At 38.8% G+C, this 72,089-nt stretch overlaps 1 protein-coding gene and 1 pseudogene across 1 annotated transcript; both read left to right on the forward strand.

The window, feature by feature from the left end:
* The first annotated feature begins 46,500 nt into the window (after positions 1–46,500).
* On the forward strand, positions 46,501–47,815 carry LOC113295919 (annotated as a pseudogene).
* A 1,510-nt stretch (positions 47,816–49,325) lies between these two features.
* On the forward strand, positions 49,326–52,104 carry LOC113299534 (F-box protein At4g00755-like). Its single transcript, XM_026548567.1, has 6 exons — positions 49,326–49,482; positions 49,633–49,786; positions 50,342–50,752; positions 50,850–51,025; positions 51,189–51,307; positions 51,432–52,104. Exons 2-6 carry the CDS (start codon positions 49,657–49,659, stop codon positions 51,796–51,798), a joined length of 1,203 nt encoding a protein of 400 aa, XP_026404352.1. The 5' UTR covers positions 49,326–49,482; positions 49,633–49,656; the 3' UTR covers positions 51,799–52,104.
* Positions 52,105–72,089: the final 19,985 nt, after the last annotated feature.

Below are 72,089 nucleotides of genomic sequence, written 5' to 3' on the forward strand. Positions count from 1 at the left end.
TGTTCTAATTTGTTAGATAAAATTGCCCATTATCATCCTCATAAATTACATCATACTTTTTTGACTGCCATTAACTTTCAAATGTCATATTCACATTAAATCAATGGTCATGGTCATCATTTAACTACAATATAATTAACGAATAAAACGGACACGAGATAAAAATTTAGGTAATCATTAACGATGATACCTAGATAACATAAACCGTATTATATCAGTAGCGGTACATGGATAACATAAGCATCTGAGTATTATGTCAACATCGATGCATGGATAACACAAGCATCTGATTATGAGATAAAAACCTAAGTTGAGCGGAAAACACAGATAATAACAAACTTAAAGAAAAAGATTAATTTAGGTCTAGAGATCCAACAACCAAAGACAACGGAGAATATATCATTATCATAACTTGGCGAAGGAGCCATCAATAAAAAACAAGATGAAAAAGGTAATGTGACACACAATATTGAGATTAATAATTATCAAGGATTATTTCATTCACGATAATGCTTATGATAACAATAAGATGCTCGAGGCTTATTTAAAGGATGAAAATCTCACTGAAGATAAGACAACCGCGATTTAACACTCAAAGAAATTAACAAGGAAATAATTAAATATTCAGGAGATCAGGTTACGGAAATGCTGTGTAAATAATCAGCATATGCATAAGTCTTTTTGCACAGGGTAGGTCTGACAAATACTTTACAAATATATGATAACAATCATAAAATTATGGAAAAGTTAAAATCAAAACAAAAACACAAGCTATGACAATTCAAACAATGTCTAGACCAGGTACACCTAACCGGCATTGAAAATAATCTGAACTCGAGAAAGAACAAAATTATGCAAGAATATTGCCCAAGAGAAGCTTGAAATTGATCGACAGGTCAAAGACGTACTCATTCACTTTTCACTTTTGAGGGTAGTTTTAAATGGATATGCTATAACTCCAGTTTATACTGGTCGCATCATCTTATGGTTCACCAGATTTTTGGCTATGTCAAAAGGCATTTTTTTACGTATAATCAATGATCACCAATTTATTATTCTGGAATCAACGAATAAATAGAAATCAAGGAATTTATTTTAAGAAATCGCCAACGGTGATATCTGGATAACATAAACCAGGATAATTACATAAGCATATTAACCATACTTTAAAATATTCTCACAGAACATACCAAGCTATAAACTTTGTGTCGGATACCGAAGATTATATGGTGCATGACACTAAACAGAGGTTGAGCCGGGGCCGTAAGGCCCCAATAATACCTAGTTGTGATTATAAAGTGAGTTTTGTTACCAAATAATTTATCCTTTACTTTTTGGAATACGATCCAAAGGAATCTTATCTTGAAAGATTGAACCATTAAGAAGATATATTAGATTTAAGTCCTAAAGAGAACGCCTGTTCTGCTAGGATATCTAGTATCAAATATCTATTGAGAACTTCGGTTATGCTAGATATTATCAAAACAAATATCTATAGAGAACTTCAGTTCTGCTAGATATTATCAAAACAAGAATACTGTTGAAGCTGAGTAACTAGGATTTTAGTTTACTTAGTATTGTCTACACGAAGTTGCAGGTTTACTTTTTGTAGTGTTTTAATTCATTGAGTATTCAAATCTGGACTAGGTCCCGGGGTTTTTCTACAAGATTGTAGTTTTCCTCGTTAACAAAATTCTGGTGTGTCCTTTACTTTATTTCCGCATTATAATTGTTTTTATATTATAATTAAAGTAATTACACTTGTATGTTAATGAGGCACTTGATATTTATCTTATAAGGTTTCGGTTATACCGTACTATTATCAAGTGAACACTTTGTTGTAGTATTATTTCGATTTCATATCCATAGCCGATCACACAAAGTGTATTAGATTTCTCCACTTGTCTGATATAATTATTCACGTGTTAGGCCAGTTCAGACTAACCCTATTTCAAGTGGACACTGTGTTGAAATATTCCTTGAGTGATTGTTGCTCCAAGAGGTTTATACACAGTGGGTACGGTAAGGTTGTGATCAAAATAAAAGATTGTGGTGTATTTGGGTACCCTCGTCTTTTCAATTGGTATCAGAGCAGGCAAACACGAAAAGATCTAACAATCTGTGTTTGGCGTGATCCAACCTATACGTTTTGAATCAAATGGTTGATTCAGTTAACGTACCTCCAGGGTTTGATGGATCAAACTATCTATGGTGGTAAATGGCTATGCAGTGTTTTCTTCAATCTCATGAATTTAACACTTGGGTTTTAGTTATTGATGGGTATGAACACCCAAAAGTACTGGTCAACAACTCAACCACTGAGTTTAGACTAAAGGAATTGAAAGAATTCAATAATGAAGAAAAATTGCTTTCGAAGCAAAATTCCTATGGATTGAACGCCATTATCCATGCTGTAACTCGAGACCTCCATCATCATGTAACCAGGTGTAAAACATTAAAGGAGACTTGGGATATTCTTAGTATCGTATTTGAAAGAAATGCCTCTGAAAAAGAAGCTAGGCTTCAAACCCTATCTTATAAATGGGAAAACCTTCGTATGGATGAAGACGACACCTTTGATGAGTTTGATCAAAAACTTTCTGAAATAGTTAATGCCTTTTACACTTTAGGAAAAACTATTTAAGATAAAGATATTGTGTGTAAAACTCTAAGGTATTTACCACCAAGATACGAATCTAAAAAGCATGTCATCATGGAAGCAAATGATCTTTCCACACTATCTAGAAGCGCTCTAGTTGGTAAATTAAAGATCTTTGACCTTGAATACCAATTCAAGAATGAAGAGGGTATTACCCTTAAAGCTGTAACTAAGACTAGTTCTTCGGCAGAAAATTCTTGTAATGCAAAAACTGAGGATTGTAGTGTCTATACACGACAATTTAGAAAGTTATTAAGAAAAAAGAAAATGAGTTCTTCTAAAGATACATCTTCTCCTTCTCAAAAATCACAGAAATGTGTAGATAATAGAGAACAAAATAATGATGATAGCTCTAATTGTTCCAAGGATCAAGAGAACAAAGCTTTCACTGCAACTGTTGAATGCACACCTGAAAAGGATACTGAAGTAACTCCAGATCCAAAGGCACTTGAATGTGATCTTCGTGAAGAGAATGAAACATTGAAATAGGAACTTGATGAATTGAAGAACGACATTGAGATTATTGGTGCTGGTAATTATCCTGAATGCATGAGATGTTACAGAGAGCATGATCGAATTTTATATAGTGGTAAAGGTTGTCGTTCACTCGGACTTTGTTGAGATTGATTTTAAGAATTAATAAACTAAAATAAAAGACAAATATATACAAAATATTGTCACAAGATGAAGAGAGTTACTAGGACTAGGATTTCGTCGAATTCATAACATAGGGTTCAATTTATTTATTCTCAACAATTAAAGCTCAATAAATAAAATTAACATGGACTCTGATTTTGCCAAGGTATATTCTCAAAAAATTAGTTGTAAATCCTAAGCATGATGTATCAAAACATTTAAGCTAAGCATACCTCATCAAAATAAATGACAACCAATTAATTCAAATCATATTTCAATTAAAATTAATGCAAAAGTCTTAAAAGAATTAAAATAATTTTACCCATGCATGAAATTCGTCTTCCTCCGTCGTCCCAGTGTTGGGGTTTAGCTTTGCATATAGGAAACACACTCTGAATAATTTTTCATTGCTCAAAAGTGTTTACAAGAGGTGAAAATGGAAAAAATATTGAAAACCGGGTTTGTAACAATTATATTTGTTACGAAGCGAACTGTTACAGAGAACGATAAATATGTTATGTCGCTGGTACTGTAGCAAAACGACTGTCTTCTATAGTCATATGTTCTTCGTGTTCTTGAGGTGCAGCAGCAGCAGAAATGACTCTGCAACCTCTAAATTCTTCTCTGCAGCTCACCAATCACCTCTGTTTTCACCCCTAACTCTACATGATCCCTCTCTTCTCCACAACACACTATTTATACTCAACAGGTCGATAAAATCCTTGCAATAACTCCAAAATCTCTTCCAAATAAATTTCATTATTTTCTCGGGAATTTTCTTCTTTTCTCTTTCACGCTTCTGATCATGGATACATACTCCGAACACGTGAATGCGCTTCTTAGATTGAGTAAAACTGATGTGAGAAGATATTCTTCCCTGTTCTAACCACGATCTTTCCATACCCAAACCAAAGAAAACCCGAGAATAAAATCTTCTCTGCATGCTACGAAAATGATTCCTCTTTCATCTCTTTACGTTTCCTGATTCTCCAAATTTCTCCCAAACAATGCAGAATATAATCCAGGTCGATATTTTCTCTAAATCAATACGTATCTTCCAACAGAATCTCCAAAATATATTCAACCTCTGTTTTCTTCAATCCTTATCTGCTTCACACCTTCTGCACGCGTCTTTGAGATGTCAATCCTTCCAAAAGAAGATATACTCCCTCTTTGATCCTCAAAACATTCCATATACATCTCACAGTAACCCGAGAACAAAAGCCTTCCCTGTTTAACGAGATTCCGTGAAATCTTCACCTCGTTTTCCCTGTTTTATCTTCAAGTTCGATATCCAGTCCAAACTGATTGATTCGAATGGAGTTACCAGTCCTGTTCAGTCAATCCAAGTCCATCCAAGCCATATTCTCTGATTGAATCTCCCTAGAATAACTCCAAAACCCGAACCCTAATCCGGTTCGCTGCTGCCAGAAATTCCCGCTAATTTGCAGAATTTGAATTTGGGAAGAAGATGTCCTCCCCCTAATCCTATATGGGGGTCCCTTTAGCACTTGCCTTATGGGGTGTAAATAATAAGGAAGGTGGCCCTTATCCGTTGAGGTGCCCCTTATCCAAAGTAGGGGTCCGTTTAGCAGTTGTCCTTCGGGGTGCAAAAACCACTTTTCGAGCAACTTTCTCTATAAGAGCTTATTTCCTTGAAAACACTTAAAAACAAGTTTATTAGTGATAAAATGAGTCCCAGCTAATGTATTTATGGGTGAAAATGTGTCGCACTTTCGTGCTTATCAGAGCAAATCGAAGAAAGTCATGATCGAGAAAGGAAACTATATACGAAGATGGAGAACCTGAAGAACACTAAGGTAAGTAATTCTACCGAATCTGAAATAGATTATAAAGTTCAAATTGATAAATTTAAGGTTGATCTAGATAATGCTCTCGAAAAAATAAAAACATTGGAAAAAGAGAATATGGGTCTAAAAGTGGACTTGAAAAAGTTCGATAGTAGCACAAAACAACTTGACTCAATGTTGAATTCAAGTAGAGATCCTCGTGACACGCGAGGATTGGGCTACAAAAGTAAACAAACTTTGAATGCTAAACAGGAGACAAAGTTTGTAAAGCCTAAAGACTCTGCTGAAGGAATTGCTTCAAAAGTTGCCACAAAAGATTGTTCTTCCATAAAAGAAAAATCCGTAGCACCTTTATCTTCAGTAAAAAATGGAAAACGTAAATTCCGTCAAACTCCAATGAAAGAGAATCCACAACAAGGTAACACTAATCCTCATGTTTCCTGTGTTACTAAGCATTGCCCTTATTGTGGAAATAAAGGACACTTGGAAAGGGGGTGCAGATTCCGTAAAACGAATGAGAAAGCCATAGATGCACGCGTTTCGCAAAATTGGCTGAACTCAATAATGCTTCTCGTGCTAAATTAGGTCATCATTGTCCTAAAAATGAGCAAAAGAATTATTATAATGATAGTTCAAAGTTTGCTTGTCGGGCTTCTACAAAGTTTTCTCATTATCGCTTAAACAATAAAATGAGAGATAACTTTGTAAAGACAAGATTTGATATTCCAAATTGGAAAAAGACTAACTCTCAGAGTTTTCAACATTTTAGTTACCCTAATGTTTTCTCAAGAGATTCTTCTAAGATTTCAGGAGGAAATAATAGGAAGAACTAAGTTGCTCTTGTAAAACCCATTTCTAAATGGTGTCCAAAGTCTTCTCTAAAGACAACCAGGAAGGCATCAAAAGATAGTCACAATGATGATACTCGAATGATAAGTTTCAATACTCATGACATTCAGAATATTGTGCTAAACGTTCTTGATCAAATGAATGTATCTCCGTGTTTTCATCATTATATGAGATAATTAGGTCTCATATCGGTTACCTTTTTATGATTTTGTGACTTTTGATTTGGCGGATTTCATATCTAACTTTTTGGATTGCTTAATCAAATAATCATAAAAGGATGATGACAATTAATCCCATATGTGAGTCACAATTATACTATTATCAATATATTTCTCATAAGTTGTGTATATAGTATACATATGAGTTTTTGGTATTAGCTTATTACTATTGGCACGTAACAGTTAAAATCATCTCAACCTTTCTCTGGTAAAGGTTGATGTTGTTGTTCTTATGTTTTTGCGAAAGGATGACAAAAACAATAAGGAAAAGAGAATGCGAAATTTGAGGTAACAAATTTGCTAGTTAATCATTTTCCTGTTTAAGAAAAGGCTGATTTTATTGCATATATCTATTGCTTTTGCTTAACAAAATTTCGGTACAATTGATGTTTTATTCCATTATTGTGTATGGATGTGTGTGTGATTCAATTGTTTCCGGTTAAGAAAAACTATTGTTATCTTGCTTTATTGTTTGGTACCAATCGTTTAAGCTTACAAAATTACGGTGCAATTGCGGTGCTTTAATGTCTATGTTGTTTCAATTGCTTCCGGTTGAGATAAATAATTATGCAAGTTGATTTATTTGGTTTGTATGAATTGTTTATGGCTTAACAAAAGGTTTTTGGGATGAATTATTTATTCCAATTTGATTCTGAATAAGAGAAACTAAGTTAATTCTGATCTTAGTTAGACTTATCAAAGTGGAGGTTTCGGTTATTCAAGTCTAATCGAATGAATTAACAAGAAATGCTAGTTAACTAACCTAGTACTTGTCTTATTTAAAAGTGAAAGGTCTAAGTTGTATGGATAATTAGAACCTGATGAGAAAAATAGAGTTATCTTTATTTTGGTCTTATCGAACAAGCGATTGTATTTGTACAATCAGTTTAGCAAAGGAACTAAGGTGCTTAGTCGATTTTTGGTTTGCTAAACTATTAGGGAAAATTGCTTCGGGAAATTATTTCCTTGGTAACATATCAAAACAAAATTACTTTGTAGTTTCGGTTTTGATATTGGTTATCAAAAATGGTGTGTGGAACCCTCATGGTTAACTCTTATAGGTTGCAAGTCTTGTGAGATTTGTAAGATCCTTTCAGTTTGTCTTTTTATTTGCTCGTACCTTTGTCATTTTGTGACAAAAAGGGGGAGAAATATATGGAGTAAACAAGTGATATTGGTATTGATTTATATTGATTGGTATCACTAAGGGAAAGGACAATGGTGTTTAAACGTTATATCTAAGGAAAAGAGTAAAGCATAGACTAAGGGAGAGTAACATATCATACTGATACTTGTGGTTATCTTAACCATAAAGGAAATAACAAAGACGTGCGGATTGAAAATCTATTGTTCATGGGTGAAAACTGTTTCTGCGATTTTTGGTAAATGTGGGTGTGTGGATGAGAAACGAATCTAAACCCTAAACAAATGCACTGCACGGGAGTGCTTTTGATTCGAGAAATCAATCTGTACAACTCTGGACTAAACCAAGAAATGTTCGTTCCAGACTTGCTTCGGTCACAAAGTGAAGGAGATGGGTTGATCTTAGGGAGGGAAGCGAATAAGGTGTTGAGATTGTGAAGGTGTTGGCTGTGTATGACTTGTATCAGAAAGCTGAACTGGCTTGCAGAATGTAAGATATCAGTTTTGGTGTTTGGATACGGTTGTATCAACACTTGGTTTTTGTCTCGTCTTGGAAATAGGGAGGAGAACCTATTTATACAAGTCATTTAGCCTTACCCACTTCTCTCGTGGAAAGTGGAGGAAGTGGAGTGATGGAGTAGTTGAGTCGCGTGTGTTAGTGTCACACGATCAGTCTTGCCCACTTCTCCCATCATCACTAACCGTCCATGTCTTCCTGACACGTTCTTGTGATGGCGCGTTGTACGGTGTAAACCGCCAGACCAATACCCCAGTATGTATCCCCCAGTTTGTGACATGTTTGATGTCTCGAATGTGTGGATCGTGGGACCCACAGAAAGTAGCATGTGATGCTAGATTAAATAACTAAGTTATTTAGGAAGTCGATATTTATGAAATATCGTGTGTATTCTACGCATGAAATGCATCGAATATATTCAGTATGTATGAAGCATCACTGTTTTGAGGCTTAACGGAGTAAGTCACGAATTAAGCGTCTTAAAATAGCATCACGTCCATCCATCTTCGAGTGATCGTTTGGAAGCTATACAGGTAATCCCTGACTTGGCCGATCACTCTATGTGGAAGAGTGGTGGACGGTGATCGTGGTGATGCCTGACTGGTCGCCTAACTCCTGTCTTAGGCTGTCCGTCCAATCAGGCGAAGTTGGACGGACGAGATGACTAGCGACCCACATCTGTGACCGTCGAATTAGGGTTTAGGAGGTGCGCAAGTACCCCCTTTCAGCTTGGTCGAATCCAAGCATGGGAGAGGCTTTTGGAAAAACCAATCGGGCATGCGTGTAGGCGGCTTGCCAGCGTTCGTGTTTGTACCTCACTGTCCCATGGAGATGTGATCTAAGCCACTCCATTTGTCCGGCGAAGTTGAGTGGTCGAGATCGTTTTGCGATTGGGACCACACGACCATGCCTAGTTTGGGCGCACGAATCGAAGCACCTAGTCATGGTCGGCCTTGGACGATTGGTCACACATGTATACGGGACCACGCTGATTGTGTTGGCATGCTCTAGGCACTTTGAATCTACATCTACACCCTTCATCTATGCCTGCAAAGATGGATGGTTGAGACTGATTTGCGACACATGTGATGTGCCGCAAACCCTAATTAGGGTTTCACGTCCACGCTACTTTGGTTGGACGAATTAGCAAGCCACGCTTCTCTTTTTGGGAGGCCGACCATGTGGGGCCCACATTGGGCCGGTGATGAACACACCAATTCCTGCCTGACGGCTATGGGTCCGATCTAAGCCATCCAATCATGCCGGTGAAGTTGGATGGTCGTGATCAATTTGAGACCTTTAGTGGAATTTCTTGCGACCCTTTAAGCTTTCACGTCGGCCCAGCTTTGGGCAACCGTACATGGTTATGTGGCTAGGTCAGGGGAGGATCGATTATGCAGGCGTGAAGGGGGCCCGCCGGTGTGCAGGAAAAGCTTTGTCCAACCGGCCATGGGATAATCCACGCCGTCCAATCATGCTGGTGAAGTTGGACGGTCGTGATGAATTTGAGACTGCCGCATGCGGTCTTGTGCGCACAAGCTTTTCCGAGCTGCTCCACACCAGCCCAACCATCCCATTCTAGGCTGGTGTTCGGTGGCCGTTTGGGAGGCGTGGTATGTATTCGACCGACCAGGGAATAAATGGGCCCGCTGGTAGTCATTAAGGTGGTAGCCTGCTCCTGCTGAGGATCGTCTAGGCTGGTTAAATCATGCGGCCAACTTACGTGGTCGTGATTGTTTCTGAGACTGATATGGACAGTCCAGATTCAAATATGCTCAATCGGGCTAGTATAACACACCGAGAGATGTAGCCTGTACGGGTATTTCGTGTATGCTTCATTATTAACACTTGAAGATTCGTGTTACTCTGCTGAGAGCAACACCCAGTCGTCATGTCGCACTAATAATGAGAGTTCTGCAGGAAATACAAGGCTAAGCATGCATTAATAATGCTATAAATTCACAAGGTACATGGGATATTTGCCACATGCTCCATTCTATGTAAATTAGCGAAGTGAAGAAATATTCATCATTTTATCAGTGGCTTTATCCTTTGCAGGATGTCAGCGCATAAATTTGGTTTCACAATTTTAGCCCTGAACTAAAATCCACCATCAACATTAAGTCCCCTGCCTAGCACATAATGGTTACACTATTGTGGGGTAGGCATTAGATGGTGACATATACAGATAAAACTTATGAGACAAAGTTAGATGTTACCAGGAGAGACGAGTCGTCCTGTCCTTGGAGCATGTCACGTTCAAGAGGCGTCCAGGCGAGCGTTCCCCTAGCATGATGTCGGTCTTGCCTGCTTCGATCGACCTTGCTATGCCTGCTTCGGTCGAGAGCCTGCTTCGTGATTGCTCCGCTCGAGCGTGGGGCTGATGTGCCTGCTCAACGGACTATTGCGCCTGCTTCGCTCTATCGTGGGACTCATCATGCGCCTTCTTGCTCGAACGTGGGCTTGTTATGCCTGCCTTGCTCGAACGTGGGCTTGTTATGCCTGCCTTGCTCGAACGTGGGACCCGCCGGGTGCCTGCTTTGCTTGGGGATGGTTGTGCCTGCTTCGACCAATCTGGGATGGATGTACCTGATCAAGCGGGACCCGCCACATGCCGGCTTTGCTTGGGGACGGTTGTGCCTGCTTCGACCAATCTGGGGCTGGCTGTGCCTGATCAAGTGGGACCCGTCGCGTGCCTGCTTTGCTTGGGACGGTTGTGCCTGCTTCGACCAATCTGGGGTTGGATGTGCCTGATCAAGTGGGACCCGCCGCATGCCGTCTTTGCTTGGGGCCGGTTGTGCCTGCTTCGACCAAACACCATACCTGTTGCCTCACCCCAACACCAGACTTGCCCCTTGACCAACACCGACCTTGCTGATTTGACGAACCCCGATCTTGCTGACGGACATCGCTGCTTCGATCGACACCGGCCTCGTGGACTTGACCAACACCGGCTTTGTTTGCTAACGTGGCTCAATACCAGCCTTGTTTGCTGACGTGGACCAGTACCAGCCTTGTGACCTTGATCATCCTTGACCAATACCGGCCTGACGTGACCCAATACCGTCCTACTTACGTGACGTGATATCAGTCTTGCTTGCGTGACGGGATATTATCCTTGCGATCTCGACCAACACCGGCTTTCGGACTTGACTAACACCGTCCTCGTTTGCTGACGTGGCCCAATACCAGCCTTGTTTTCTTTGCCCAGCCTAGTGTATTTTAACGTGAATGTATGTCCTGTCGTGCGTGACTACACATACCATGCGTTTTCATACAAGTACTGACTCCCCCGATTTTATTTTATTGTAGGATGAACAAAAGGGGTCCTGCTAAGATGTCTTCTGGGGATAATGATGATGCCAAGTCAGGGAGTGTTGACAACTTCAAAGATATGCCGAACATAGATGATGAGTTGTTCACCGCGCCCTTTCAACTATATGAAAATATCCATTCCACAAGATAACCCTTCTCATATCGACTTCAAGGTTTATCATGCTTCACTGGGCCCTTATGAAGGATGGATGAGACGTATGTTGAGCAATGAGTACATCAAAGATAACTTGACCAAAGCGCAGATTATTGATGTAGCTTGCGTGTTGAAACGGCTCGAGAGGATGTTAAAGTAGCTTCTGCTGCGAACGTTGAATCGGATCCTGAAGAGAGTGTTGAAGCAGGATTCTGAAGCGAACGTGGGTCCCGGAGAGAGCGTTGAGGCGGCTCTTGAATAGACCATTGAAGCAGCTTCTTCTGGAGGGAGCGTTGAAGTGGTTTCCTCTTCAGTTTGATTTACTTTTGTGAATTCCATGCTTCTTGATTGACCATCTCTCTCGTGTTGAAGAAGTCCTTGACTGACGGTGAAGGAACTTCGTGCTGAGCCTCAGTCCCCAAGCGTGGTTTATATGGTTCTATCTTGTATGCCCGATGAGTCTTTTGTACGTAATGGTCGTTGATATGGTGAAGCTCTGGATGGTATAAATCGACAAGCAACAACAGTTCTTGGTAGAAGCCGTGATCAGAAGAGACTGGCAGGGAGAGGCGTGGTGGAAACTTGTACGAACTTGGCACCCTCTTAAGTCCCAGGTGCAATCTCCTTTGGTAACATAACTAATTTTTCCACGGGAGACAAATTCGAAAAGCGTCTCTCATTGATGTAGTTACCGTCGATCCAAATATGGAATATCTTGGACGTTGTTTCATTATTGCGGCAGTCGTGCATGTGGTACTAGAGTTGAAGTTGGAAATTTTGGACGTGCATGATGTTGTATCTCGGTGGCTTTCCTCTTGTTGCTTCAGCGAAACTGGTTCTTTCTAGCAGGGCAGATGCTGTTGTAGATGAGCGTTCAATAGCTTCACGAAGTCCAGAGGAAGACCAAAAGCGCAGATTCTCTAACATAACACGATAGACATGAACCATCGTCTGATAGAGTGACTCTCCCGGATTTTTCTCGACATGACGCGTGGACATCGTTGTCTTCTTGAGGCGGCTTTCTTGAGGTATCGGCTCCAGTGGAAGATTGTCGCCTTAGACTTTCGTCATGCTCGTATATCCTTATCTGGTTGTAGCCGCTACATCCATCCATGGAGGAGAACATGCCATGTCCACTGGTTGCATCTGCTAACATTTCGATGTTAGGTAGGGGAGAATCGTTCTTTGGGAGGCATCTGTTCAAGTCTCTGAAATCCATGCAGCACCTGATCTGTCCATTTTCCTCGTGTCTGAACCGCAACCGGCTTGGATCCGGGTATGACACGTAGATGATGGGTGACCAATATAAATCTGGCATTTCTTCATACGTCCAAGAAAATATGTCCTGGTAAGCCTTGAGAAGTTGCACAAGTATCGTGTGTTCCTCCGCAGACAAGATCGAACTGATGGAGATAGGCCTAGGATATTCCTCATCCCCGATGTTGACCACTTCGAGCTCATCAGTTATGGAATTGGTACCGTCTTGCAGCTGTCATGGAGCATCCGGTACTTCCTTTCGTGGCTCGTCGTTGTAGTAGGCTTCCCTACGACCTTTCCTTGGCGAACCTTGGATGTCTTGAGAGTCTTGAGAGTAATCACATTCGAAGACGTTCTTGTGTCGATAAGGGCCCTCTTGAACTCTGAATGCTTGATGCGTGCGGTGACATGTAGGGCACGGTTGTGACCTTCCTCTGGTTGATTGCAGCAAAACGTCTCCGCCCGCTGATTCTTCGAGAGGTGTAAAATTTCGCTTAAACTTTCCTAGAGAAACTGCTTCCTGATCCGGCCTCTGGTTCAGAGTGAAACTATTGACTTGAGGAGGATCGTTGTGAGGATCAGTCCCCGGTGTAGGAGTCTCCATGACAAGACCGCTCATATCTGATGTTGCTTCTTTGATCAGGTCCATGTAGGCCCGCGCCGCTGAAGTACCTTCTCCGGGTGCGTTGAATGCGTTCCTTGTTGGCTCCAGGGGCTGTCGCGGCTCTTGTGGCAATCGATCAATTAATGTTTTAAGAAAAGTGAGTACCTCTTTCTGAGTTGTAACCATATCCGTTTGAGTCTTAGCAAGAACTTCCTGCCTCTCCATCAAGTCTGCGATGGTAATGGGAGATGGTCCTTCTCTCGTCCCTCCGTCTCCTCATCCTGACGAAGGAGTGGAATCTGTTGCTCTGGTGACCACCGGAGGCGTTACACTTGAGGAGATGTCGGGATTCGCGGCTGCTCTGACTCTGGTGATGGGAGGCGTTACACTTACGGGAACATCTCCTGCTCCGCTGGGGTTGGTGGTAGAATTGACGGCTCCAAGAGATGTATTGACCACAGTAGCTCCACTGACAGGTACATCAATACCGAGAGTGTTATCCACACTAGCTCCATCAGAATTGATTGCTGATCCAGACCTGAGTTCTACCATCTTGAAATGGATTGATGATTGAATTGGTCCTAAGATCTACCCTTTTCGAAATTTATAAAGTTGAATCGGATTTTGAAGAAATTGACTTTACGACCGAGAGATTAACCTCCCACTGTGGTCGCCAATTGTTTATGGGTGAAAACTATTTCTGCGGTTTTTGGTAAATGTGGGTGTGTGGATGAGAAACGAATCTAAACCCTAAACAAATGCACTGCACGGGAGTGCTTTTGATTCGAGAAATCAATCTGTACAACTCTGGCCTAAACCAAGAAATGGCCGTTCCAGACTTGCTTCGGTCACAAAGTGAAGGAGATGGGGCTGATCTTAGGGAGGGAAGCGAAGAATGTGTTGAGATTTTGAAGGTGTTGGTTGTGTATGACTTGTATCAGAAAGCTGAACTGGCTTGCAGAATGTAAGCTATCAACTCTGGTGTTTGGATACGGTTGTATCAACACTTGGTTTCTGTCTCGTCTTGGAAATAGGGAGGAGAACCTAGTTATACAAGTCATTGAGCCTTACCCACGTCTCTCGTGGGAAGTGGAGGAAGTGGAGTGATGGAGTAGTGGAGTCGCGTGTGTTAGTGCCACACGATCAGCCTTGCCCACTTCTCCCATCATCACTAACCGTCCATGTCTTCCTGACACGTTCTTGTGATGGCGAGTTGTGCGCTACACGTTGTAAACCGCCAGACCAATATCCCAGTATGTATCCCCCAGTTTGTGACATGTTTGATGTCTCGAATGCGTGGATCGTGGGACCCACAGAAAGTAGCATGTGATGATAGATTAAATAACTAAGTTATTTAGGAAGTCGATATTTATGAAATATCGTGTGTATTCTATGCATGAAATGCATCGAATATATTCAGCATGTATGAAGCATCACTGTTTTGAGGCTTAACGGAGTAAGTCACGAATTAAGCGTCTTAAAATAGCATCACGTCCAGCCATCTTCGAGTGATCGTTTGGAGGCTGTACAAGTAAGCCCTGACTTGGCCGATCACTTTGTGTGGAAGAGTGGTGGACGGTGATCGTGGTGATGCCTGACTGGTGGCCTAACTCCTGTCTTAGGCTGTCCGTACAAGATGGCGAAGTTGTACGGACGAGATGACTTGCGACCCACATATGCGACCGTCGGATTAGGGTTTAGGAGGTATGCAAGTACCCCTTTTCATCTTGGTCGAGTCCAAGCATGGGAGAGGCTTTTGGAAAAACCGATCCGGCATGCGTGTAGACGGCTTGCTAGCGTCCTTGTTTGTACCTCACTGTCCCATGGATATGTGATCTAAGCCACTCAATTTGTCCGGCGAAGTTGAGTGGTCGAGATCGTTTTGCGATCGGGACCGCACGACCATGCCTAGTTTGGGCGCACGAATCGAGGCACCTTGTCATGGTCGGCCTTGGCCGATTGGTCACACATATAGACGGGACCACGGTGATTCTGTTGGCATGCTCTGGCCCCTTTGAATCTACATCTACACCCTCCATCTATGCCTGAGAATATGGATGGTTGAGACTAATTTGCGACACATGTGATGTGGCGCAAACCCTAATTAGGGTTTCACGTCCACGCTACTTTGGCTGGAAGAATTAGCAAGCCATGCTCCTCTTTTTGGGAGGCCGACCATGTGGGGCCCACATTGGGCTGGTGATGAACACATCAATTCCTGACTGACGGCTATGGGTCCGATCTAAGCCATCCAATCATGCCGGTGAAGTTGGATGGTCGTGATCAATTTGAGACCTTTAGTGGAATTTCCTGCGACCCTTTAAGCTTTCACGCCAGCCCAACTTCGGGCAACCGTACATGGTTCTCTGGCTAGGTCAGGGGAGTATCGATTATGCAGGCGTGAAGGGGGCCCGCCGGTGTGCAGGAAAAGCTTTGTCCAACCGGTCAAGGGATAATCCACGCCGTCCAATCATGCTGGTGAAGTTGGACGGTCGTGATGAATTTGAGACTTCCGCGGGCGGTCTTATGCGCACAAGCTTTTCCAAGCTGCTCCACACCAGCCCAACCATCACATTCTAGGCTGGTGTTCTGTGGTCGTTTGGGATGCGTGGTATGTATTCGACCGACCAGGGAATAAATGGGCCCGCTGGTGGTCATTAAGGTGGTAGCCTGCTCCTGCTGAGGGTCGTCTAGGCTGGTTAAATCATGCGGCCAACTTACGTGGTCGTGATTGTTTCTGAGACTGATATAGACAGTCCAGATTCAAATATGCTCAATCGGTCTAGTATAACACACCGAGAGATGTAGCCTGTACGGGTATTTCATGTATGCTTCATTATTAACACTTGGAGATTCGTGTTACTCTGCTGAGAGCAACATTCAGTCGTCATGCCGCACTAATAATGAGAGTTCTGCAGGAAATACAAGGCTAAGCATGCATTAATAATGCTATAAATTCACAGGGTACATGGGATTGTTGCCACATGCTCCATTCTAGGTAAATTAGCGAAGTGAAGAAGTATTCATCATTTTATCAGTGGCTTTATCCTTTGCAGGATGTCAGCGCATAAATTTGGTTTCACAATTTTAGCCCTGAACTAAAATCCACCATCAACATCTACCTATCTTACCTTTAAGGGAGTAGTATATCTTTGTTATCATAATGTCAACAACGACATTTATTTTTGAATATATGCAGATTAGTATGAGTTATTTTTGTAATTCGTTAATCTCCATATGTAATAGAGTTTTGTCATTAAATTGATAAAGGGGGAGATTGTTAGAGCACTGCTCGGTTGAACCCACCAAGCGTTGGTATGTCAAGATTGGTTGTCATATTTAGTTTCAAAACTCGAGTCGCTTAATATGTAAACTACAATAAACTTTGATAGGTTAGACTAGAAATGATAGAAGTGTTGTGCTCCACTTACTCACAAAGATCTGAAGATGGATTAAAGACAACAAAGACATCGTCCTTCAGCTTGAGGTTAGTAACTACGACTTGAATTGTTCCATATCTATCTTGTGTCTTTCAAATCTTTTAGATTGAAAACATAACATGCAAAGTTATATTATTATGATCAAAGTGTCAAGGAATTTATCAAATTACAAAGTATAATGTTTATTCGTTAAACATTGTATATAAGACATCGACATAATAGTTTGAATGCTATTGTGATTATGTATGGGTATGAGGTGAAGATTTCATCCTAGGAAACAATGTTTTACATTCGTTTAAAGGAAGTAAATTCATGAACTTGTTTTGTGAATCGAAAGGGAAATCGCTAGGCTTATTGGTATTGTTATTCATTGCATATCTTTTGAATTACCAATATGTGTGATTAGTATAACCGCTCATGACTTGTTTATGTTCTTGATAAAACTATTCACAAGGCCTGGCTTTTGTATTAATATGAGTTTTATTAGTGAAACGGATCTTAAGTAATCACCTGAGATGGTATGATCGATTTGTTGTAATTGGTATGAACAACTCTAGGCAAAGGGGAACCGATCCTAGTAAGAGGTGCAACCGATCACAAAGGGGAATCGATCCTTGTAAGAGGTGCATCAATTTTCTAGATATTGGGAACCGATCCTATGAACATGTGCAACACGTTTTTAGACATTGGGAACCGATCCTATGGACATGTGCAACAAATACAAGTTAGATACCATATATATGTGGGAACCGATCCTAGTACCTAGTTAACCGAATTTTCGGAAAGCTAGTGTGACTAAATCCAGTACCCACATGGAGGTAGAACCGAAACTTGTTATGGTAGAACCGTGAAACCCATGTTTGGTGATTGAGTGTTCTTAATCAATCACATAGTTCTTGAAAGTTAGATGAACCAATTCTAAACTTTTTTGGAAGTGTGGCAAATCGGTTTCAAGATTGTAAGTATGAAAGAGGACTTACAAAGTAAAGATGTCGACATACTTTGAACATATGCAGTAACGCTTATCTTTTATTGTTCAAAGATATTCCTTAATAGCTAAAGGAAAATCCCGGATCGAAAAATAAATTGAGAATCTTTTAATTTTATTTTTGGAAAATGAAAATTAGTAATGTGCATTTACTAGGTGGAGATTTCTAAGAGATTTTCGGTCAATGTTTGGACAAAGAATTTCCAGGAATTATGGAGACCGAATTTGGAAATATATTGCATATCTTGAGAATATTTTCGGTTTTGGAAATTCCTTGGTGTCCAAACTTCCTTGGTCTATAATATAAAAGTTTGAATTTCGAGCAAACTAATCCTCAGAACCAGCAAAACTACCTAGTTGTGTTGTTACTGGTGAAGCCGCCTATTCGGAGAGGAAAGTAACCTAATTAGGCGAAATCTCTTACGGCCGCTCAGTTTAAAGACTTTTTTGGGATTGAGAAGCTCTATTAGTACCGTTGGTGGGAATCTAGATGATTGCATTGTTATTTTAGTTTTCGATTATTGATTTGATTTACTAACGGTTGTTGAATCTTTGATTGCACCTAGTTTGTTTATTCTTGAGAACCTTCTCTTCTGATATAAGGCTCACTCAAACTAGATCAAAGATTTAATGTTTCTACGGATCTAAGTTTTTCTAGATCCGTAAGATAGATTCATTGATTTTCCATTGTTAACAGACTCCGTTCTGTGCGACAAATCAATAAGGAATCAAGTTTATTGTTGCAGGTTGTTACTTTGAAGATTAAATCGAAGATTAAAGACTTGGAGATTTTTGTTCTTGTGTTTTGATCTTGGTGTAACTTTCCGTGACTTGATTTTCCGGGATTAAAGAGGTTGTTCATTTTCAATAAACATAACCCTTTTTAAGATCAACAAGTAGTTTGTGATTTTATCATAAACCTTGCAATCAACACTGATTATTTCGGTAATCATTGTCTTGTTTGATCTTGTAACCGAGGAACTTCGTATCTGGTAACAGGTCTTCAAAATAGAAGATCCTTCACTGTTCTTATATTATATATTTCGGTATTGTGATTATAAAGTGAGTTTTGTTACCAAACAATTTATCCTTTACTGTTTGGAATACGATCCAAAGGAATCTTATCTTGAAAGATTTAACCATTAAGAAGATATATTAGATTTAAGTCCTAAAGAGAACGCCTGTTCTGCTAGGATATCTAGTATCAAATATATATTGAGAACTTCGGTTCTGCTAGATATTATCAAAACAAATATCTATAGAGAATTTCGGTTCTGCTAGATATTATCAAAACAAGAATACTGCTGAAGCTGAGTAACTAGGATTTTAGTTTACTTAGTATTCTCTACACGAAGTTGCAGGTTTAGTTTTTGTAGCGTCTTAATTCATTGAGTATTCAAATCTAGACTAGGTCCCGGGTTTTTCTACAAGATTGTACTTTTCCTCGTTAACAAAGTTCTGGTGTGTGCTTTACTTTATTTCTGTATTATAATTATTTTTATATTATAATTAAAGTAATTACACTTGTATGTTAACTAGGCACTTGATATTTATCTTATAAGGTTTCGGTTATACTGTACTATTATCAAGTGAACACTTTGTTGTAATATTGTCTCGATTTCATATCCATAGACGATCACACAAAGTGTATTGGATTTCTCCACTTGTCTGATATAATTATTCACGTGCTAGGCCAGTTCGGACTAACCCTATTTCAAGTGGACACTGTGTTGAAATATTCCTTGAGTGATTGTTGCTCCAAGAGGTTTATACACAGTGGGTCTTGTATAGGTTATGATCAAAATAAAAGATTGTGGTGTATTTGGGTACCCTCGTCTTTTCAGGAATATCTTTGAACAATAAATGATAAGAGTTACTGCACATGTTCAAAGTATGTCGACATCTTTACTTTGTAAATCCTTTTTCATATTTACAATCTTGGAATCGATTTGCCACACTTCCAAACAAGTTTAGAATTGGTTCATCTGACTTCCAAGAACTATGTGATTAATTATCCTATCAAATCACAAATCATGGGTTTCACGGTTCTACCAAAACAAGTTTCGGTTCTACCTCCATGTGGGTACTAGAATTAGTCACGTTATTTACCAAAACTTGGTTGACTAGGTACTAGGATCGGTTCCCACATATATACGGTATCTAACTTGTATTTGTTCCACATGTTCATAGGATCGGTTCCCAATAACTAAAACCGTGTTGCACATGTTCATAAGATCGGTTCCCAATAACTAAAAACTTATTGCACCTATTAAAAGGATCGATTCCCCTTTTGTGATCGGTTACACCTCTTACTAGGATCGGTCCCCCAATGTCTAGAGTTGGTCATACCAATTACAACAAATCGATCACACCATCTCAGGTGATTACTTAAGATCGGTTTCACCAATAAAAGTCATACCAATACATAAGTCGGGCCTTGTGAATAGTTTTACCAAGAACATAAGAGAATCATTAGCGGTTATACAAAACACACATATTGGTAATCCAAAGATTTGTAATGAATAAAAATACCAATAAGCCTAGCGATTTCCCTTTCGATTCATAAAACAAGTTTATGAATTGTACTTCCTTTAAACGAATGTAAAACATTGTTTCCTAGGACGAAATATTCACCCATACCCATACATAATCACAATTGCATTCATACGATTATGTCGATGTCTTATGTACGAAGTTCGAAAGATAAACGTTATACTTCGTATTGTATTCCTTAATACTATGTCTAACTAGAGTATAATCATTCACAGCTTCGCAGTTATGTTTTCAATATGCACGACTTGAAAGATACGTTAGGGAATGAAACAGTTCAAGTCAAATATTACTAACCTCAAGTGGAAGGATGATGTCGTCGTTGTAGCTCCTTACTTCTTCACATTCTTCAAGTCTTCACGTAATACTTGTAATGTCTCGTATCCTAATACTTTCAAGCTAAACTATACGAAGTTGACTCTAGTACATAATCAAGTGACTCTTAAAATGAGTTTTGATTCACTAAAATCTGACAACCAAACTTGACATACCAACGCTTGGTGGGTTCAACCGAGCTATGCTCTAACACATCTTACATGATTTGTGTGAGACAGTCATTTGATGTTGGCTTGGAATGTTTCGTCTTGATCATTCAATCACTTGAAAATTGCTTTGAAGCTAATATTTTGTGTGAGACAGCTTCCCGTCTTCCAAGAATGTTTCAATGGTTGAAATGAGAGTTTAGAACAATTGGATTTAAGCATAGTATGTGTACTTGCATATGTGTAATCCATGTCTGAGAACCATGGTATGCATACCCGTATGCGTACTTGTTGGTTTTGAGAAAGTCCGGGAACCTGGTATGCAAACTGGTACGCATACTGGCGTAAGGTTCAGGTCCGGGAATTTCTGCTGAGTTTGGTATGCATACCAGTTCGCGTACTGGTGAAACCCAAACTTGGTACGGCTACTTAGGTACGCATACCCGTACGCATACCTAAGTGGATGATGTTCTAAAATCGGGTTGTTCATGAACTAATACATTTATATAATAAGGAATGCAATCTTTTGCAAACCGTGGCTATAATGTTCATGACTTGATTCGAGTGAATCAAAATCGATTTTGCCTCAATTGTGTCTTGTATACTTCTATTAGAATATAAACAATTGAAAAACTCTAGAACTAGTTTCATTTGAGTCATTTGAACTAGTTATGGTTAAGATGAATAAGGTTGATATAAAAGTGTTCATATGGCTAACTTCGGTTAACTATTGTTGAGCCAACAAGGTGTACACGTTTAGGTGTGGTTACTCTTATCTAAATGAAGCGATGTAACAAGCTAAGTTCGATCTAACGGTTGAAAGATATTAGCTTGAGTCTAATCAGGTTTTCATCTAACGGTAAATATTTAATGCTTTGTACCAAGGTAACATTGATTGCTAACCCTGATTTGAAGACTATATAAAGGAAAACTCTAGCAACTGGGAAACCTAATCCCACACCTCTTGTGTGATACTAGTTGCGACTAGAGTCGATTCTCCTTTAACCTTAGGTTTTTCACGAAACCCTGTAGGTTAACGACTTAAAGACTTCATTGGGATTGTGAAGCCAGACCCAACTATTTTCTCTGTAGTTGCGTGATATGATCTTGCATCTTCAATCCTATTGAGTACTATCTTTTCTAAGATTGGCTCGATATTTAATCTCCGATAGGCAAGATAAAAAGTAATCACAAACATCTTCGTCTCATCGTTTGTGATTCCACAATTCTTATTTCGCGACTATACGGTTTAAATTATTGTGAGGTGATTGATATTTCTAGGCTATTCTTCAGGAATATAAGTCCGGTATATCAATTGGTTCCTTCTCACCTTGATTTATCAAAAGACGGAACAAAACTCATAGGTTTATCTGTGAGAGACAGATTTATCTATACAATAGACTTTTCTGTGTGAGACAAATTTGTTTATCAAGTTTTCGACTTTGGGTCGTAGCAAACTCTTAGTTGTGGGTGAGATCATCTAAGGGAATCAAGTGCGTAGAGTCCTGCTAGGATTCAGAGACGTAAGGAGCGCAACTGTACCTTGATCAGTGTGAGATTGTTTAGGGCTCAACTACATTCCAGTCTGAAGTTAACTTGGAGTAGGCTAGTGTCTGTAGCGGCTTAATACAATGTGGTGTTCAAATATGGACTAGGTCCCGGGTTTTTCTGCATTTGTGGTTTCCTCGTTAACAAAATTTCTGGTGTCTGTGTTATTTCTTTTCCGCATTATATTTTGTTATATAATAGAAATATCACAGGTTGTGCGTAATTCAATCAATTAGAGAATCGAACCTTTGGTTGTTGATTATATTGATTGACACTTGAACATTGGTCTTTGGTACCATTCAAGTTATTTCACATAATAATTAGGCTCACGGATTTCTATCTGTTTAATTTATTGATTACATTGTGAAACAGAGATACAACTCTTGGATATATTTCCATTGATTAAGTCTGACTGTCTAGTTGATTCTCTTGGAATTATGTTGGAGTTTGTTCATACATATTGTTAAGCGAAATATTGGGTGTGGTTGTTAGACCCCCCGCTTTTTCAATTGGTATCAGAGCAGGAAAACACGTTTAAGACCTCATAAGTATGTGTTTGTAGCAATCTGATTATATGGACAGAGGAGCTATCTCTATAAACGTACCACTAATCTTCGATGGCTCAAATTACTCATAGTGGAAAATTGATATGCGTGCCTTTGTTCAAGCGCGTGAATTTCAAACATGGGTTTATGTTGTTAATGGCTATGATCTTCCAATGGTTACAGTAGACGGTGTATCCATTTGATAAGGATATTGGTAGATATGACCTAACGAGATTCTCACTGCAAAGCAAAATTCGGACGGTTTAAATGATATCATACATGCCATTACCCCAGATCTTCAACACCATGTGACTACATGCACTAAGTCTAAAGGTGCGTGGGATATCATAGAAACTGTATTCTAAGGAAATTCCTCTGAGAAAGAAGCTAAGCTTCAAAACCTATATTTTGTTTGGGAAAACCTTCGTATGGCTGATGAGGATTCATTTGATGAGTTTAATCACAAAGTCTCTGAAATTGTTAATGCATCTTTTGCATTGGGTAAGACTATTCCTAAAAAGGACATTGTGATAAAAATTCTCAGATCGCTGCCAGCCAAATACGATTCTAAGAAGCATACCATCGTTGAAGGAAATAACCTCAACACTCTTTCCAGAAACACCTTGGTTGGGAAGTTAAAGATCTTTGTTCATGAGCATACATCTAAATCTGGAAAGGATATTGCTTTCAAGGCACAAAAGAACACTAAATTACTTGATAAAAGTAAGAGTGTTGGCATCTCTGAAGATGATCCTTCTGAGACTGATTCTTCAAATGAATATCTTGACCAGTCAGTCTCTTTGATCACAAGACAGTTTAGAGATCTTCTTTTGAAGAGAAGTAAACGTTTCACCAAAGACAAACCTAAGTCATCAGTTAAACCTCATAATCGTGTTCCTCCTAAAAACAGGGATACTAATGATACTGATGACAAGGATATGCCAAAATGCTTCAAGTGTAAAGGCGTTGGTCATTTTGCAAAGGAGTGTCCAAATCACAAAAAGTACACTGGAAACAAAGGTCTTGCTGCAACTCTTAATAAAATGTCTGATCACTATGATTCTAATGAAGACGAAAAATTTCTCATTATTAGTCCTATGCCAGAAGAGACAGAGCAGTCAATAAAAGAGGCATCAAAATTGATCTTTTCCATAGTAGGAATAGGAGGCTTCCAGGTGTGTCTAACATGAGCAATGTTGTTACTGAGATTATTGATGTTAATAAGAGAATTATGCCAATCTGCCAGATGAGTAATAATATTTTTAACAGTATGAGAAACATTGATTTGTGCATTATTAAAATATTTTGAGCATCTGATTTTCTAGATATACCATGTTATAAAACAAGTGTACTCAAAACTCCTGGAATCAACCTGAAAACCATTATTACCTGCATTAAGAGAATTACAAAGCCAATCATGCAAATTATGAGAACAGATGGATTGATAATGATTACTATCTATCCTACTCCAAATATCAACTGCCACAGGACATTCAATAAAGAGATGTTGAAAGGATTCAATATCATTGTCACACAAAGGGAAAGAAGTACCCTTATGCTTAGTTATTCTAACTAACTTGTCCTTAGTAGATGGGCATTTATGAAGGCATTTCCACATAAAATGTTGTATCCTTGGAGGAAGTTTAAGTCTCCAAAAAGCCTTCCAATTTACTGCCATATTATTTCTAGAAGGGCAGATGGCTAAAGAGTCATTAAGAATTAGCTTATAGGCAGACTTAACTGAGAATCGCCCATTATGTGCAGGAGACCATCTAAGTCTATCATTACCAGTATAAGGGATTCTAGTACTCACTATTTCATTCACTGTATCTTCATCAAAAAGAGATTTAAGAATATCTAGATTCCAAGAATGGGATTCACTACCTAAAAGTTGACTAACATAAGTCAAACTAGCAGAATAGTTTGTAGTAGAAGGAATCTAATTTCCATTTCCTACTTCCCAGACATAATATTTTTTAACTATTTCAAGCCCCTGATATATACCTCTCCATATCCAAGATCCATGTGAAGCAACAACATCATTAAGAGGATTAGAATTTGGGAACTATTTGCAACTTAAAATTTGTACCTAAAGTTCATCTTGATTGTTTACCATGCTCCATGCAAGTTTGTTTAAGAGAGCAAGATTAAGAATTTATGTTCTTTTAATATTACGACCACCTAGATGTTTAGGTAAGGCTACATCTAGCCATCTTTTAGGATAAATACCTCCTCCTTTTTCATCTTTTCCCCATTGGAAATTCATTTGGATAAAATCCATCCTATCAGTGATACTCTTAGGCATGTGGAAAACTGCAAGGTGATGATTAGCAATGTTACCTAGTATAGATTGAACAAGAACAGTTCTACCAGAGGGCAACAAACTTACCTTTCCAAGTATCTAGATTTCCTTTGTATTTGTCAGTAAGAGGAGCAAAGGATTGTGACTTATATCTTTGAAGCATAAGAGGCACTCCCAAATATTTTTCCTGCAGAGTGTTATGATAGTAACAACTGATGGGAGGAACCCTAGATAATCTGTTTCTTGCACTCAAGAAGAGAGCCTCAACTTATCTCTTTTCATTCCTACCCACACAGAGAAGTACATACTCTCTTAAATAGTATCTAGTACAACCCTAATCGAATAACTACTCTCAGAGTGTATCTCAGCCGTTCATCCTTAACCCTAACTAACACAATAATAAAAGCTACTTAATACTAATTACTTGCTAATTAAGTTACAGATAATAAGTGTGTTGCCCACTGAACTGATAGGGGCACCCTGTCTTAATAGGGGCTAGCCAAGGGATATGACAATACCCTCCCCTAAAAGAGTTCCTTGTCTTCAAGGATAAAAATCTGGAAAGTGTGCCCTGATGTTGCTGACATCCTCCCAAGTACTATCTTCAGTAGAGGTGTTAGACCACTGGATCAAAAGTTGAAGGATAGTAGTGTTGTTGCGTGAGATGATTCTTTCACCCAGTAGAGCTTCTGGCTTGACCATGATCTGCCCCTGTTGGTCCACTAGTGGTAGATTAGGAATGGCAGTGATAGAAGACCCTATGTTCTTCTTGAGTTGTAATACATGGAAGATAGGATGTACCTTGGAGTGTGCAGGCAGCTGTAACTTGTAAGCCACAGATCCAATCCTCTCAATGACTCGGAATGGCCCATAATATTTGGCAGATAAGTTGAAGTTCTTCCTCAGAGATATAGTGGTTTGTCGATAAGGCTGCAACTCGAGATAGACCATGTCATTAACTCTGAATTTCCTATCAGTCCTATTCATGTCTGAGTAATACTTCATCATTTCTTGAGACTTGTGTAGTGATTCCTTGAGTAGGCTGAGCATGTGATCCCTTTCTTTGATATAGTCTTTAACATCTGCTACTGAGGAGGTGACTGAAATAGGAAAAGACAGATGATGAGGGTTGTAGCCATAAAGAGCCTTGAAGGGGGTCATGTGTAAGCTTGTATGATAGTTGTAATTATATCACCATTCAGCTAGAGGCAACCACCTATGCCAAGCTTTTGGTTTGTGACTAGTCATACACCTTAAGTAGTTCTCCAAGCATGCATTCACCCTTTCTGTTTGGCCATCAGTTTGTGGGTGATAAGCAATGCTGAGGTGCAAGCTGGTGCCAATGGACTTGAATAAGTCTTGTCAAAAGTTGATGATGAAAATCTTGTCTCTGTCAGAAGTAATGGATGTTGACAACCCATGGATCTTGAATATATGGCTCAAGAAATCTTGTGCTAATGTGGAGGCTGTGTAGGGATGGCTGAGAGCAATGAAATGGTTGTACTTAGTCAATCTGTCTACTACCACCAGTATCACATCCTTCCTCTCAGATTTTGGAAGCCCTTCAATGAAATCTAGAGTGATATGCTGCCATGCATGTTCTGGAATTAGAAGAGGTTGTAACATACCTACAGGGTGAGAAAGTTCTCCCTTATTTCTTTGGAAGATGTCACAAGAGACCACATACTCCAATACTGCATTCCTCATCTTTGGCCATTAGAAGTATGTCTTAGCCCTTTGATAGCTACCTTGAATTCCAGAGTGACCCCCAATAGCAGGGGAGTGTAAAGAGGATATGACTGTTTGTTTAACCCCATTGCCAGTACCAATATATATTCTGGATTTATACCTCAATACCCCCTTGTTGTAGGTGTAATTCTCCACTGAAGTTGGGGAGATCATGAGCTTACTAATGATGTCTTATGTTGTGGAGTCTTGTTCATAGATTTTGCTAACTTTCATTGCCCATTCTGGTTGAGAAGTGGTGATGGTGTTGCATGAAGAAACTGGCTTTCTGGATAAGGCATCAGCTTCTTTGTTCTCCATACCTTTTTTGTATTTTATCTCATCGTTAAAACCTAGCAGTTTCATTAACCACCTTTGCTGAAATGCAGTTGACATCCTTTGCTCTATGAAGTATTTAATACTTTGTTGGTCTGTATGTATAATGAAATGATTTCTCATCAAGTAACTCCTCCACTTGGTCACTGCCATCACAATTGCAAGCAACTCCTTTTCATATGTGGAGAGACCAATTGATCTGGGGCCCAAGGGCTTGCTGTAATATGCTATTGGTCTTCCTTCTTGCATAAGGACAACACTTAGACCTTTAGAGCAAGCATCAGTTTCCACTATGAATGTCTTGGTGAAATCAGGCAATGCTAACATTGGAGTGCTACTCATGACCCTTTTGAGCTCTATAAAATCTTGTTCAGCTTCTTCTGACCATGCAAAGGAATTATTTTTAAATAGATCAGTGAGTGGTTTGCATATGACTCCATACCCCTTGAAATTTTTTATGTAATACCCAGTCAACCCCAAGAATCCCCTCAATTCCTTGACAGTTGTGGGTGTAGGCCAAGAGACCATGCTAGAGACTTTGGAAGGCTCAGCAGTTACACCTCTCTGAGTAATTATGTGTCCCAGATACCCTAATTCTTCTTGAGCAAAACAACACTTGGATTTTTAGCATATAGCACATGTTTTCTCAAAACCTCCAGAACTTGTCTCAAGTGTTGAACATGCTCTGTATGTGATCTGTTGTATATGAGAATATCATCAAAGAACACCAAGACAAATTTTCTGAGGAATGGCTTGAAAACCTCATTCATGAGGGAATGGAAGGTTGCAGGGTCATTGGTTAACCCAAACGGCATCACCCTGAACTCATAATGGCCTTCATGAGTTCTGAAAGCTGTCTTGTGGATATCTGGCTCATGCATCCTTATTTGATAACAACCTGACCTTAGATCTAGCTTGCTGAATACCATGGTTCCCTTTAGTTCATCTAATAGTTCATCTATCACAGGAATGGGGAACTTATCCTTGATAGTGATATCATTCAACTGCCTGTAATCAACATAAAACCTCCATGTGTTGTATTTTTTCTTGACAAGTAGGATGGGTGAAGCAAAAGGGCTGTGGTTGTTTTGTATGATTCCTGCTTTAAGCATCTCATGTACCAATGATTCTATTACTGCCTTTTGTACATAGGGGCACCTATATGGTCTTTGGTTTGGAGGGGTGGAGTTAGGTTTTAATGGAATGGAGTGGTCAAGGCTCCTTTTAGGTGGTAGTGAGTTGGGCTCCTTAAAAACATCTGTGTATTCTTGTAAGAGGCCTTGAATGGGTGTAGGTATTGATTGAGGCATGGGTGTTGCTGTGACTGCAAAGAAATGGCCCATTACTCTATCAGTATTGTTCTTTAAGAACTTCTTAACTGCCTTGGCACTAATCATCTTTAATGATGTCTTCTCTCTTGCTCCAGTGAGAGTAATCTTCTTCCCTCGGTGTTTGAAACTAATGCTGAGCTTCTCAAAGTTAAATAGAACATCACCAAGAGTCCGCAGCCAATCTGCCCCTAAAACCATGTCATACCCTCCAAGTAGTAAGAGCCTCAAGTAACTCTTGAATTTACTACCTTGCATTGCCCATAATAGTTCTTTGAATACCCCTGAACTGATTGTTTTTCCCCATTGGCTACAGTGACTAATAGGTGAGCAGGTGGTTCTATCACACACTTTAGTTCTTGTGCTAAGTTGTTGTCTATAAAACTGTGTGTGCTTCCTGTGTCGATGAGAATTGAGATAGATTTGCCTTTTAAAAGCCCAGGAATTCTTATTGTCTCACCATTAGAGCTCCCAGTTAGAGCATTTAAGGATATTTCCATGTAAATATCTACTGGTGGTTCTTCATCTTCTTCTTCTTCTTGTTGAATGTCTTCTTGGTTCTCCACCTCCCCTTTCTCATCTACCTGCAACATGAATAGTTGTTGATGTTTGCACTTATGTCCCCTTTGAAATGGTTCAAAACAGTTGTAACACAACCCTTTGTCTCTCCTCTCTTTCATTTGATCATAAGTTAACCTTCTGATTGGAGGGTTGTTGTAGTTTAGCCTTGCAGTGGAAGGTTTAAAAGGAGTTGGGTTTTTGTTAAAACTGTTCTTGGTTGGTAGATAAGTTGTGGGAGCCTTTGAGGGGTTTGGGTTTGAAGAAGAAGAGGGATAATGGGTGGTAGGTTGTAGTTTAAGAGTATATCTGAACTTTTTATGTTGGCCTTCTACTGTAAGTTCTTGTAATTTAGCTAGTTGAAAGGTTTCATTGAGTGTGGTGGGTTTAAACATCTGGACAGTGTTTCTGAGTTCATCTTTTAACCCACTTATGAAGCTTAGGATGAAATAATCTTCAGTAAGATGGGGATTTTTGCTTAACATAATTGCCTTGAGAGTTTCAAACCTCTCATAATAATCATCAACAGTAGAGATCTGTATCAACTTATTGAACATTCCAACATAATTATCATTTTCTAAATCCTCAAAACGAGTAAAGATAGCGAGAGAGAAATGAGACCAAGAGATCAGATCTTTACCAGTTTGGTAGTCTAAGAACCAGGAACCTGCCTTCCCAGTGAGGTAGAGAGATGCTGTGTTCACTTTTTTTGTTTCCTCTACACCCTTCATACTGAAAACCCTCTCACACTTTTGGATCCAATCTCTAGGATTATCACCATCAAATCTGGGAAAATCAAGTTTAGGGGGTCTGTGATTTTGAAAGTTTGAGTGGTTAGGAAAGTGGTAGCTCATCTCTTCTCCTTTGGGTGATTCTGAGAAGAAAGGGTTTCCAGGGCTCTCAACTTCTTTATGTGGGACAGTGAATTTTTTATTTAAGGAAGAGAGAATCTCAGTATTTGTAATAAGTAACTCTTGCAATTTTTCCTGTGTGGTTGAGCTTTTAATGATAAGGTTGCGTATAGTCTCCATCGATTCTTCTGAACGTTTTGCTGCTAGTGTACGAGCCTGAGATTCCTCTGTGGAACTAGAGATGAGATGAGCCACTAGTTTTTCTAGATCTTTCACGTGATCATCAACAACTTTGACTGAAGGACCTGTCATGGTAGGATCGTAACCTGCTCCTGGTACCAATTGTTATGATAGTAACAACTGATGGGAGGAACCCTAGATAATCTGTTTCTTGCACTCAAGAAGACAGCCTCAACTTATCTCTTTTCATTCCTACCCACACAGAGAAGTACATACTCTCTTAAATAGTCTCTAGTACAACCCTAATCGAATAACTACTCTCAGAGTGTATCTCAACCATTCATCCTTAACCCTAACTAACACACTAATAAAAGCTACTTAATACTAATTACTTGCTAATTAAGTTACAGATAATAAGTGTGTTGTCGACTGAACTGATAGGGGCACCCTGTCTTACTAGGGGCTAGCCAAGGGATATGACACAAAGCCATTTTCTTTATCTGTAGAATACTAGAAATAGTAGTGTTTATGTTATCCGGGACTCTAGGACTGAAAGCAACAACAAATTTATCAAAGTTGACAGCTTGGCCAGAAAACTTACTGAATTGGCCAATTATAGTTGCTAAGTGATTAGCTTCCTGAATTCTAGCTTCAACAAAGATTAAACAATCATCTTCAAAAACATATGGGTTATAGGTGGTGCATCTGGAAACCATGAATATGGTTAGAATTCTCAGCAGTTCTAAGGGCTGTAGAAAAAATTTTCATACAAAGAATCAAGAGATGGGGAGATAAAGGATCTCCCTGTCTCAATCCTCTTTGGGGATAGTATAACTTACCTGGAGCTCCATTAAGTAAAATAGAAGTAGAAACTGTAAAAATTCACTGCTCAATCAAAGCACACCATATGTTAGAAAAACCAAGAGCTTTTAAGTTAGAAACTAGGAAGGACACTCAACCCTGTCAAATGCTTTGGACATGTCAAGTTTAATGGCAATACCTCCATTTTTAGCTTTAGTTTTGTTCAGAGAATCAATCATTTCATGAGCAATCACAATTGTTAGAGCATAGATCGGTCGACCTCGCATGCGTTGCTATCTCAAGCATGTTTGTCAATGTTAGTGATCAAAACTATGAGACTTGATTTCTAGCCTACATAGCTAAGTCTCAGACTAGGATAGAAAAGTGTAGTTGAGCTCAAGGAGTTCATGGCGATTCATCATACAACGACGAAGATCTACACAAGGAACCATGGAACTCCATCAACAAAAAGGTATTTGGAGACTTGAACTTATCTATCACTCAAAAGTTTATCTATTCTATCTCCTACTTCTTATGAGACAAAAGTCGTATGCTATATAGACTAGATCATACACATTTGACATTTCGAGCTGAGCATTCATTGCTTATCTATATCTCGAAATCATGTGTTGGTAAAGCGTTTCGCTTTGATCAAGTTTATCTTCACCTAGTGACGAAAGTCATGAAAAGTTTCAATTTACTTTGAGAATTGCTCTGACGCGAAACGGTCTGTGAATAACGAGAATGTCTCAATGATTGGAATGAGAGTTTAGATCACATAACCATGAATCCGAAGTTTTCGAACTTTGTTGATTGAGAGAAACTGGAGGAATTGGCTTTGCCAAGTCCGCGAACCCAGTCCGCGAACTGACGGAAGTTCTTGTACCGAGAATTTCTGCTGGGATTTTCCAAAAACTCGTTTGCGTGTAAGTCCGCGAACTGGCGGAAGTTCTCTTTCCGAGAATTTCTGCTGAGTTTGGAAAACTCAACCGATTAACTTAAGTCCGCGAACTTGTTTGTGAACTTAAGAGGTTATGATCTAAAGATGTGCTCTGAACATGAAACATTAAATTACTAAGGAATGCTTTATGCAAATCGTGGCTATAATGTTCATGAGACGATTCAATCGAATCGAATCATCTTTGTTTAAATTGTGTCTTCTGTAGTTACATAAGATCTCATAGCAATTGAACAACTCTTTAACTAGTTCATTTGAGTCAATTGAACTAGTTATGGTGAAGAAGAACAAGGTTAATATGAAATGCTCATATGGTTAACCTTTTGGGTTACTATGTTGAACCAACATACACGTACACATTTGGGAATGGTTTTCACAAACCCAGTAAACGTCTACCCAAGTGTGTGTGACAAGCTAAGTTTTCGATCTAACGGTAGAGAAATATTAGCTTGAATCTAAATCAGGTTTTCATCTAACGGTGAATAAGGATTGCTTTGTACCTAAGGAAAAACCCTGATTTGAAGGCTATATAAAGGAGACATCTAGCATTGTGCAAAACTAATCTCCAAACGTTTTTGTGATACTAGTGCGCTCTCTAGGGTCGATTCTCCTTTAAACTTTGGTTTTCTTCTCTAAAACCAAGTTAACGACTTAAAGACTTCATTGGGATTGTGAAGCCAGACCGATACTAATTTTATCATAGTTGTGTGATCTGATCCTGCATCTTATATCGTACGAGTACAATCGATTGATTGGCTTGAGATCGTGAGAGTTCTTCAATAGGCAAGATAAAGAGGTCACAAACATCTTCGTCTCACTGTTTGTAATTCCTCTACAAACCGCCTGTGTAGTCAGGAAGGATTGTAGAGAGGTGATTGATTAATCTAGGCTGTTCTTTGGGAATATAAGACCGGATTATCAATTGGTTCCTGTTCACCTTGATTTTATATCTTAAGACGGAACAAAACCTAGGGTTTATCTCTGGGAGACAGATTTATCCTTTGATAGACTTTTCTGTGTGAGACAGATCTGTTTATTATCAAGTCTGTGATTTTGGGTTGCAGCAACTCTTGGTTGTGGGTGAGATCATCTAAGGGAATCAAGTGAGCAGTATCCTGCTGGGATCAGAGGTGTAGGAGTACAACTGTACCTTGAATTAGTGGGAGACTGATTGGGGTTCAACTATAGTCCAGTCCGAAGTTAGCTTGGAGTAGGCTAGTGTCTGTAGCGGCTTAATACAGTGTGTATTAAATCTGGACTAGGTCCCGGGTTTTTCTGCATTTGCGGTTTCCTCGTTAACAAAACTTCTTCTGTCTGTGTTTTTTCTTTTCCGCATTATATTTTATATAATTGAAATAATACAGGTTGTGCATTCGTGATCATCAATTGGAAATCCGACCTATGTTTGTTGATTGATATTGATTGATCCTTGGACATTGGTCTTTGGTACCGTCCAAGTTATTCCTTGTATTTGATAAAGACTCGCTATTATTTTTAGCTTGAGTAAAAATCAAATCAAGAGAGAGATATTAACTCCTTGAGATACTTTTATCTAGATTGAGTCTGACTGTCTAGTTGATTATCTAGCAAAGTATTTCGGAGTTAGTCCATACAGATTGCTAAGCGAAATATTGGGTGGTGTTGTTAGACCCCCGCTTTTTCAACAATATTATCCTGAATAAGTCTACCGCAACAAAAGCAGATTGAGTTGGAGCAATAATTTTGTTTAAGATCCTTTTCAACCTAGAAGCAAGAATTTTTGATATGATTTTATAGGAAACATTACACAAACTTATTGGTCTAAAGTCAATTGCATGTTTAGGGCAATTGTTTTCAGGAATAAGAGTGGTAAAGTTATGATTAAGCTGTTTTAGGATATGCTGAGACTCAAAAAAATCTTTAACCATTTTAACTAAATCTTGCCCTACAGTATCCCACATAATTTGGTAAAACTCAGCAGGGAAACCATCTGGTCCAGGAGTGGACCATGGTTTCATATCAAAAACAGTTTTCTTAACTTCATCATAGGAAGGGCATTCAGTAAGCATGTTATTATCATCTGGAGAAATGCAGGTAGTCACATTATTCAAATAGTTGACAAGATTACATGGATTAGTAGTTCTGCTCATGCTTGAGAAATGAGACAACAATTCATCAGATATGTCTTCTCTTTCAGTAAGCCACTCACCCGTCCTATTTTGTAAAGAGTCAATCTGGGTCCTTTGTCTCCTAAAATTGGCCTTTTAGTGAAAATAAACAGTGTTCTTATCCTCAAATCTTAGATCATTATCCCTATTCCTTTGATTCCAATAGTTCTCTTCTGCTTGATACCAGAATTGGAGCTTATCATTCAGTTCCCTAATCTGATCCTGGGCTTGGTTGTTTCTAGTTCTAGTAATGACAGACAGTTGAGCTTGTATTTTGGAGATCTGTGTGCTTATGTTATCAAAATGATTGTAATTAAAGTCCTTAAGAAATAATTTAGTATCAATCAGATTATTTTTAAATCTAAAAGCATGAGAACCTGTATTATGAGCACCCCATGTATCTCTCTTATTAAAGCAGAACAAGTAGCATCATTAAACCAAGCTTTATTAACTCTAAAAGGCTTTTTGCTATAATTGTCCATTTTAGAGGTAACAAGCAAAATTGGGCAATTGGCACTGCCTAGATTGGTTAGATGATAAACAACATCATTTGTAAAATCCTGGAATATTCCAAAGTAGCACATGATCTATCCAGTCTCTCTAAATTAAGTTCTTCTACCTCTCTCTTGTTTGTCCAAGTGAATTGATTGCCTATGTAATTCATACTATGAAGGCCCCTACTATGAATTAATCCATTAAAATAATCTAAATCAGATTGAGAGGGAGAGTTACCACCTTCTTTTTCGTAACTATTTAAGATGAAGTTTAGATCTCCTAAAAGAATCCAGCTATTTTTGTGATTCTGTCTAATACCATCTAAGTATTGTCATTGAAGATTCCTGTTGTTTTCATTCATATCTCCATAAATAAAGGAAACTAAGGAAGTGTTATTGTTTAATTTGATTAAACAATTGATGATATTGAATTTAATATCAATCACACTAAGGTCCACACCATCCTTCCACATTAAGCAAAGTCCACCAGACAAACCTATTAGATTATGAAAGACAATGTTGGGAAACTTAAATCTAGCTGTTAAGAATTGCATTCTTTTGAGTTGATTCTTTGTTTCAGATAGAAAAACCACATCACGGTTATTTGATTTAATAAGATTTTGAAGATGATTCATAGTATCCTTATTACCAAAACCATAAACATTCCAAGCTAGAAATTTCATGTTTATGTAATCAATATGGGAAATAAGACAGGGGTAGTGTTTAGAAACTATTATGCAATGCAGTTTAAAATTACTCAAAAGAAGTTTTTGTGTTTGAAAAAATACCTTGTATTCCCCTTTAGTGTTTTCAGAATGCTTGTCCAATGGTTTGATTCTAGCTGTTGTCAGTTTCTCCGTGTTCTCAACATTGTTGATTGGTGCTTCTCCCTTCTTTAGAAATCACTGTCTTTTTCCAAGTCTGCCAGCTGCATCTTCTAATTCATTCAAAGTTTGAATTTTAACCATTTTTCCATCTTCTGGAGGAACAAATGGAACAACTTTGATATTTCTTCTAGCTAGAGGTTTTGGGGTGATGCTATTTGTAGAATGGCCAGCCACAATTTTCTTCAATTTTCCAATGCCTCCAAATGGTAACGGCTTTTCATGAGCTACTTTAAGGTAGTTAGCAGCATCTTTACATGCATCTTTGCAATGGTTAATGATGAAGCATTACCTGCATATCTTGTTTGGTTGCTTTTCATAGAAGAATCTAACCCACTTAGTAGACCATGCTGCTGTGATTGCTAGCACACTTCTTCTTAACGGTGTTGTGAGTTCAATCATAACACAAATCTTCACTGGGATGCCATCAATTGGTATAGCATTGGAAGGTTCAATAGCTAGTATTTCACCTAGTAACTTTCGTATTTCTTCTATAGACTTCACATTCATATGCTCCGATTGGAGGTGTTTTAACTGGATCCAATACACTTGTTTGCTCCAGTCCATATTTTGGTGAATCAATCCCAGAAAATAATCAACCAAAATACATAACTTCCCATTGATATTCCATGGTCCTTCTTCAATAACTCTATCCACCAGATCTTGGTCATATAAAATTTTCCCTTCAATTATAATTTTTCTAATTAAGCAAAAATCCCATTCTCCTTCCTTATTTCCTTCAGTATTGACAGCATCCTCATGATTGAGAACAACTATTTCACCTTCAGCTTGCAATTCGAGTGTTGCTTTCCTAAATCTCAGTGCTAACTCGGAAACATCATTGCTGGGGTTTTGGGTTATTTCTGTATTGGTTTGATGTTCCGCCATTTGATTTACCTTCCACAAGATGGTTTCTAGGTTTTTGAACTTCAGTAGATAAAGGTTTGAATAAGTAATACTCAATTTAGGGTTACCCAAAATAGGATATATATGATAATTTTTCCCATTAATCATCGAGAGATAATTGGGATTAGTTGAGATAGAAAAGGAAGGTGAATGAGTTGTAGTTGACTTAAGGAGGGAGAGGAGAAAAATTAGCACTATTAATTCAAATTTAAACCGGGCTTTTAATCTTCTACACGTGCAAAAAATGTGAGCGAGTTGATCCCTTTCTGAATCGTTGCAGAACCTAAGACATCTTGTGAAGAAGCACCCGACAATGGAGAACACAGTAGAGACATCTGCTTTAACAAGCAATAATACAAAAACAACATACGCATTAATCAACATTGAAAACTCGGCAAACGCCATAATTGGAGAAACACAAGTCTGTAAACACAAGAGGAACAAAAAAATTAGTTAGCCATTTCAAAATTTTGAAAATAAAATTAAGATTCAAATTAATAGAATAAACTTAGAAATCAAAGATTAATGAATATATGAGACAAAGAAGAAACAAGGAATGGACTGTAGAGGAATCACAGAAACATTAAGAATGGAAGGATGAAAATTTTGAATACTGAGTTAACTCAATTTATTGCCCCGATTCGCAGAGCTCCAATATTATGAAAAACTTCCCTAATAAACTACGGTTAATTTAGGAAAGGATAGTTTTGGTATATTATTAGTTTACTTTGTTAAAAACATTTCAAAACTAAAGACCATTCACGAACTGCCTTAACAACACATAATAAGTGTTGCTATAATAAATCACTTGTAACTTCTTCGTTATAACTAGGAATTGGGTGATTCTTGGCTCTGGGTTTGTGTTTTCATTCACTACCACATGAGGTCCTTTCCAAGGAAAAAGATCATTCTCACAAAAGTCTTGGGATCAAATATCCTCGAGTGTATGCATAAGTGTATATTTACCATCATAGGAATTGTTCCATAGAGTGAGCACTAGTTTCGATATATAGAGAGGTAGAGTAAACAAGATAATCAGGTGTTTATTACTAACCTTTAATGAAGTTCTCCAAGATGTCTTCTTGTAGTCTTCAATCTTCATTCTTCAAGAACAACTTTGATTTTATATTCTGCTTCTTGAACCTAATTTAGTCTGAAACTGACTTTTAGGAGACTAAATCAAGAATGTGTTTTCCATCTAAATTTAACAACTAACTTGACATAATAACGCTAGCGGGTTCAACCGAGAAATGCTCTAACAATCTTTACTACTAGAAATAGAAACAGAGTAGCAGATGTCTTGGGGAAAAAAACAAGGAAACAAAAGAAGGATCTTTCAGCAAAGTGTCTAATTTTCTTCTGCAACCGCTGGTTTTTTAATAGGAAGGATCCTGTAACCCCAGCCTACTCTAAAAGTGATGCCTTATTTTATAGCTATATTTCATCAAATGTTAATAGGGTTATTTTCTACTCTAAAAGTGATGCCTTATTTTCTTTAGATATGGTTAAAAGAGAAAATAGTCTGTTGGTGAACTCTCATATTCTAGATTGTGATGTTGGAATAGGAACAACCAGTAGGCATAATGACCTCATGTAAATTTTGTTTTCTCTTTCATAATACGCCCAATTATATTTTATTTTTTAAATCTTGTTAGTGCTGCCATTTTCTTATGAGTTTAGGCCTCATAATACAATCTAATACTCTCTTCGTCCCATATATAAAGGCGGAGAAGTGGAATTCTCTAAGAATAAGAAAACTTTTAGTTTTTATAAATTTTCCTAATGTTACCTGATTTACCCCTCATCAATTCCAACTCATTTATCTTGAAAATATGGAAAATATCGAAATATTAAGAGTTTTATCCTCCTAAAGTATTAAAATTAGAAAAGTGTAATTGTTATTGGGAATTACTCTCGGCATTAACTAAGTTTTTTAATACCATACTCTTTAATATTTATTTTTTTGAAACTAGGCATAGGCATGTCCTGCCCCCTGGCAGTGTGACCACCGACTTACTCCCCACTGAGCAAACTCGGCCCCATGAACCCCATAGTAAAGTTAGTATAATTACACGAGTACTCCAATGTTTGAGCGGAGACTCGAACTCCTGACCTCCTCCTTGAGAGTCAGACTCCTGGCCAACTGGGCTAACCCCAGATGGTTCCATACTCTTTAATATATATGGAAGAAACCATATTGGAATTGGTTTTCTGCCTATCTACTGGGACCATTTCCCCACCTTTATATTGGGGACGAAAGGAGTAACTTTTAGTCTCATAGTTGATGTTGAAGTAGTGATGCAGTCCATTATATCTGACAACATCCATGTCAGATGAAAAAACAAACAACTCATTAAACATATCAAAACTTTAGTTTCTTCCTTCAGTATCTGCAAAATATCTCATGTAAAGAGAGATTTAAAACATAACTGATATTATTTCTAATTAAGAGAGTGAGAAGAGTTAAACTCATCTTAGAAGAATACTCGGATTTTTCTCCGTGAATTAGTATTGTGTTACTTAGGTATTTTGAGCCTGAAGCAATCTAATAAATAAATTCATCCTGTTATTGGAAAAAGAAAAGGGGCAAATTTTGAACTCGCACTGGTAGATCAAAAAATATCTAGCAGCTATTTGTTCATATTGTTATATATGACGTCATCTAACTGGACAAGATAACCACTGTTATCTCTCCAAATTCAAAGAAACCGGATAATAAGCTATTTTTATGTTGTTGCAAAATATTTTTGTTGGTGACACACAAGTACTATCACAATGGTGTGGGAAATGACAAAACCATTAAGAACCCAAGGATAATGTAGAAAGTGCAAGACGAAGTAAACAATTGCATAAGCAAGCAAGGGAAAGTCGAAGAAACAAACCTGACCAATACTATATATGGTGTTGAAAGGGACTTTAAGAATGCATCCTCTAGGTCCAATGTATATAATAAGAAAAAGCATAATACTGCAAGATCAATAACTTTGATATTCATTATTACGGTTTTAACTAATACTTGGGCAGTTGAATGAGATTCTAGTTCATGAAAGAATCCAAAGTTTTATTCCCAGAAAAGTTGATGGTTCAATCCATCGATTTTAGAGGGCAACATATCAAGTTTTTGGAAATTTGGACCTAGTCGAATGATATCAGGAACCACAATAAAGGAACTGACACTTTCAAATCTTCTTTACAGTTTTTAATTGGGAATTATCATATGGATAAAATCCTGAAGATATTATCATATGGATTGGAGCCTGGAGATATTGTCATGGATGAAGCTAGTACTTTGTCTGTTCGTAAGAAATCTGCTTTAGAACCTGTGCAGTTAGATGGCATTATGGAGATAAATCTCATGATCAGCTATAGTTTTTGATACCTATGGTTGCAGCTTCTTTGTTTACATTGAATCAGAAAAAATAACTCTTGTGTTCTTTGAATTGGGAGAGATAACCGTGGTTATCTGGTCCAGTTAGATGAAATATGAACGGTTGAGATGTTGTTAGATATTTTTTTGATTTAACAGTGCGAGTTCAAATTCTTTCCTAAAAAGGGAGTAACTTTCCACTTTTTTTTTTGAACTGGGTAACCATTTATTTATTTAAAAAGTGGAAGTTATAACTTTAGGATAGATGGTGCCAATCCTATCATTAAATACAATGTCTCGTAAAAAGGATGGGCATGTGAATTCCCAGCGGGTTGTTGTTGTTGCTGCTGTCGTGCTCTGGATTTGATCTTTTGCTGCCTTATTTGCTAGTTCGTCAGCCATCTGGTTTGCCTCTTTCCAAGTATGTATAATTTTGTAGCTTGGAATGTCACGCATGAGTGAGTTGATTTCTGTTAGCATATTTCTTAGGTACCAAGGTTTTGGGTCTTGTGTTTGTATAAGAGTTACTAGTTCCTGTGAATCAACTTTGAACCAAATCCTCTGCCATTGAGGTTGAGTAGCTATCCTTGTTGCCAACAGTAATCCCCATGTTTCCGCCTGAATTGATGTGGTTATCCCTAGTGGTGCTTCCATATCCTTCGGTAGATTTCCTTCAGTGTCTCTGCATATGATTCCTGCTCCAGCTGGTCCTGGATTTTCTTTTGACGCGTCGTCTATATTTATCTTGATCCAATTGGGTTCCGGTGCAGTCCATCCTATGTATATAGTTGAGGTAGTAGTTCTTTGTTGTTGGTGTCTCACAATTGTTTGGCCATTTTCCATGATATTAGCCATGTATTTTTGCTCTTGTTGATATTCTTCATACATTACCATTATGAGATGGAAGGTTTGTACTGGATTTTTTATTTGCCGTTTGTACAATGTTGCATTTCTCGCCAGCCATATGTGTCACGCTGTGAAAACCAAGTAGCACCCTTGTTGATTCTGGGTGTATTTTGTTGAGTATGTCGTGTATGTTTATGGGGCACATTGGGTTGCTATTTGTGGACTGAGGTTGATGTTGCCTGTGTTGTGCTTGTCTTCCTGATTGTTGGATATGTTGAGTGATGTTGTTTTCTGGACTTCTTGCTAGATGAGTGATTATGAGTTGCCAGATTGATCTTGAATTATTGCATTCAAAAAGTAAATGTTGTTCCGATTCTTGTTGGTTGTTGCATTTAGTACATATGTTGGTTGTCATGATATTTATCCAGGGTAGTCGTTGAAGAGTTGGTAGACCATGGTTTGTGACTTTCCACAAGAAAAGACTGATTTTTTGTGGACATTGTAGTTTCCGTATCGATTTATTTGAGGGTTGGTTATTTGGGAGATGAGTTGGTTGTAGGGTGTTAAAGTTGGATCTGGTTTATTTGCGGGTTGGTTATTTGGGATATGAGTTGGTTGTAGCCAGACTTGGATGTATAGTTCCTGTGTTTGAGTATGGCCAAATAAGTTTATCAGCAGTTGGTTGTTTTGGTAGGTGGATACTTATGATATTCTGAGCCATGTCGAGTGGGTAGGTAGAAAAATTAGGTTGTGTTTCTAAGTGTTTGATGAGTGGTCGATGAAATAGGCTACTATAGTATCTGGTGGGAGGTTGTGGTTCATGGTTTATAGGGGAAATTATGGTGAATTTGAATCCAGCTTTGGCAGATCATTGTGTTTTTCCATCTCCAATCTGCGAAATAACTAAATCCTGCAAAACAACAGATATGTTAGCTAAACTTTTCCATAGAGAACTGGCTGATGAGCGGGGCTTTGGGAATGATATTGAGTTTTTGTTGGATTTGAAGTATTTCGGCGTGCATATGGAAGTCCAGACCGAAGAGTTCGATTGTTGTAGTTGCCAAACTTGTTTGAGCAGCAGAGCCTTATTATGTTCTTTGCTTTTCCTGATACCAAGTCCTCCTTCTAAGATGGGTTTTGTGATTGTGTCCCATCCAATTGGGTGTAGCTTTCTGGTTTGGCTGTCATTGCCGAAAAAAAAGTCTAGTAATTTTATCAATTTTGTTGTGCACCTCAATGGGAAGTTGTTGTGCTTGCATGACATGGTTGACAGTCGGAGTTAGCGCTGTTTTAATCAATGTCAGCCTCCCTGCTTGGTTGACACACTTAGTGATCCATCCTTTTGCTTTTCGTTCCAATCTATTTAACAGCTCAACAAACAGATGTGAAAGTTTCTACCATTCCGGAATTGAATGCCTAGATAGGTAGGTGGGTTTGTAGTTGTTTTGATGTTGAAACATTGTTGTAGTTGGTGCACCATCGCCGGGTCGAGTATTGGGTGATGAGTAATTGAAGATTTCTCCTGGTTGATTAACTGACCTGCAGATGTTGAGTACCTGCTCAGGATTTTTTGTAGAGTTGCGCAAGACTTCATATCCGCTGAGCATGTGATTAGAAGATCGTCTGCATACATGAGGTGCAAGATGGGTGGCGATTTTTTTTGCAATTTTGAGACCTTTTAGTTCTCATTTTTGTTCCAATATACCCAAGTTGGTGGAAAGAACTTCTGCACATAGAATGAAGATATATGGGGAGAGGGGATCACCTTGGCGTAAGCCCCTTGTGGGCTTTATAAACCCTTGTGCTGAGCCATTGAAGTTAATAGAATATGAGACCGGTGTGATACAATTCATGATATAGTTTTGGAACATTGTTGGTATGCCCATCTTGTCAAGTGTGAGGCGGATGAAACCCCAATCGAGACTATCATATGCCTTTTGAGTATCTAATTTTAGAGAAATTTTTGGGGTCTTGGATAGTGGGGTGGCTCTAATACTGTGAAAGAGTTCAGAGGCAATGGCTATGTTTTCATGGATAGCACGGTTGGTTACAAAGGCTCTTTGGTAGGGGATAATCATGAACTGTAAAAGAGGTCTGAGTCTGTTAACAAGAATTTTGCTATAGCTTTGTATGCCACATTGCATAGACGGATTGGTCTAAAGTGGTTTGGTTTTATTGGGTTTTGTTTTTTGGGGATTAAAGTGATGTTGGTGTGATTAATGGGTTGTTCAATATGAGAGTGTTCAAAGAAGTGTTGGAACATTTCAACTATTTGTGGTTTGATCGAAGGCCAAAAGGTAGTGTAGAACTTACTTGTGAACCCGTCTGGCCCAGGGGCTTTGTTGGTTCCAATTGAGTGAATCACCACCTCGATTTCTTCCTCCGTTACCGATTGAGTGAGGCATCGACATTAGTTTGGAGTTAGCCTTTTTGAGATACATGTGAACAAATATAGGTTGATGGTAGTAGTCGCCGCCTCATATTGGTTGGCATAGAAATGTTGGATCACCTTCAGAATAGCTGTTGTTTCCGTATTCTAAACGCCTTGCTCATCTTGTATTTGTGAAATGTGATTAATACGCCTATGGATAGTTTCCTTAGTGTGGAAGAAGGTGGTATTAAAGTCGCCTTCCTGTAGCCATTGTATTCTAGATCGTTGCTCCCAATACATTTCGTGGCAGTTGGCCAGCATCAGATATGTGTGTCTGTAATCATGTTCACGTTGTATCCATAGCTCAAGTGTTGGGCATGTTGAGATTGCACACATATGTTGGGCATGTTTGATTGTCTGCTCCATTTCTGTGATAAGTGTTGGTAGGTGGCCGAAGGTGGCTTTGCTCCAATTTTGCAAGGCGGTGGTTGTATTATTCATCTTAGTAACTAGGTTGGGTGGTGATGGTGAATGAGACTAGTTCCAAGCTTCCATGACTGCATCTTTCATCTGAGGGTGTATAAATGTTCCAGCCTAAAAAATTTTGCTTGTGCATGTCTGATGAATTGTTCTTGGAGAAGTAATGGAGCATGATCATATGTTATCCTAGTAAGGTGTTTGATCACCATGTTGGGGTGCAGGTTCAACCAAGTTTGGTTGCTAAGGCCTCAGTCTAATCTTTCCATGATTATGTTTTCATCCCATTTTTTTGTTGGTTCAAGTATATGGATCACCTTGAAATCCCAGATCGATGATCCCATTTGTGTCAGTAACATCTTTGAATTGGCTAGCTTGAGTGCTAAGAACTGGTCGTCCCCCCATTTTTTTCCGATTGGTTGAGTACCTTTAAAGTCCCCTATTAGTAGCCATGGAAGATTATGGTGGGGAATGATTGAGTTGAAATATTTCCATAGGTTCCATCGTACTTGAGGTTGTGGAGGGCCATAGATGACAGTGAATAGCCATAGGGGTGAACTTGAGACAGGTTCGATGTAGGCACGAATAAGACTTTGATTAGCAACTAGAAAATTAACCTTTAGGTTGGAGTTCCATAATAGACCTAGACCTCCTTTGTGGCCATTGCAAGAAACAATGAAACAATTATCATATCATAGAGAAGTTTTCGAAAAAGACATATGTTGCGCCGATGATAAAGTTTCAGACAAAAAATGATAGAAGGTCTAAACTTGCGTGTATACTCATGCAGTTTCTGAATTGTCAAGGCATTGTGGGCGCCTTGACAATTCCAAGCCAGATAATTTATAATGCAGGTGAGTGTTGTCCGGGGCCAACAACTCGTAATGGGGTAACATTCGCAATGACTTCAGTCTCGTCCTCGAGAGATAGATGCCATGTCGGAGTGGAATATGTTGCTTTCTTAGCCTTGCTGGTTGGATCATGTTGTTGTTCCTGAGTTTGGTTATGTTGCTGATGGGGTTCTCCATTTGGGTGAACTGCTCTGCCAATGTAAATAGAGGATCTTGACTTCCTGGTTCTTACTGTGTGTATTTCATGGGATGGCCGGGCTTCTCTACTGGACTTAATTCTTAAAACAGGGAAAGACTTGAATTTTTGGATTTTGGCCGGCGATGATAGGGCAGCAAAGTCAGGTGTAGGGGGAAGTAGCAGGTGTTTTAGTGGGTTTGTATTTTCCCTTCTTTCTTTGTTTCTTTCTTTCTTTCCGTTTATAGGTCTTCACAGGTGTTCCCACCGTTGGTGCAGTATCAGGACCAGTAGCAGGAGTGCATGTTGTTGCATTTGTTGTGTCTGTCTCTTCAGCATAGTTGCGGGTCATCTTAACATGGGGGTTACCATTTAAAGTTGTAACTTGCAAAGTCACAGTTGCCTCCTTTTTCTGCAAAAAGTTAGACAATAATTGAGAGAAGTTGACAGAAATAAGTGGTGAGAGGGAATAGTTGTATTGAGGCGTGCCTTGTCACGGATGATGGTTCTCGCGACAAATATCTGATGTGGAAGGGTGACGTGATAGGTGCATGTGAAGTCACTTGGTCTTTGCCTTTGTCACTTGGTCTATTGAGCTCCTCTATGAACCCAGCTCTTCCTGCACTGGGTATGACTGTGTCTGATACGGGTACACCAAAATGGGTGGGTCCTCCAACTTGGGTATGGGTTGTTGGGTTGGAAATATACGTTCCACTGTCGTGGATCCTAGCCATGGTATTGTCAGAGGGGACATTCTTTCGGCTAGCAGGGTCCTTGGTACTTGGTGCATAGATAGGAGTAGTTGGGAGTGAAGCTTCTACGCCAGGGATAATGTCAGATAGTTTCTTTTCCTTGGATTTCACTGGTAAAACATCTGTTGCTCCTTGTTTTTGGGGAACCAGGTTCCAGTTGAGTCCTTTCTGAGTCATGATGTTGGATATGCGGGTTGGGATCGGTGGTTTTTGGTGGTGGTGGTGGTGGTGATGTTGGTTGGTTCGATGTAGGTGAAGGGTTGGGAAATAGCTCATGACTGGTAGAGCATGATTGATGGGTTGATGTTGAAGCCCTTAATGGGATGTTTGACGATGAAGATGTTAGCATATTTGGGTTCTTGGATTGTGGGTGTTGAGCCTTCATCCTGTTGTTGAGGCGATGGTATGGGAAGTTGGGAAATTGGGTATCCATCAGAGCATGATCAATACTAACGAATTTGGTGCATTCTCTTGCTATGTGTCATGTGAAACCACATCTATAGCAGATCATTGGTAGGTATTCGTAAGCGAAATGGATCCAAGTTGGTCCTGCAAAATTCAGTAGAACACCTGGAGAAAACGGTTTTTGGAGATCCATTTTATCTTGGCTCTGGGAGGAGAAGAGACGAGATCAACTTCAAGCACCGTACCAACATCTTGTAGGAGTTGTTCAATGGATAGTTGATCGGACAAGAACACCGGAAGATGAAGGAGCTGTAACAAAAAAACTGATAAAACTTTTGCAGCCAAACAGTGTCTTTGGTGGTCTTTCATGAGGTTTTGCATCCTTTCTGTGAGTTGAAAAAGGTTCGTAGCTTTGTGTTTTGTCTGTCGATGATGGGGGTTGCTAAAAGTTTAAGATGATGAAAGGTTATTTGTTTGATTCTGTAAAGTTGGCGGATCTCCTTTTTGAAGATTTTACTGTGGTGGGTTTCGATTGTTTGGCGAAAAGTCGAAAAGCACTTGAAAGCGATGAAAACTACCGGAATTACAAGATGGCGAAAAGTCGGGCAAAGCGAACGGTAAGTGTGGAAAAAGGTCAGGCTTATGAGGACTTCTACCGTAAGCTAGACACTAGAGAAGGAGAACATGACATTTACAGAATCGCACGGTTGCGTGAACGGAAGACTCGGTACCTTGTCCAGGTCAAATGTATTAAGGCCTCAGACAACCATGTGCTGGTGGAGGACGCAGAAATTAAAGCCCGTTGGAAGGAGTACTTCAACAACCTTTTCAATAGAGGAAGTGAAAACCCACCGTACACCCTTGAGGGCGTTGTCGAGCGTGTGGATTTGTCTGAGGACGTCACGGTATGTAGCATCCACGAGAGTGAGGTAAAAGAGGCCTTAAAATGAACAAAAAGAGGAAAGGCCTTGGGGCCGGATGCCATACCGTCTGAGGTGTGGAAATGCTTAGGAGATGATGGGATAACTTAGATGACCAAGTTATTCAATAACATCTTCCGGTCAAACCGAATGCCGGACGAGTGGCGTCGAAGCGTGATCGTCCCAATCTTTAAAAACAAAGGGGACATTCAGAATTGCTCCAACTATAGAGGAATCAAACTGATGAGCCATACACTCAAGATGTGGGAACGCGTCATCGAAGACAAACCAGCGTCTCACCAAACCAATTCGGATTTATGCCGGGAAGATCGACCACGGAGGCCATTTTACTGGTGAGGCAACTTATGGAAAGATACAGGGAACAAAAGAGGGACCTGCACATGGTCTTCATTGATCTGGAGAAGGCCTACGATAAAGTGCCGTGTGAAGTAATGTGGTGGGCTCTTAAACAGAAAAAGGTATCACCGAAGTACATAAACTTAATCAAGGATATGTACGAGGACGTAGTTACCGGTGTCCGGACGAGCGGCGGAGTATCATCCGATTTCTCGATTAAGATAGGGCTTCACCAGGGATCAGCCTTGAGCCCATATATTTTCGATTTAGTTCTCGATCAAGTTACGAGAGAAATTCAGGGTGAGATCCCCTGGTTCATGCTCTTTGCAGATGATATGGCGCTTATCGGCAACTCAAAAGAAGATGTGGGGGAAAAACTGGAATTGTGGTGCCAGACTCTGGAATCGAAGGGCTTCAGGCTTAGCAGAACAAAGACCGAAATTTGAAGTGCGATCTCAGCAGTTCTGGGAGAGCTGAAGGAGACATTCTGCTAGATGGACAACCTGTTCCAAGGAAAGAGTCGTTTCGCTATCTGGGATCGATACTCCAGAGTAATGGGGGCATCGAGGAGGATATTCGCCATCGAACGCAATCTGGCTGGGGGAAATGGTGTCTGGCTTCGGACGTCCTTTGTGACCGCAAAGTGCCGCTAAAGCTTAAAGGTAAGTTTTACAAATCCACGATCAGGCATGCCATGCTTTACGGTGCGGAATGTTGGGCGATAAACAGCAGAGATACTCTGAGACTGAAGAGTACCGAGATGCAGATGCTGAAGTGGGCTTGTGGACATACGAGGCATGACCATATCAGGAATGAGTACGTACGTAAGAAACTTATGATAGCGCCAATCGAGGAGATGCTCGCACAACACCGACTGCGCTGGTTTGGGCATCTCCAGCGAAGACCGCCTGATGCCCCAGTACGAGTAGGCCGCATCAGGCGTGCTGAAGGAAGGATGCAACGCCAAGGACGACCGAAGCTAACTTGGGACGAGTGCGTGAAAAACGACCTGAGAAACCGAAATCTCTCACCAGAGCAGGCGCTGGATAGACAGACTTGGAGGGCGCCAATACGCGTGGAAGAGGTGGGTTTCAGGTATGTAGACTAACAACCCTTCTCCTTTATTTCCTATTTTTAGTTCTGTACAACTCAACCAGAGAACACGTAAAGGCAACCCTGCAGTTTCGTGGGGGGTGGGGGGGGGGGGGGGGGGGGGGGGGGGAATCCCCCTGTAGCGCTGCAGTAGGCAGAATTGTGAAGGGGAAATACCCTGTAGCTTCTGCAACCGGGACAGAGTGTAAGTATATCCGCATTAATGGTCGAGAATTCGTAATCCCATTAACACGGTGACTACCCACACTTAGTCCAAAAACATTAACAATCGCGACGCAGGTAGCGTCAAGTATTTTTGCTTGTCGTAGTGCAAGTTGTGCGAGGCTCGGACAGGCCGGCGTAAAACCTATGTTCTACTCTTAGGAGATATTCTCTGGTCGACCCGGTACTTGCTACTGGAAAAGACTTTGGATTTCATATTTCGGGTTTCGGTTGTTTGGTTCTTTTTGGCAAGATGGTAAGAAGGTGAAAAATGAGGAAGTAGGAGATGATGATAAAGCGATGTTGTTGATGGTATCAATGGGGGGTATGAAAGGGTTGGGCGGTGATACGGCTGCATCATGATTGTAGGTTGAAAGAAGAGACGGCTGTGGGATATTGTGTTGCTTTTCAGGCGTGATGAGGACGGGAGGCAGGAGAGATGATTTCTTTGTGTGAATTAGTGGTGATGAGTCTCTGAGTAGTTTACGCGGTGGCTGAATCTCCATTGGCCGAGAAGGAAAACAGTTAAAAAATGGATGGAGACAGTGCGGTAATAGTAACAAGGTTCGAACCGTAGGAACAAGAAAATTTAAGTGATATGCGGATTCTGGATATCTTGACTCTCCGTCAAACGGACGGCCAGAGTCAAAAAGAGAAACTATGAAGTGCATGTATTAGTAACTTTTCACTTATACATAAAGGCTAAAAAAAAAAGATAATTGTAACTCCCAAAAATAAATAAGAAAGTAATTTTTTGTGAAACAAATGTTTCCTTTTCTACTTAAAATCCATACCGTTAAAACGACAGAACCCTTAGTTTGTCAGATGACACGCAATTGGTTGGTAACCGGTGAAGTGTCACGTCTTTATCGAATGATAAATAATACGAAAATTGATACTCCCTCCGTCCCATTATTAAGTGATCTAGTTGAAGTTTGCACAAATTTTAAGGCAAGCAAGGGAAAAGAGATTTTTAAGCATTTTTTTACAATTATACCCTTATAGATAATTAATGAAATTTTGAAATGATTGATCTCTCAAACTACACCATGGATGTTCACAAACTTTATACCATTGAAAAACACTTTAAAACACCTACGTAACGAATATAAACATGCCTATCAAATTATGCATATTTCTTATATTTCTTATAATCAATTAAAAGGATAATTTTAAAAATATCTCCTTATTTAGTGATATAGGTCACTTAATGGTGGGACAAAATTAAAAACCAAATAGATCACTTAATTGTGGGACGAGGGAGTAAATGATACCAAAATTTTTAATTAGTCAAATCAATTACGTAATATGATAAATAGATTTATTTTTTTATCCATCCTCAAATGAAAACAATCTGCTGGTGGTGGTTGTTACTATCTCTTTCGGCACCGCTTTAATAGAAATTTTCCTTCTTTCTGTCTACCTGGATCTGCGAAATCATTTCCTCTTCTCCGTCTAAAGGTATGTGGATTTCTTCAGAATCATAACTCATGTTTTTGCTTTTTTAGGTTTTGAGGGTTTTTTTTTTTGGGTGAATTTGTGATTTTTTGTTGTTGTTGTTGATGGGATTTTAGGGTTTAGTTTGACATTCATTTTGTGGTTGAATTTCAGGTGGTTTTTGGTTTTCTGACATCAATGGCGGGGGATTGTATTGATTTTGTGCAATTGCTCAACCATGACTTATCATCGAATATCTTGTCGTATTTGGATGACCCAGCTGATGTTGTTCGTGTTAGTTCCGTTTCGCGTGCTTGGCGTCAATTCGGTGAGCTCTTTGAACCTGAATTTATCCAGTTTCTGTTATGCTATGACTATTATAAGATGTGCTGTAGTGGGAAATTAGATTGTAATGATGTGACTGTGGTAGAAAACAGCCTGTAAGGAGTATCTGTTTCGTGTGTTCATGCATCAAATTACTTACTTTTGTTGTGATTTTTATGTGTTTATTCACCAATGTAGAGAAGGTGCACATTGGGAGAGGCAGTTGAAGTACTTGTTCTATCAATTGTTAAAGAATGAGCATTTCTTATAGACTGTACTTTGCCCGATGTGGCTTTTAACTGCCTTTTTTTTTGGCTGATAAATTTGGCATAATTCATTGTTTAGTCGAGTCATTGCTAACTTAAATAGCATCAAACAAAATTCTGAATTGAAGTGAGAATTGAGAACAAAACTATCCTTGCTACTTTGAATGAGCAGTTTAAGCCTTGTCACTGTTTGGATTTTGTTTTCTTGAAAAAAGTGTCTAGAAGGAATTATAGTATATGTTTCCGATAGATAGATATATAAATTTTAAACATGGTTTATTTAATGTTCCCAGTGATTTCAAATGGCATCTCCAAGAATCTCTGCTTAAGATTGTTGCCAGAAGTATCACATGCTGTGCCTGCGATTGAAGAAAACAACATAGTAGAGCCACCAGAAGTCAAGTCCACTGATGACATGGAAGTGGAGAAATTGAAGAAAAATCATCGAGTTTATGCCTTCCTAGCACAAGGTCTGGCTTCTTCCCCGGGAAATTGCATTTCTGATGCGATATGTGCATCCAGCACCGATAATTATCCTGAAGAAAGCATTCTGCACACGTTGGAACCTAGAGATAGGGTCGGTGAGAGGGCTTCATACTGGTCAAGTGAAGGAGAGAGTGATCAAGGGGTGCCTGAGACATTAACTTTTAAACTGGCATCCAAGTTGTGTTTTATTAATGAAATCAACATCCAACCATTCCAAGGTTATTATCCATGATATTTTTGTAACTAGTTGTATTATTTCACTCCGTTCTCCGGTTTTGTTTATACTGATGACAAATATGTTTTCTCGCTACCCAGCATATTTCCAGTATGGTTTTCCTATATATTCGGCCAAGTCTGTGCGCTTTCGAGTTGGCCATTTTACTGATCAGCATATGGAGACAGATCTTGTGGATGAGTTTGAGGCAGGTCATAGACACATTGAAGATCACGTGGTATGGACATACACCTCAGAAGACTTTCCAATGGCTCAGGTATGCTTGATTACCACTTTAATTTCAGCCTCTCTTTCTCCTCCTTTGGAAAGGGGGGGACGATAATCTAAAAACAGATTTATTGAATCTTGTGTATATTTCCTGGTGGAGTCCTTTTAATTTCTCAACAAATCTGATTAATTTTACTGTTACCACCGAACAGGAAAATTGCTTACAAAAGTTCAAGCTACCAGAACCTGTTTTCGCTGTTGGTGGAGTTTTGCAGATTGAACTCTTAGGTCGGGTTCAGCAGCAGGAGATGGATGGGTTATACTACGTGTGGTTAGTTCTTTAACTCTGCTTCATCTCGTTAATAGCCAAGAGGTCTTTTATCTTCTCATCATTACATTGTTTTCTTGCTAGACGATAGTAGATTGATTAATTTTACTGATTTTTCTTCCTTCAGTGTTTCTCACGTTCAAATCCTGGGACGCCCATTCAAAGAGGATTTCGTTGCTGAGTTTGTTGATCTCTCTGGGAAGTGCGTGCTGAAGTATATCTCAAAACTAGATGCTGCTACTGACTCTAATCCTTCTACAGGTGATGCATTAGAAGATGGCAGCGGTGGTAGTACGCCTGGCCCGTCTAGGTTGCATTCTTTCACAGCCAGGCTAGTGCAGAGAGCAGGGATGGGTATCGAGCGCATTTTCTCTTTACGTGGGCATGGTGTGCTCATTATGGACGAGGATAGCAATGATGAAGACGATGAAGATTACGAAGATGGGGAGAATAATAATTTAGACGAGGCTGAATCTGATGCTGAACAAGCTTGATTAGGCTTTGCATATAGAATGGAAAATAAAAATTTAGACTGCCATCTTTGGCAGCTAAAATTTTATGTTTACTGTGTGCTAGAGAGACCAAAAGCTGGAGGCAATACTTTCCCCAGTAACATTTGTTTTGATGCCTTGATGGAGAGTCCTGATTTTCTACTTCTTTATTTGATGCTGCAGTGATGGTAGCATCACTATTTTTATTTTATTTTATTTTCTGTTGAATTTGTTTTCATTTGAACTCACTTCACTTGCGCATTCCATATTTAGAGATGGAGTCTTAAATGTGCCTGAGATGTTTCTTTCTTCTGTTGTGCCGAGAGATGAACTTTTATCAGAGTCAGAGCATATACATCCCTTTCTCTGGCAAGAAAGGTTTATGCCACTTCTGCCTTTGGTCACTGCCACCATAAAACACATTTATGCTCAACATAATTCATGTCAAGCATATTTCTGTTAGTGATTATCTGCAATTGTTTTTTCCTACCGCTGTAAAGAAGTGTAGTTCTGATAAGAAAGAGATGCAAGGAGATGAAATGAAAAATGAAAGCAATGAAGCTGCTGTGCAGAGTTAGAAATTTGATTGCGTTGCCAGTAACATATTATACTTCAAATTTCTTGGATTAAACCTGTTTGATCAGAGTAAATTGCAACTAGGGTTACACTTTCAAGAAAGATAAATAGAAAATAGCGCAACTACAGAACTGCCAATCCCCTAATAAACACCAACACACCACTTTTTAACCATAGAGAGCTGCCCCCAACATACATTCGTCAAAGGCTTCTCCGATGAACTATTACTAGCTGCCTGTTTAGAAAGGGTTGCAGTGACTCTCTTCGAAGTAATCCTTATAAAAAGAAGACCGTCTTGAAGACAGCCACATACAGATAGCACAACTCGAGATTTGTCATCCCAACAGTTTGGAAATTCACTAGATATGTCTTGAATCATATCAGGAAAATCTAAATGACTATCAGAAACTTTTTCTCAAAGCTGTTTGCACCACCACCACCACCGATACCGCTGTTGCTGTTGGCAGTTCCCTTGAAACTATCACTTCTACCCATACTGCGACCACTTGAGGGGGCCGCAATGTTTCCAAACCCCCTACCGGATTTCCAACAAAACACGTACTTCCAGCTTTAACTGCACCCGAACCACTTGCAGTGAACCATTTATTCCATTTAAAGCATGCTATTTGGTTGTTGTCCCTTTTTGCATTATTTTTTTATTTATTTTTTGACTCAAAAAGGACTAAATTTATTAAGAGAAACAATCCATCACTAAGGAAGTAATGAAATTGGTTAAATAATATACAAAGACAACTTAAGAGCAGCCGTCGACAAAATGAAAACGGAAATAAGAAACCAAAACAAGCTGAAGCCAAAAAACTACCTAATGAATTACAGCTTTCCTGTTTTGTAACACCATGTTCAAAGTGATTCCCTCAAATATGTTTGTGCCCACACACCAATTGTATATAAAAGTTTTCACGCTGTCCTTCAAATTATCGATTGAGCTATACTTACTAATGGAGAACGAACTAGAAGAATGCAATACGGAGATTGCAAGTGTTGAGAAGAGACGAAAGGTTGAGAAATAACAGAAAAAAATTGTAAAGAACAGGGAGAAAAGATTGAAAGAAAAATAGTTTAATAACTGTGATTGATGATAATAATAATTGTATCCAACTTAACCGAAGCAAGCCTGAATATATAGGCATTAACAAGAGTCTAAAAATAGCTAAACACTAAAAGAAAGAAATAATAAAACTCTAAAACAGGGAAAACTAAACTTGGTTATCAAGTAAAGAAGATTCTAGAAAGGAACGTATAGATGTTCTACATCAGTCCCCCCTTCTTTAAAAACAACTTGTCCTCAAGTTGAACCATGAATCAAACAATATCATTTTCTCCATAGAAAGTGAAAATCTCATGCACGTTGAATATGTTAGAAATATTCCAATTGGATGGAAGATCTATAACATAAGCGTTGTCACTTATCTTCTTCAAAACTTTGAAGGGTCCATACTTCTTCATTTTAGTTTTGTTGTAAGTGCCAACTGGGAATCTCTCTTTTCTTAGATATATCATCACTAACTCGCCTTCTTCAAATGTTTTAAGTCGTCTGTGTTGATCAGCATTTGCCTTGTACTTAGCATTAGAGTCTTCCATCTTTGTTTTAACTTCTTGATGAAGTTGAGACGCTTGGTCAACCGATTGATCAGCCTTAGTATGAGACTTGTAAGGTTTTGGTAACACAACCAAATCCAGTATATGATTTGGTACTTTTGAATAAACGATAGAAAACGGAGATTTACCTGTAGAACGGTTCACAGATGTATTCAATGCAAATTCCATATGAGGAAGAAACGTTTCCCATTGCTTTTCTTGAGACTCGGTAATCTTAGCACGAATTAAATTGCCTAATGATCTGTTGAAAACTTCAGTCTGTCCATCAGTTTGAGGATGCGCAGTAGTACTGTATTGCAATTTAGTTCCTAGTCTCATCCATAGAGACTTCCAGAAGTAACTGAGAAACTTAGTATCACGATCAAAAGTGATAGATTTTGGCACTCCATGAAGACGAACTATTTCTTTGAAGAATAAGAAAGCTACATTTGAAGCATTAGTAGTCTTCTTGCAAGCTACAAAATGTGCCATCTTAGAATATCTGTCAACAACTACCATGACAGAATCATTTCCCTTAGCAGTGCGAGGTAAACCCAGAATGAAATCCATACTTACATCTACCCAAGGAGCATCAGGAACCGGTAAAGGAGTATATAATAGTACCTTTAGAGCGCTGACAAATCATACACTTTTGAACGAATTTTTATACATCTCTTTTTAATGAAGGCCAATAATATCGTTCTTCAAGCAAAGTAATAGTTTTGTCACGACCAAAATGACCTCCAAGGCCACTACCATGCAGTTCATGGATAATATATAGCCTCAAAGAACCTTGTGGGATACAAATACGAATACCCTTGAAGAGAAATCCTTCTTGAATAAGAAAATCATCAATTCCAGAAGACATATTCCCACATTGCTCCCATATTGTCTTGAAATTTTCATCATCCATATATAAATCTTTGATGTAATCAAAAGCCACACTTTCACTGCGAAGAGTGACAAGAAAATGAGCACGTCTACTCAAAGCATCAACCACTTGGTTCAATTTTCCACTCTTATGTTTAATAGAGAAAGTATATTGATTGATGGTGGATAACCATCTATCATGCATTCGATTTACTTTAGCTGAATTTTGTAAAAACTTCAAAGCTTGATTGTCAGTGTTGACAATAAACTCATTATGTACCAAATAAGGATGCCAATGCTTCAATGCTTGAACAAGAGCATATAATTCAAGTTCATAAGTGGACCATTTCCTCCTAGCTTCTGATTTTTTCCACTGTGAAAAGCAACTGGATGATCACTTTGAGACAAATAGATTTATTTTTTTATCTCTGGAAGTATACCTTAATCTTGAATTTTTTCCCTTCTTCTTGTGATTTATTCTCAGCATCAGATTTTTCTTCAGATTTTTTACCTTCAGATTTATCTTCTTTTTCAAGTTTTTCTATTCCAGCAACATCTAGTCTAATGTTTAACCTTTTAATGTCTTTTTGTATATCTTGCAGAATAATGGTTATATTTGCCAAAGTTGTGTCATGGTTATCTAACTTTTCTATAATTTTTGTAACTTCAGCTCTGGTAACTTGATCTCCCATTGAAGAAAAGAATTATAACTTTCTGTAAAGAAAATTAGGGTTGTGTTTGCGGAAGCGATTTTAAGGATCGGGTTTTGAGATAAGAATCTAAAACCTAAAGGTTGTGGTACCAATTGATGGAGAACGAACTAGAAGAATGCAACACGGAGATTGCAGGTGTTGAGAAGAGACGAAAGGTTGAGAAATAACAGAAAGAAACTGTAAAGAACAGGGAGAAAAGATTGAAAGCAAGATAGTTTAATAATTGTGATTGATGATAATAATAATTGTATCCAACTTAACCGAAGCAAGCCTGAATATATAGGAATTAACAGAGTCTAAAAATAGCTAAACAGTAAAAGAAGAAATAATAAAACTCTAAAACAGGGAAAACTAAACTTGGTTATCAAGTAAAGAAGATTCTAGAAAGGAACGTAGAGATGTTCTACATCACTTACCATTGAATAATCTTGCATTTCTCTCTAATCATACTGCCCACCATATTGCAAATGGAATTATGTCTCATATTTTACTTCTCAAATTTAGATTTCTTCCCTTCTTCCTCCTCCATTCCCAGATAGTATTTCTTACATTATCCTAAAACACCCACTGTAGACTATAGCCCTTCAAAAAATAGTTCCATAACCCCCTTGTTTTTCACAATGCAGAAACAAATGATTATTTGTTTCAACACTCTTCTTACACAGTAAGCAAAAAGAGTTTCTCAAACAGTCCATTGTTGGTGCAGCATTATAACAAAGAGCCCAAACAAAGAAGATTACTTTTTATGCATTTTTGGGGTTCCAAACACACTTGTTAGGAAAAATCAGCAGTCTATCCTCCTCTAGAGATTTATAGCACTTTAAATGAAAACCTTTTTGTCGCATTCTTCCATACTCTGTGATCAGGGCTAACTCCACAATTGAAAGTAGATAACAGGTCCAATAGATGTGTAATCTTCAATTTCTGAATCCTTCAATCTCCTGCAAAAAGCAAAATCCCAACCCTTTCCATTGCTTGTATCTAACATTTCTTGCATAGTAGCATCCTGTAATCTGCTTAGTCTGAAAATATTTGGAAACATGGATTTTATAGATTGACCATTCAACCAAACATCTTTCCAGAAAAGGCATCTATCTCCACTCTGCACCTATATATTCATATTTTGCTCTGTATGATCCCTACATTTTAGAATACCACTCCAAAGACTCTTACCAACTGAGTTACTTGTTGTATTAGGGAGAAAAGCCTTCTCATTGCCTCCAAACTTGTTATAAATTATCCTTCCCCTTAGTGCTTTTTCCTCATTTTCATATCTCCAAATCCACTTAGCATGTAATGATTTGTTCATGATCCTTATTTTCTTGATTCCTGCACCACCACCTTCCTTTGGAAAACTCACTTTTGTCCAACCAACCCATCCTTTCCTAGGCTTCTTCTTGATAGATCCCCAAAGAGTTTTGCGGCTTTTGAGGCTGCTGGACCTTTACGCCATTGTTATTCATCATATCTGCCATCAATTGCTGGATCATTTTCTCACTTAATTTCCCCTGAGAAGAGGATTTTGTGCTGTTTTGTTGAACCAGGTTCTCTGTATATTGTCCTTGATGTTGTTGTTGTTTTCGATGGTTCTGGATATGTAAAGGTCTTCGCACATTGTTCACTTGAGCATTCCGGAGAGATCCTTGAAGTCAAGAAACCGCACCTTGAAATATCACAGACTGTTGTGTCTGGTTTGACATGCCAGAAGCACAAGAAGCTTCTTGTTGGAATGTGCTACGGTTGGAATTTATTGAGATGGCTCAGCAGATTTTGGTAATTATTCAATCCAATTGCTGATTGAGATGGAATATTCATAATCACATTTCCAACCACGTGATTATTGTTTCCATTGTTCATGTGGTTTTTCATGCCACCTGACTGCATAGTCAACAGTTTGTTCAGGACATGTGTCTGTTGGCAAACCCTGAGGAGCAGTCAACTGCTCCATTTCCTGCATCTTTTGATATTTGGCAGCAGCTGTCTTCCGAGGATAATTCTTCAAGCTATTTGTAAAAAATTTGAATGGGAATGACTTATGATAGAACCAAGGATCTAGTTCATTTTCAACCGAAATATAAGTAATCCTTCCAAACTGACAGTAATTAGTTACCAATAGGTCCAATCTTGTTATCACGGCTGAATTCCATCAAATCTTTCATGCTACTGACGACATTTATGAGAAAAAGACACATCCAATATTAGTATTAAATAAAAAAACTTTAAATGATGGACCAAAAGGTACAACAAGATAAATACCTGCAAGTATCGAACATATATCTTTGAAAATCCCAAGCCAGAAAGTGACTGCAACTCCATAAATCTCCTCAGCTGATGCCAGGCCCGTGAAACTACAAAATAAGGTCCGACTAGGAAATAATGTTATATGTTCCAATGTCTCAAAAAGCCAATTACAATAAGTTGGTGGGTAGCCTGGCAACAAGCTGGGCACCAACACCCATTTGGATAGCTAAACCTATTCTATAAAAAAGAGTATCGCCTGTTTTATAATTAGCGTCATGGTTCGAGATACAATTCTTCATCCTCTTCAAAAAAATGATAGTTTATTCACCCAATTTACCCAAAGTCGAGAAATCTAAAACACCAAAGCCATAACCATGAAGGGAGCACTTGTCTTTGATTGAACCCACATCACTCAACTTTCTGGGAGATCAAATGTTTTGATTGTAACAGAGCAAAAGAGCGAGGAAGAAGGCGGTTAATATCAGGGGTAAACTCATCAAACTAATTTTATTTTGTAAAGAAAATTTGAAAAAAGAAAAATAAATTGGTCAATCGGAGTATTTAACAGTCAATATTGGTCAAGGTACCAACCGATAATATTTCAAATATTGGGTATCAAAGGTAGGTGTTGGACATTTGTTGGGTACCAAATGTTAAATAACCCTTAAATATAAGATTTATACACATGTTCAAATTACTCATTATGTCGACATCTTGAACTTTCCTATTTTGAAAATCCAATTTCCAATATCACACAATTTGTATGTGACTTATAAAAATTGGTTTTTCATATGGGGATCGGTTCTACCATGACTCCCGATGTAGGTAAGGATCCATTCTATCTTTATTCCCATATAGGTTAAGATCGGTACTACCTCGACTCCCAACATTGGTAAGGATCGGTTCCGCCATGGTTCGCAACATAAGTAGGGATCGGTCCTTCAATATATCTTCATTGAAAACTGGACCACCAATCCTATTGATTTCTTTCGACTACGAAATAAGTTTGTAAGTCCACTTCCTTAAACTCATGTAATCAAACATAGTTTTCTAGGCATAAAATCAATCCTAAGTTCATTACAAAATCTAGTAAACAAGTTACAAAGATTATGTCTATATCGCAATTATGAAGTTAGGTCTTCGTAAGTTTTGAAACAAATTGTACATTCTTCCTTGATACTTTGGTCATAATAAGATGATAAAGCCTCTAATACTAGATTTACATGTATATAACTTCACATGTTATGTTTTCAATCTGAGCGATTTAAAGTAACAATATATAAATGGAAACAAGTTAAGAATTGTATTACTAACCTCAAGTAGAAGGATGATATCGTCGCTGATGTCGATACATCTTCAGAATCTCCAAGTATTCAGAATAACACTTGTATGTCTCAATATTTCTAGACTTCCTAGTCTAACCTAACAATGTGGGCTCTAGTGATATAATCAAGAAACCTTTGAGTGTTGATACTTAAAAATGAAAACCAACTAGACATACCAACGCTTGGAGGGTTCAACTGAGCAATTCTCTAGTAGTCTCCCAAATCTTCTGGATAAGGGTTTGTTTTTTCAGGTAGATGTGCTGGTGGAGGTGCATTGTCAGCATGTAGCCATGCTCGTTGATGAGTGCCAAATATTGTATATATTTTATCCCTTTTTGTTGGCATTTACTCATCTTTTGTGCATTAATTCTACATTTTATCCCATATTCTGTATTTTCATTGTTTTCAAGAATAAATATTTTTCTTACTTAATTTTGCATTTTTAGGTAATAAATAAAGTCTGGATGACTTGCGGAGCGGAAAAGAGCGGAAAAGTAGTGAAAAGCCGGGAGAAATCACGCAAGGAAGCCGCGAAGAATGGTGCGCACAACCTCATTTTCTACACACAAAAACGCCTCCGTTCTCAGCCATCAGATCAGTTCTCAGAAGCATCCGATGGTCGCTCCTTCATAGAGCATCAAAATCTGAAGTCTCTGCCAAGCACCACAGCGCTGAAATTCCAAGCCTTCAGATTAGATGGTAGTTGAATCCAGCGGTCGCTTCCTTGCTGCTCATCAAATCCCGATACTTCCGCTTAACACTACAACACCTAACCCCATCTAGAGCCGTTAACTTCGTTGTATCAAAAAATCTGACGGTCGCTACCAACCTCTTCAGGAGGAACCATCCGATCCACCTACCAGCTTCACATCCCACGTCCCATCTCACGAAACATCACCTCTTGATGGACCCGCCTCACACCAGAACATCCCATACCCTAAAACTATCGAACCAACCTCATTCTTCCTCTTCCCTTCTCTTTCTTTTCCTTCACCTTCACCCGACAGTTGCAGAGCTGCAACTGCAACTCCTGCCCCTGCCATGCCGCCAACACCATCACCTCCACAGTTCTGCCACCACCACCTTCCCAAAACCGACCGCCTCGACCATAACCTCAACTTCTCTCTTCCTCGGTTATAGCTTCTCCATCAGACGCTAAAACCTAGAAAGACAGAACTAGGGTTCCATCAGAAGACAACATTGAGGCGTGTTTCAGGAGCAGAAGAAGAAGATAAAGCATGGGTATGAGCTTAATCGCAGAAGGGACAACGAAATCAGTGAGTAATTTTGGGAATTTGAGAAAACCCTAATTTCAATTTAGGGTTTCGAAAATTTAGGGTTTGTTGTAAACTATAAATATGGATGTTGTTGCTACTGTTAGGGGTGTTCTTGGACTAGCCAAGTTACCAATTAGGTTTAATTTTAGTTTGTAAATTTTTAATTTCAAAATCAATTTAGGGTTTATGTTTCAATTTAATTTTCAATTTCAATTTCCTGCTTCAATTTCAGTTTATTGCATGTTAAAATTCTGTCTTGTTTCAGTTCCTGTTTTGATGTTTAATGTTTGTGCAAGTTTCAATTTCCTGTTTGTCTCCTGTTAAATGTGCTCCTGTTTAATCATGTGCTCTGTTAAAATTGTTGTTCCTGTTAATGTGTGTGTTTACATGTGTTGTTCCTGTTAGTGCCATCTTTAGTTCACTGTTAGTTGTTGTTCACTGTTAAGTAATGAAATGTTAGATTAAAACTTTGATGCATTGTGTTGATTGAGTAGTGGGGAGAAACTAGTGCTCACTAGTGACAATGAGCAAGCTAGTTCTCTTCCCACTCTGGAAGAATGCCTTAGTTTTGCTCTGTTAGCTTCACCATCTTCCCTGCCTTAGGCTAATTGCCTTTGTGTCACTTTCACTTTGCTCCATTTTGTTTTGTTTTTGTTCACTGTTTTGTTGCTGTTTAGTTTTTAGTCTGTTTAATCTTTGATGTTTTTGCTATTCTTTTGTTCTCTGGTTTGCCTCCAATTTGGCCTAGAGCCACTGTTTACACTCCTCTTTTGCTACTAAGTCAGAAGCCCTTGTGCTGTTGCTTTTGCCCTGTTGTTGCGTCCCTACCCTGCTACTCAGTGCTTGTGCAGCTGCTTTCTTTGCACTGCTGGTGCTGCAGCTGCTGTTGCTGCAGCTGCCTTTCTAGCCAGCAACTTTGTTCTTTCCCCTGCTGCTGTGCACTTGCCTTGCACTGCTGCAACCCTGTTGCTGCTGTTGCTGCCACTCCACTTCCCCGGCAACGGCGCCAAAAACTTGGTGGGCCCGGAGATGTGTAAAATTAAGCGTAATGAAAACGCGGGCCTACAGTAATACCGCAAGTGCACGGTCGTCGGTTGTAGCTCGTGCAAGTACGGGTCGATCCACAGAGACTGGGAGTGTTTTGTGTGTTTAGCTATTTTGGGTTCTAGTTGCTGTTGGGCTTTGAATGGTCAATGGGCTTTGAGTACTAATGGGTTTGATAACAATAGGCTTTTGATTAAGCCTTTGCTTTCAAAGTAAAAGTAAGATGGGCTTGACCTTTGGCCTTTGGAATGAACTGAGCCTTGTGCTCAGTTGGCTGGATACTAAAATGATCTGGGCTTGGTAGTATTTTGATGTGAACTGGGCCTTTGGGCCTTTGAGGAACTGAACTTCAGTTTTGATTTAGCTAGGCCTTTGGGCTTAGCTGTGAACTGAACCAGCCTTGGCGCCGCTGCCGGGGACCATTTTGCATTTAAATATAATATCTTTGAGGCCGACCAAGTTTTTGGCGCCGTTGCCGGGGATTGGTGCTGTGTTTTATCTGTGTTTTTCTTTAGCTATTTTGTATTTCATTTCATAGCATTTGCATCTGCATCTGCTTCACTTCATTTGCTGTTGGACCTGTTGTTCTGAACCTGTTTTTCCTCTGCTGGGACGCCACCAAGGAAAAGAACCAAAACCCAACTGGGTTTTTGCAACAATATCAGAGCAGCTGGGCTGTGCTAAAAAGGTAAGCCTAAACCCATTCCATTGAGAGAACCCAACCTGTGGGCTTCCAAATTTCTTTAATTGTGGGCTTGTAATAATTAACCCAATTTTTTTGGGCTTTTTATTTTTCTATTTTGGGTTTGTAATTAATTATTTTTGGGCTTGTTGTTTAATTTGTGGGCTTGTATTTATTTTGTGTGGGCTTGTTTAAATTCTTCCATTGGACTTGTATTTTGGACTCTGGGTTTAAACCCAGCTGAGCTTATAACTGATTGTGGGCTTGCTTCCACTCAAGAGTGGACCTCGAAACCAAAGTTTTAAAACAAACGTCGGGCCTTAACCAACTGGGCCAAATTAAACTTTCAAAATTAAAACTTAGTGTTTCGTGGGCCGCAGCCTTCCTTCCATTCCATTAGAGGACAAACAGTGGGCTTGCTCCCATTCAAAAACCAAATTTTATTTTCTTTTTAAAAAAAAAAAAAAAAAAAAGTTTTATTTTTCTCCCATTTAAGTCCAATTTTAGTGTTTTGAAACTTTCCATGTCTCTACACTTTTTCTTTTGGGTTGATCCTCAACTCTTTAGACTTTTGGTGTATGGTGATTTTTTTGTATATAATCCAGTAGATAAAATTTCTTAAAAACCCTTTTGTTCCTTTTGTATATATTTTGCTAATCCAATATGATCTCGGCTGAAATATGTTGGATTGTTTGCCTTGAATAACGGAGTTTTAATTCTGCTTTCGCCGAAATCGGGTATTCTCTCTCCTTTTACTCTACTCAGCATGTCCCTTTCCATATGTTGCATTTTAATTCTTTCCATATTTTGAAACATTGAGGACAATGTTTAGTTTAGGTTTGGGGGTATAGAGTAGATACCATGATAATTTGCCATAATTGAAAACGAACTCCTTCTTCTTTTTTGAAAAAATTGAAAAATTCCAAAAAAAAATTAAAAAATAAAAATTCAAAAAAAATTAAAAAATGAAAAATCATAAAAAAATGGAGCTCATTTACCTTGAAATGTTGACTCTTGTGCAAATATGTATTTTTATTAGGAGTCTTAGTCTAGATATTTAGGCACCCTGATTCTAGCACAATTCACATAGTGATAAGAAATTTGCACGCGCACGATCTACCAATACATGTATGGCCTCGATCTTCAAGGTGTTTGATAGGAAGTTACGATTGCCAATCACTTTAGAATACTGAACGAAACTTGACTAGCTTGTTCTTTGGTTGGTTGGGATAGAAGGTGGAGGTTACATTAAGAAAGACAACCATCGAATTTAACTGGGTGCATCAAAAAGGGCTACCTCTTGCAAAGTGTCATGTAATTTTTTGTTTCTTTTTGTTATGTATCAAAAGAGCTACCATATGTAAAAATCAATTTCAGTTCTCAAAAAAAAATAAAAAATAAAAAAATATATATATCAGAAAAATACAAAAAAAATCAAGTATTTATCAATTCCATTCTCTCTTGTTCCAAAAATAAAAGAGAGTAGTCAATGTAAATAAGAGTCATGTAAATAGTCATTTTGTTGTTTCATTGTAATAAGCAAGGAAGGGTGTATGCCATTGATGTACAACGCGAGTAATTGTGAAATACCTCCAACTCATTCACAATTCTCGTAAAGTCCGGACAGCTAGCTAGATTTCGACCTTGGTTCTTAGCCTGAGAAACTATCTCTTGGTGATTAGTAGTCATAACTTCAGATCTTTCTTTACACATGTGTAGATACACTTTACACTCTTATCACATGTCTTTTTTTGTTATCAGTGCTAGGATTGTGCCTTTGATAGCTAGATTGACATCTCCATTTTGCTGTGAGCTTAAACTGACTTGCACATGTCACATTTGATGGAATCTGAGCTTATATTTTGACCTAGAACTTTGTAGGTACGTTCTAATCAAACCTTCACGAGACTTCAACTCGTCCACTAGGGACACTTAGTGGTTTAAAAGGCTTAGTGCATACGCTAAATGCATTCGAGAGACCAGCGACAGTGGTATAGGTAGGATTTCCTTAGTTTTGTTTTACTTGAGGACAAGTAAAATTCAGGTTTAGGGGTATTTGATGAGTGCCAAATATTGTATATATTTATCCCTTTTTGTTGGCATTTAACTCATCTTTTGTGCATTAATTCTACATTTTATCCCATATTCTGTATTTTCATTGTTTTCAAGAATAAATATTTTTCTTACTTAATTTTGCATTTTTAGGTAATAAATAAAATCTGGATGACTTGCGGAGCGGAAAAGAGCAGAAAAGTAGTGAAAAGCCGGGAGAAATCACGCAAGGAAGCCGCGAAGAATGGTGCACACAACCTCATTTTCTACACACAAAAACGCCTCCGTTCTCAGCCATCAGATCAGTTCTCAGAAGCATCCGATGGTCGCTCCTTCATAGAGCATCAAAATCTGAAGTCTCTGCCAAGCACCACAGCGCTGAAATTCCAAGCCTTCAGATTAGATGGTAGTTGAATCCAACGGTTGCTCCCTTGCTGTTCATCAAAGTTTGATATCTCCGCCTTACACTACAGCACCTAACCCCATCTGGATCCGTCTATTTAGTTGTACCAAAAAAAAATCCTACGGTCGCTTCCATCCCCTTCCTTAAAGCCGTTCGATTCCATCTGAACTTAATGATCCGATGGCCCAGCTCGTGAAACATCATCTCTTGATGAACCCGACTCACACCAGAACATCCCATACCCTAAAAAACCCATCGAGAACTACCCATTCCATTTCTCTTCTTCTCTTTCTTCTTCTTCCCATCTTCACCGACAGTTGCAGAGCTGCAACTGCAACTCCTGCCTCCACCGTACCAGCCTTCACTTCACCTCCATTTCCACTGCCACCACCACCTTCCCAAAACCGACCGCCTCGACCATAACCTCAACTTCTCTCTTCCTCGGTTATAGCTTCTCCATCAGACGCTAAAACCTAGAAAGACAGAACTAGGGTTCCATCAGAAGACAACATTGAGGCGTGTTTCAAGAGCGCATATGCAAGTGGAAGCATGGGTATGAGCTTAATCGCAGAGGGGACAACGAAATCAGAAGAGTATGGTAATTTTCTCCCAAGTCTGAAAACCCTAATTTTCTTTATAATTTAGAGTTTTTCTAGAAAACCCCAATTGATGTAATAGAACTGCTTAGGAGAGGATGAGAGTAGGGTTATGGGAAAAATTAGACCCAGAACACTAGAAAAAGGGGAAACCCTAATTGTACTGTCGATTGGAGATTTTTGGGGAAAATGGGTGTAAACCCTAATTTGATAATTTGGGTATAAAAGGGGAACTATTAGGTGAAGAGAGATTCATGCTGGACTAGCCAGTGTCCAGAACTTTGTTCTGTTAATGTTCATTTTTTTTGATGTTCATATTATGTTCTGTTAATGTGTATGTTCTCTGTTAATGTGTATGTTCTGTTATGTCTTGTAATGTTCTCATGTTGTTCATGTCATTCTTAGATATGTGAAATGTTCTTGGATAGAATTGAATCAAGGTAAACCACATTTTACTCTCACAGTGCATATCATGTATGCTTTGTAGTTAGGATAAAACTATGTGATATTACCACAACTCATACCTTATTGACATTGTCAAATTCTCTGACTAATTGTGCTTTAGTCAGACATTTAGTGCTTAGGATTGACACTTTAGTTGTGATTCAACTATCCATTGGTGAAACACCTTAGGTAAAAGGCAGGCTTGAACCTTTACCTTTACCTGCTGTAAGGAAGAATTGGCATGATCAGTTGAGTTCATCCTCTTGTCTTCACTGTTTTGTTTTGCTCTTTTTCATGTTTAGACTCATTCCATTGTTTACTGTTTTCTTTCTTTCATTTGCTATTTTCTTCACATCACTGCCCTTGGCTTAGGCCTTGGTGTGCAACTGTCTCCTTGGCACTTTTCTTCAGTATCTTAATCCATTTTCCTGTTTTGGTTCACTGGTTTAAGCCCATTGCACACTGTTAGGGTTGAAACCAAAGGCTAAAAGCCCAAGCTCATTACTAAGCCAAGCCCAGATCACAGCTACTGCTAGGGAAAGGCAAAAGCCCACTTCAAAAGCCAAGCTCGGTTCACTGCTACATTTGAAGTTCAGTCCCTCAAAGGCCCAAAGGCCCAGTTCACATCAAAATACTACCAAGCCCATTGTTATCAAAACCCATTAGTACTCAAAGCCCATTGACCATTCAAAGCCCAACAGCAATTTAGAAACCCAAAATAGCTAGAAACTCCAAACACACCCAGTCTCTGTGGATCGACCCGTACTTGCACGGACTACAACCAACGACCGTGCACTTGCGGTATTACTGTAGGCCCGTGTTTCATTTCACTTCAATTTTATACACATTTCCGGGCCCACCAAGTTTTTGGCGCCGCTGCCGGGGATTGGTGCTGTGTTTTTCTTGTGTTTTATTAGCTATTTTTGCATTTCACTGCATAGCATTTGCATCTGCATCTGCTTCACTTCATTTGCTGTTGGACCTGCTGTTCTGAACCTGTTTTTTTTCTCTGCTGGGACGCCACCAAGGAAAAGAACCAAAACCCAACTGGGTTTTTGCAACAATATCAGAGCAGCTGGGCTGTGCTTAAAAGGTAACCCATTTAAGAGAACCCGAATTGTGGGCTTCCAATTTTTTAATTGTGGGCTTGTAATATTAAAGCCAATTTTTGGGCTTCTCTTATTTTCTGTTGGGTTTGTAATAATTTATTTGTGGGCTTGTTTGTTTAATTTGTGGGCTTGTATTTAATTTTTGTGAGCTTGTTTAAATTGGACTTGTATCTTGTATTCTGGGTTTAAACCCAGCTGAGCTTGTAACCGATCACGCTAGTTGAACTCGTTAGTGGGCCGAGTACCCAAATTCTAGGCCGAGATTTTGGACTCAGTTCCACCAAAAGTTTTCAACCAAGCGGAGCCAAAGCAGACACAAAACAAACAGTGGGCTTGCTCCCATTCAAAAACCAAATTTTATTTTCTTTTTTTAAAAAAAAAAAAAAAAACCAAATTTTACTTGCTCCCATTTTAAACCAAAATTTTTCTTTATCCCATCTTAAACCAAAAGTTTTATTTTACTCCCATTTCAAAACCAAATTTTCAAATGTCTCCCACCAAAACCAAATTTTTCCCAAAAATCCAAACCCTTTAAAAAACCAAATTTTGGGCTTTGTAACATAGTTACTTAGCTTTTGAGCCAATCATGTCTGGATTTTGGTCTGCTCCTGGGGATGGAAATAAAACTCTTAGAGAACTTGCTTATGGGCATGTGCCACGTTATGAACCTTCCACGGACCATGATGTCAATAGTCATAGGAATTATTATGGACACTTTCAAAGTCCCGAGCCGCAATACATGAACCCTAATGACTATTCATACATGCATCATTCATCGCAACGTGAAAATGAACATTTTGCTAGTGCCTCACTCACACAATCATCACTTATGGATCAAATAGAAGCTCGAATCACAGCTTTAGAAATGCAATCACATGAGGAATCTTTCACATCTAATTTTCTTAGGCAACCTGAAATCTATGCATGTCCCGCATGTGGTAGTTTAGACCACCCTGTTGAGAATTGTCATATTTTGCATAATTTTAGGCCATCTAGAGAAAATCCAATGTATGAAATGCCCATGAATTGTGAGAATGATAGTCATTGGGACCATAATCAATCCTTTGAGGGTTGCGATCAATATTTTGTAGACCCTAATGACCATGCACACATGTACCATTCACCACAATTTGAACATGAAGAATTTTGTACTCCCATGAATTTAGACTCCACCACAGAAGCTTTAAGACTCTGTAAGCAAGACTATGATAGATCTACAGCACGAATTCATGCACATTTAGATCAGATTTTGCTTCACCGACAAAAGGAGGAAATTCATGAGGAAATGTATGTTGTCCCTAATGAAGTGTCTAGTCCCATTCATGTAAATAATGTTGAATATGAACCTAATTTAGAGGAACATGAATCGACTAATGACACCACCACTGTTAATGAGGACCAATATGCATGCTACCATTATGATGATTATGATGATATGTTAGAAGAACATGAAAATATTGTGGAACCTGTTGGTTCAATAACATATGGCTTCTCGCCCTCGACCTTCATGAATGCTGTTTTTTCTAATACTCATTGTAATTCATATGATTTTGATATTGACATGGGATTCGTACAATTATTCTGTGAAGATGAGCATGACATAGGAATAGTTGAATCTTCTGTAGACACCAATATGCATGAAAATATATTTGATGTGTCTGATTCTCTACCTAGGTCACATTGTGATATTTCTCCCGATTTGCCGATGCATGAGAATAAATTTGTTGATGATGTTGATGATTCTGAGTATGAACTTGCCAATGTGATTGATGATTGTGAGCATGATGTGACATGTGTAGATGAGTTAGAAGATTTTGATTTGATTGATAATGATATGCCTATTCTTCTACCTAAGTCACAATCTGATGGCCTTCCACCCAACCTAGATTTGGTTTGTGCCCATTTTGTCAAACCGACTTTTCTGAGAGTCCCTAATCTAGGTTTGGAACTGTGTGCTTCCCAAGTCCTCTTGGACTATTTCGCTTCTAAGTATAATATCTTTGAGGAACCACAGTTGGAAATTGCATGTTTGCCCGTCCCTAGCACAGTTCATTTCGAGCTAGAACTTTTGCATGATGAACCCCCGAAACTGCGCGATTTTGTTTTCAAAACTATATCTTCTGTAAAATCCAGGTTTGGGGGTAGCTCATTTTGTTTCACAGTTTCACTCGCGTTTCTTTCCTGTTATTATTGTGTGAAGCTGTTGAAATGTCTACACTTCGTCTTTTGGGTTGATCCTCAACTCTTTAGATTGTTAGTGTATGGTGAATTTTTTGTATATAATCCAGTAGATAAAATTTCTTAAAAAACCCTTTTGTTCCTTTTGTATATATTTTACTAATCCAATATGATCTCGGCTGAAATATGTTGGATTTTTTTTGCCTTGAATAACGGAGTTTTAATTCTGCTTTCGCCGAAATCGGGTATTATCTCTCCTTTTACTCTACTCAGCATGTCCCTTTCCATATGTTGCATTTTAATTCTTTCCATATTTTGAAACATTGAGGACAATGTTTAGTTTAGGTTTGGGGGTATAGAGTAGATACCATGATAATTGGACATAATTGAAAACGAACTCCTTCTTCTTTTTGAAAAAATTGAAAAATTCCAAAAAAATTAAAAAATTGAGAAATTCAAAAAAATTAAAAAAATCATAAAAATTGAGCTCATTTACCTTGAAATGTTGACTCTTGTGCAAATATGTATTTTTATTAGGAGTCTTAGTCTAGATATTTAGGCACCCTGATTCTAGCACAATTCACATTGTGATAAGAAATTTGCACGCGCACGATCTACCAATACATGTATGGCCTCGATCTTCAAGGTGTTGGATAGGAAGTTACGATTGCCAATCACTTTAGAATACTGAACGAAACTTGACTAGCTTGTTCTTTGGTTGGTTGGGATAGAAGGTGGAGGTTACATTAAGAAAGACAACCATCGAATTTAACTGGGTGCATCAAAAAGGGCTACCTCTTGCAAAGTGTCATGTAATCTTTTGTTTCCTTTTGTATATGTATCAAAAGTGTTTCCTTGTTCTAAAAAAAAAAAAAAAAACGATGTATATATTCAAAAAAAAAGAAAAATAAATATCAGAAAAATACAAAAAAATCAAGTATTTATCAATTCCATCCTCTCTTGTTCCAAAAATAAAAAGAGAGTAGTCAATGTAAATAAGAGTCATGTAAATTGTCATTTTGTTGTTTCATTGTAATAAGCAAGGAGGGTGTATGCCATTGATGTACAACGCAAGTAATTGTGAAATACCTCCAACTCATTCACAATTCTCGTAAAGTCCGGACAGCTAGCTAGATTTCGACCTTGGTTCTTAGCCTGAGAAACTATCTCTTGGTGATTAGTAGTCATAACTTCAGATCTTTCTTTACACATGTGTAGATACACTTTACACTCTTATCACATGTCTTTTTTTGTTATCAGTGCTAGGATTGTGCCTTCGATAGCTAGATTGACATCTCCATTTTGCTGTGAGCTTAAACTGTTTTGCACATGTCATATTTGATGGAATCTGAGCTTATATTTTGACCTAGAACTTTGTAGGTACGTTCTAAGCAAACCTTCACGAGACTTAACTCGTCCACTAGGGACACTTAGTGGTTTAAAAGGCTTAGTGCATACGCTAAATGCATTCGAGAGACCAGCGACAGTGGTATAGTTAGGATTTCCTTAGTTTTGTTTTACTTGAGGACAAGTAAAATTCAGGTTTGGGGGTATTTGATGGGTGCCAAATAATGTATATATTTATCCCTTTTTGTTGGCATTTAACTCATCTTTTGCGCATTAATTCTACATTTTATCCCATATTCTGTATTTTCATTGTTTTCAAGAATAAATATTTTTCTTACTTAATTTTGCATTTTTAGGTAATAAATAAAGTCTGGATAACTTGCGGAGCGGAAAAGAGTTGAAGAGTAGTGAAAAGCCGGAAGAAATTACGCAAGGAAGCCGCAAAGAATGGTGCGCACAAGTCCAAAAAGCTAGGAATGGGCTCAAGAAGGAAGAATTGTTCTTAAAGAAGATATGGGCTTGGCATACCCAAGGCCCAAAACCCTTACCCAAACCCATTTTCTATAACCAAAACCGCCTCCATCTTCAGCCGTCGGATTGGATCCATCTCATCATCCGATGGTCGCTCCTTCATCGCGCATCAAAATCTGAAGCTCCTACAAAACACCATAGTGCCTAAATTCCAAGCCTTCAGATTAGATCACATTTAGATCCTACGGTCGCTTCTTTGCCTGCGCATCAAACCTCGATACTTCCGCTTAACACTACAACACCTAACTCCATCCGGCACCGTTAGTTTCGTTGTATATCTGCATCCAACGGTCTCTGCCAGCCTCTTCACTTTTAGCCGTTAGATTGATCCATCATCTCCACATCCCACGGCTCATCCTCGTTGTTCATCCAATTTGCTACAACCGCCCAACACCCGAGCACCCGATACCTATACCCATGCCAAATATACACAGACCATGCGGCTTTGAAGTATCTTCTTTCCAAGAAGGATGCTAAAGCTCGCCTTATTCGATGGATACTCTTATTACAGGAATTCGATCTCGAAATCCGTGATAAGAAAGGTTGTGAGAATGTGGTTGCTGATCATTTGTCTAGATTAACTTTAGAGTCTATTGATGAATGTGAGCTGATTAGAGAATCATTCCCAGATGAACAGCTGATGTCTATCTCAGACCTTCCTTGGTTTGCTGATATTGTTAACTACCTCGCTACAGGAAGGATGCCCTCACGTTGGTCGAGACAAGACCGCTCTAAATTCCTGGCTGAAGTCAAACATTTCATTTGGGATGAACCATATTTGTTTAAGTACTGCCCAGACCAAATCATTAGGAGATGTGTCCCCAACACTGAACAGAAAGATGTGATATCTTTCTGTCATGACCAAGCATGTGGAGGCCATTTCAGTGCCAAGAAAACCGCTGCAAAGATCTTGCAGTGTGGATTCTATTGGCCATCATTGTTCAAGGATTGCCATGATTATTGTGTTTCTTGTGAACGCTGTCAAAAGCTAGGAAGCATTTCGAGGAGAAACATGATGCCATTGAACCCCATTTTGATTGTGGAGATTTTTGATGTTTGGGGGATAGACTTCATGGGTCCATTTCCCATGTCTGACAGCAAGTTGTACATCCTAGTCGCAGTTGATCACGTTTCTAAGTGGGTAGAAGCCATAGCAACAAGAACAAATGACCACAAGGTGGTACTTTTATTTCTAAAGGAAAACATATTTGCACGTTTTGGTACCCCTAGAGCTATCATCAGTGACGGCGGTTCACATTTTCGTAACAAGTACTTTGAGTCTTTAGTACGCAAGTATGGCATAACTC

This window comes from Papaver somniferum, chromosome 7, assembly GCF_003573695.1.
Source record: "Papaver somniferum cultivar HN1 chromosome 7, ASM357369v1, whole genome shotgun sequence".
NCBI classification, from domain to species: domain Eukaryota; kingdom Viridiplantae; phylum Streptophyta; class Magnoliopsida; order Ranunculales; family Papaveraceae; genus Papaver; species Papaver somniferum.

What these genes read in the sequence shown, in the direction of transcription:
- LOC113299534 (XM_026548567.1), top strand. Translation starts at nt 49,657, where the DNA reads ATGGCGGGGGATTGTATTGATTTTGTGCAATTGCTCAACCATGACTTA. An exon ending in AAGACTTTCCAATGGCTCAG is followed by an intron (nt 51,026 to 51,188) that starts GTATGCTTGATT and finishes ACCACCGAACAG; the next exon opens with GAAAATTGCTTACAAAAGTT. An exon ending in GATGGGTTATACTACGTGTG is followed by an intron (nt 51,308 to 51,431) that starts GTTAGTTCTTTA and finishes TTCTTCCTTCAG; the next exon opens with TGTTTCTCACGTTCAAATCC.